Genomic DNA, 71,742 nt, shown 5'->3' with positions numbered 1-71,742 from the left:
AGCTGACAGAGTGAGTGCCCTGTGACAAACCCTTGTGGGAGCTGGGCTGGAGGAAGGGGCTAGTGGGCCACCAAGCTTCAGCCTTCCAGGTTAATGGGATCCACTGTCACCGTGTTTTCCCTTTAAAAGAAATTGATGGGAGCTGTCTCAGACCGTACAGAACTGAGAAGACAGGGCACAGGCCACTGACAGCTGCCCCTCCCTCATCATCACGTTAGCCCAGCCCTCCCTTCTACAAAGACACATGATGGAAAAACAAATATAATACATCCCCTGAGATGTATTACCCCTGAAAAAAAATGATTTGTTTACCATGAACACTTCAGAGTATTGCCAAAAAATTTCTCATCAAACAAGAATTTTGATAAAATTGAAAAGATCTGGCAAAATGAGGCCAGATCATCAACACAAAGCTACAGTCAGGGCAGAAAAGCAGTCCTTCCTTTAGAAAGAGAGCAGCTACCCATTAGCTAAGATTCCCACGCTGCCAGTGCTCCACTCTGTTGTCACATGTCACTCATGTGTCATTGCCTAGTGCCAATGGGAATTTGAGACCGTCACTGCTAGTCTACTGAAGTCTCAGAGTTCTCAAAACCAGGCTTTACCATGGCATAGCTAGGAGATTCTTCCAGAAAATACTTAACCTCTCTGAAAAGAGAGGAAATAATTCTCTGTGATATTTTGTAAGGCAGTGGGGAGACTGATAAAGAAGGTGCCAGATGCAGGGTTTGCAATCACAAACTGATCATCTCTAGGAAGAAAAGGGTTGTTTACTTCTGCCACCTTCTAGTAAATGTTCGTAACCTGGAGTCTTTTCTTCCAATACTTGACTGTCTTGTGTTTCCACTACTATATACAGAGGCTGGGGGGACACACCTATAGTCGCAAGCCAGTGCTGGAGTCTTCCAAGAGACGCTGGAACAGAGAGAAAAATGCACATAAACAATGTTCTTAATGCCCTTCATGCCAATCCATCCCTCCTAGGTTCTCTGCTTGAGAATTAAGTGTGCCCATCTGATACCCATTGAAGATTAATTCTATCATGTCTGCAGTCACGTGATCTGTGACCTATAACTTTCTTATGTGGCACTCCTTGGAGACTGGCTTAGCACACATTTGGATTTAGAAGAATCTTTCCATTGGTTTGCTCTCAAAGGAAAAACCTGGTGTTTGTGTTAAGAGAGTCTTCAGTGTCCTCAGTCAAGACAGTGGTACCCTGAGGATAACTGAGGCTGGCCAACATTCCTAGCCGAGTCAGCTGTCTGCCTCTCATGCTTATGTTACATAAACAAAGTTTTATCTAACACTGCTATTTCATTCCTGCAAGATAAACATTTTAAGACATAAATGTACAACAGCCTTCCTCAGACCCCTCCCTAACTCCCACCCATGTCCATGGACAAGGTCAGCAGAAGCTGGGAGTGAGGTGATGATGAATGACAAGGTTTTAAGAAGCTGTTAGGGGAGGTGCTGGCTCTCCTAGTGACATGAATGGCTTTTGTCATTGATAAGAAATGTCATTCCCAAAGCCCTGTGTGCTCAGCTATCTGCTGGTAGGAGGCCTTGGGAGGCTCACCCGCTGACTTAAGTCTTCATGCTGTTCCAGTGCCAGGAAGAGCAGGCATACCACCCAACTGAGCCAAGCCAATCTGCAGCATCATGAACAGCAATGAACTGCCTTAAGCCACAAAGATTTCAAGATGATGTATTATATATGATACTAACTAGAATAAACAGTCGTTCTGAGTAGTCTTACCTGCAGCTGGCACTGACCATTCAGACCTGGGGTTGCATCGTGTTTTCAGAAAAGCACGTTCAAAGACTATTAAACATTTCAGACTTTATCAGTTTTACCCAGAGCTTTTATTTTTATATCTTTTGTGTGTGTGTGTGTGTGTGTGTGTGTGTGTGTGTGTGCGCGCGTGCGCGCACACACACATGAACTAGTGCACAGGAGAGTAGGAGGTCAATATCACATATCTACCTCAATAGTTCTCCCCCTTCTAGTTTAAGACAGTCTCTCACTGAACGTGGAGTTCATTAATTCAGCTAGTCTAACAGGCCAGGAAGTCCGGAGGATCCTCCTGTCTCTACTCCCAAAACCCTGCCTAGCACTTTTACAAGGGTCCTCTAGGCTCCAAACTCAGGTCCTCTTGCGTGTACATCAAGCACTTTACTAACTAAGCCATCTTCTCACTGACTCCAGCCCCATCTTCCTTGTTCATTCACTCATTTCCTCCACACACCCACCTATTACTAAGCACCGTGGCCATTTCTGATCCAAAGGTGCATGGAGACCCTACAGTGCCCCAAGTCACGACTCAGTTGACCCCCAATCCACGTCTGCTTTGTCTTAATGACGCCACTATTGATGTAGTTCCACATGCACTCAGTGGAGAGTTCCAGTTCATGAACTCAAATGTGAAGCAAAAAAAAAAAAAAAGCTTCAGAAGGAAAATCTGAATTTATTCCTTAATTTGAGTTCTGGGGATTGACTCTAGGGCCTGCCACATGCTAGGAAGGCTCTTTACCTTCCATACCCTCAGCCCTTTCTCTCACTTTTTATTTGGAGACAAAAAAAAACAATCTGACTCTGTTCAGGCTGGTCTTGAGCTGAGTACACCAGTCAATCCAAATATATGATCCTTCCATCCCCAACCTCCTGAGTAACTGGTCTATACCTTGGAGAGCCCCACCAGAAAAAAAAATCTGAATTTATTAAACTACAATGTCTTGTTCAAAACTGCAAAATGACTCAGCTGAATACGATTCATATAGCCCTCATGACACATCCCTTGGGCTCCCAAACTTCTCCCTAGCAGGGCTGTTAGAAGACCCGATAAGTTAAGACGCTGATGTGCTCATTAAAAGCTGGATGCTGCTCTCCTCTCTAGCCTGCTTTGATGCCTGTCTACTCTACACACACCCCAGGGGGAAGAACCTCCTGCTGTCACAGTAAAGATCCTTAAACACGCACGTTCACGCTGAATCATCCTAACAAGAGGACCAGAAGGTGAGTCCAGCCTCATCTGGGAGATGCATGAATGCCTATAAACCAGCAGGAAATGGTTCCAGTTCCAGTTGGAATGACATGTGGGTGTGAGCTTAAGAAAGTAAAGCATCTGATGCAACATATGCAAAGGCCCTGTGGCAGCAGAGGGATGGCTTGACTAGCAGATCCTTCAATTGTTCAGGGAGCTTAGGCTAGGGTTTATCAAGGATTCAACTAGCCAAAGCCGTGAACAAGGTTGTGCAGGTCCAGTAATAGTCAGTGCCTTGGGGAGCCCAAAGGGTTCATCACTTAGGAGAAACATTTTTTGTAACCCGTTCTGCAAGCAGATAGAGCCAAATATTAAATATCTTGTTTTCAGCCTTAAGTTATTATTCATCTGAAGTTACAGCAAAAGTTAGCTTGCATCAGTAACCTAGGGATCTTGGAGAATTTACCCTCCATGGGCCTTGCTCCACTGGCCACCAGGGGGCAGCACTTCATCATGGCCAACACTGTTGGGGTGGGGGCTTCATGAATATCGGACGGAGTATGGCCAAATCTGCAAACCTCGGAGGAGCCAAGACAGACCCTGTCTTCTGAAACGTCTGTGCCTATGACTTCAGAACCCAGAGTCACTCTACACTTTCTGAGGTTCTGTTACCCAGGCCATAGCCTGTCCCCATCTGCTTATCTGACTGTCCATCCTATATGAGACCTTGCTCTTGGGCTCTCTGTCCAGGCCTTACATGTTTAACCGCCAAACACACTGCTCAGGACAGGACTCACCGGGGCGCCCACTCCAAACTACTTCTAAAAGAGAAGCCCCCAGACTACCCACCATACCACACAAAAGAGACACTTTGAGCCCCTGTGAGGACGTCACAAAACTCCAAGGACATCACAAAAGCAGCTGAGATATCCAGGGAGGGAGTGCCATCCTCACAGGCCGGACTCATTGCTGGAATGCCTCTTCTGTTAAATCCCTGCCTTGAGAGCTGGGGCTGTTGGCAGCGGAGCACATGCCTAGCGTTCAGGAGGGCTTGGGTTCAATACCAGGTGCTGAAAAATAAAACCTTTAAGCAGGTTTGGATTTCAGTACACACACCTCTCTTCTCTCTCTCCTCTTTGAGCTGATTGATGACATTCTATCTCCACTGGCCCCATCCCTCATCAGGCTGCAGGCTTTACCTGCAGAGTGATATGATCAGCTGCAGAGTGTTCTTCCAAAAATAATGCAGATGTTCTTCCAAAGATAATACAGAAAGAATTCAGTCTCTCACACACACACACACACAAAAGAGGTCTTCTCCATAACCACAGACACGTGAATAGCTTTCGTTTGTGTCTGAGCGTGCGCTCTTAGTTGCTAGAGTTCAGTCTTGGTAAAATTGAACATCTGTTTTTATCCTATATTGCTTTAATATCTGCCTGGTTTGCCGAGTGCCTACCATTACACTAAGTACTTTGTTCCAGACATTGTATCATTTCTACAACTTCTATCTCTTATTATTTTCACTTCTGCATGGGAAAGTCTGCATTTTCCATTGTCACAAGCACATTTTCCTTTATGACGTGGAGCGTAGTCACAGCAACACCTCAGCATCCGTGACTATGGTTCTAATCAGGCTTACACACAGAGCCAGGACCCCATTTTCTGGAAACCCTGTTCAGACTTCATTTTTCCTATGTAAATGCAGTCTCTCTGGACTTTGACATCTGGTTTTTCAAACCAGGTTGAGAGCAAACCATGACGTGGAGCTTTACCCCTCTTGTGGCACAGGCCAAATCCTTCCTCTGGATGGACGTGGCTAGCGTTTTCAATATGACCTTTGTCTGAGCCCTCTGGCACCCTGCCATGATGGGGCCTCCTAAGTAATCATGCCCCACTTTCCTGAAGATGAAACATAGCTCAGAAAGGGCAAATTATGATTTTAAGATCAAAGCAATAGCTGGTAAATGGTTCAACCTTGGAATCAAACCTAGACCAGCCGGACTCTACACATGTATTCCTTTAAGGCTGGGGTCTTCTCATCCAATGACTGTCTCCTTTCCTTTTCTCTGCCCTAGAAATGCAGTTATGGTAAGTTGCATGCTTAGTTTTAGGTGATAGAACTAAAGTCTAAGGAGAGACATTTCAAAGACCATTAGAGGTTCTGAGTTCGAAATATCTAAAGCTTCATCTTCTTCACCTTCTTCACTGCTTGGGCAGGGTTTTTCTGTGGAATTTGGCATGCTAAAGGTAGCCTTGCCAGAGGACTAAGAAGGGAAGGGCAAATGAAGGATGCTTTCCCAAGTTCCCCGCCCAGCAAATCAAATCAGACTCGACAGGGACTCAGAAGCACAACAACTACATCTAACTCAGGATTCCAAGTTATCCTTTAAACTAATAAGCGACTTTTCAATTTTAGCATGTCCTATGAGATACTGAGGGCTTACATATTTGTACTAAAGCCTCGTTCACTGTGTGTGTGTAACATAGAACTGATCTGGTGCCTAAATCCACTGGCAGGCAGCCTCTGGGGGCTGGGAGTGTTCTCTGATTGCTGCTCCTGGCACTCTGGGCTTCTCCCACCCCTGGAAGGAAGCTGTGCTTGTGAAGCCAGTCTCTCTAATGGCAGTCTGGAGGTTAAGTTGACTAAAAGATGCCTAGGATGATTGCAATCCATCTAGGAGTAGAGGGAGAGTCGGGGGGTGGGGAGAAGGGCAGAGAGAACAGAGTTAGAGAGAAAAATCGGACACTTAAGAGAAGAGCAGCTTCAGGGGCACAAATAACATCAGAATAGGTCACTCCAGGAAACAAATGAAGCATTTTCTGTGTGCCCTTGCCCGTCTTAGCTAAGGTTCATAGACCTGGCCACTCAAAATTACTCTGCACTGTACACAGCAGTAGCTTCCAAGCTGGGCATTGCGCTAAATGACTCCATTTTATAAAAATCATTATTTGGCCCATTTTGAACACAAATATGAGGTTTGTGCAAATGCACAACCACCCTCTACCCATAACAAATAATGAGAGACAAATAAAATCCTACTGCCTCTAACCCCATCAGATTAAATCAGGAAGAAATCAATACAATGGCTCTCTCAAAATCACATCAGAAAAACAGGTCTGGAAACTTACTCAACACACCAGACAAACCAAAGAAAAATCATCCTGATAATTAACCACATAGGAAGAGGAACAACCCTTGACCTGTCATGACAGTCAGACAGCTAGATGCCCACATCTAGATTACTAAGTAGCCACAGATCTTATCTGTGTATTCTGTGCTCCACACTGTGTCCGCAGTGTGTCTAAAGGGAAGACTTGGGCAGCATCTAAGGGATGAGCCTACTTGTTCCTGAAAGCAGTTTATTGCCTCAGCAACACTTGGAGCATCAACACTGGTGTCCACGTGACAACTCACATATTGCTCCCCCAGGCACAAGGACATAAGACGCAGGCGTGTATTGGCGTTTGCTACAAGCCCTCGCTACAATCACTCTACTTTGGGAATAAGAAAACTGAAGCAGGAAGGATAGAAGCTGACCCGTTGTCACAGCAGGGAGATGGAGGAAGGCACAGGTCACCAACTGTGAGATTTGCCAGAACAGGTGACTGTGACACAGCAGTAGTGACGGGAGCACACGCTGCATGCACACACTTCTAAGGAAGCACCGAGAAGCGGAAAAAGATACCTTACTCTGTTCAGAGAGAAGAGAGTGAGCAGAGGCAGCAGGCCATGGGTTGGAAGGCAGCCAGACTAAATGAATGGCAATTCTGCCCCCTCAATCTTACTTGTAAGTCATAGACCCTTCCAACCAGAGCTTCACCTTCCTATCCCGTAATGTGGGGTGAATAGTCAAAGCCTGCGGGAGGAAGCAAAAAGCTACATGTGTTTCTGTGCAGGTGTGCATATGCAATTATGTGACTGGGAATACAGATACACATACACACGTGTTCGTGTGCATACGTGTCAAATATTTATATCCAAATATATACACACATTTCTATGTGCATACGCTCACACATACTGTATCTAGCAGTGCAGGGTCGTGCTTCAAGCCACTGTAAGTATGTATTCCTCCTTCCTACAATGATGACTCAGCTCGGATAACATTCTTCCAGACCTTATAGAGATCGCTATATTATTTAGGGGAGGTATAAGAAACAATTGCTGAAACACAGTGCGCTGAATAACAGTCCCTTTCCAGAGGCTTCTACTGAATATGGTCACAGAGCTCTGAAGACTAGCTCAGCCGAGTTTTTTTTTTTCATTTAAAATATTTTTAAATTAACAGTATTGGGTTTCATGATGGCTTTTTCACAAAGTGTGTTTGCTGACCGTCCTCCTGTTTTCCTCCATCAATGACAGTCCCCTATCCTAGTCGCCTTCTGCTTAGGTGCCTGCTCTGTCCTGATGTCCTCCTTCCCTTCCTCAGCACCTCCTTCCTGCTCCCCCTCTGTCTGTCTCCCTTCTGGTTTCATAGCCTATAATCACACTCATTTCTGCACACACACACAGACTCTGTAAGCTAGGACCCAAATGTAAGAGTCCTTCGGAGTCTGAGTTACCTAGCTTAGTGTAATACTTTCCAGATCCACCCATGTTCCTACGAATTTCACTATTTCGCTTTTTCTCAGCTGACTAACATCCTGCTGTGTGTGTATGCCACATATTTTAAGCGAGTGATAAACACATCTCCAAAAGAAAAAACCCTTAAAGAAATATACATCACAGATGTCTACTTGCTACCAAAGGAAGCCTGTTTTACCAGCTGTCAAATTTTCCCAATAAGAGTTTATTTATTTCCCAATAAGGCAGATAAACATAATAAGGCAGAGACCCTAAATCTCGGCTCCATCCTCTTAAGGGCAGGGTTTGGAGTGATTTATGAAAGAACCAAACGGAGCGGAATGAGACTTGAAGAATACGAGGAAGTGATGGTCATCAGAAGACTTGGAACGTGTGGTCAAGCTTCATGTCTCCTAATGGGATGTGTTGAGAAGATAAAGGGTGTTCTGCTTGGAAGGTGAAGTTGGAGTCCTCTGACATCAGAGATCATTCATCCATGTCTGTAAGTCCCACACGAATGGCATGAAGTTCCTAGGAAATACCCTGGGGAACTGACCCGGCAGGTGTTACGCACATGTTGGGAGTCTGTTGACTAGAAGACTTCCAACACGAATGAAAAAGTCAAAACAAGACAAAAACAAAAATCCTAGAGACGAGTGAACATAGGGGTCTTCCCAGGGTTCCCCTTGGTTTCAAAGTGTGACAGTGGAGAGCCCTCCCCCCATTGCCCTTTAAAACAGAAGAGGACATTGTCCCTGAGCAGCAGGCTTTTCTGGGGGCACTTCCTCTTGTTCACTACCTATTGTTTGGAAGAGAGACCCTGGCAGAGATCTGCCCATCTGATGTCCTCAGCAGCCCTCTGGGTTCATCCAGAGACTTCAGGACACTGCAGAGTTTGTATGTTCGGTCTCGTTTCATTGTATTTGGCTCTGCACAATCTGTACGTGTCGTGTTTGCAGCCAACCTCCATAGCAAAGGAAGATCCTTAGAATAACAGCCGTTATCTTCAGCACTTGGCATCTGCAAAGTATTGTCCAGGTCTACACACAGTAACAATACTGAAATGCTGGGAAAACATAGCTATCTCCATGATGTGGTGGACACCCTTAGCAAGACAGGAAGCAGAAAGGAAGGGAACGTGGTGCCTCCCCAGCATCCCTACTGCTTCACCCGTGGCACGAAGGGACAATGCGGGTGCTTTGAATGGTGTTGCTCTGTAAGAGACAGGCTAGTTCTAGTTGTGACATTGACACTACGAACAAACTGGGGTCCCTGAGAAACAGAACACCCAAGATGGTATGCAAAGGGGCACTAGCAGCCAGCAGGCTCCTGGAGAGTTGAGTACAATGCCTTAAATGCTCCTTCTTCCACCATCTGAGAACAGTTGACCCTTTGTAGTCATGGGTTTGGAATCCTCAGGTTTCCATCTTAATCTCCAGATGAAAAATATCTAGGAAAAATCCTTCTGTAGGGAAGATGTAGAGACACTGACGTTTTCCTTATCAGTTTACCTAAATAATATAATATGACAACTATCTATAGTGTTGGAAGCAACCTGGAGTTTTGTCTTTGCTTTAAGATACTCTCATTTCACTACCTAACCCAGGCTGTTTCTCAAACGTGCGATTCCCCAAGTGCTGGGACTGCAGGAGTGCACAGCACCTGGTTCCTTAGTGTGTGCAGGAGGGTATGGGAAGGATGTCATATGAAAACACCGCTTATTCTTTTGTGGGAGGGGCTTGAGCATCTGTGGGTGTCAAATACAGATCAGATCTTGAAATCAGTCACCCATGGATTCTAGGGACAGCTGTATATTGCTCTGGGACAGTTTAGATAGTTTCTTGTGTGTTTCTGTCTCTAAGCAATTCCAAATCTAACAATAACAAAAAAAAATGTGGCCTGTTTCCTCCAGCAGAAAGGGAGAATGACAAAACTCCAGGTGAACCCCTGATTTCTGTGAATACAGTGGCCATTGTGGATATGAAGAACAGGTCTATTAAAAATGACCCCATTCAAATCACAGAGCTCAAGTTTGCTTTTCTTTTAATCTTTGACACAGGGTCTTAATATATAGCTCAAGTAGGCTTCAAATTCACTATGTAACTCAGGCTCACCTTGGACATGCAATCCTTCTGCTTCACCTTCCCTGTGCTGAGGTTACAGGTGAGCCCCATCATCTATGGCTGCAGAGAGCAGAAGGGTTTTTTTTTTATGTGTTTGCTTGTTTTGGTTTGGTTTTTTTTTTTTCGTTGATATTAAGACACTGACTTCATCAGCCACTCACCTCAAAATGCACTCTGTGCTTGCCAGCTTTCCATCACCATAACAAAACACATGAGACAATCAACTGGTAAGGAGAAAAGTTTCATAGTTTGTGACGTTCCAGATCCTAGTGAATTGTTCTCTGTGCTTTGGTTGCATAGTAGGACAGTACATCACAACGGCAGAGCAAAATGGCTTCCTTTACGGCCAAGGATTTGAAAAGGAGAAGGGACCAGGTCCACAGTCCCCACGGAGGACGTTTTTAACAATCTAGAGACCTCCTACCAACCCCGTTTTCAAATGCATAGCTTCTGTGGAATAATCCATTTATACACCATCAAAATGTGCTGCTCTCATTAGTCAATAAAGAGATGATTGGCCAATGGCTAGGCAGGATTTTAGTCCACCTACACTTTCCTGGAAGCACAGGAAAGGAAGACTTTAACAACGTCAACAACCCTTTGGGAGGACACTCAAGATATAGCACATCCCTTCCACCTAATAAACACTGTAATTTTTAGAAGATATGAAAACTCCAGAGCTCTGTCTTCTCTGTGGGCCTTCTAGAAGCCAGGATGACGATGCAAGCAGATAATGTACTGTGAGCACATATCCGCCATCACCCGCCACCCTCCCCCTTCTATAATCGCTCTTAAAATAAGATCCTGTTTCTTATTTTCCAGACAAGTTCCTCAAGTCTGGTTTGTCCTGGAACCAGCTGGGAAATTTCTTGAAAGTCCAGATCTCAGGGCCATAGCGCCACAGTTAACCCCAGAGATCAGCAGCAGGCTCCGTATTTCACCAAGTCCCCTTGATATTTCTGAGAAATGTTGCTGTACAGGAAAATTGATTGCTCCATTCTAGGAGCCTCTGAAAGATAAGTGTCAAGTCAGCCACTCTGAAAACATTTGTTTTTAACCATGCATTTTGTTATTAAAACAAGGGTTGGAACCTGTGGGTTCAATGGCTTTGAGTGCTCTGAAAACATCTCCCAGGGCTGTGCCGCAGGCTGCCTTTGAAGGTGCTCATCCCTTATCCTCAACCTACCTTCTAGAAGGCCCACAGTGAAGACAGAGTGGATACAAGCCTTGAGCACCCGGTTTTTTGCTCCAAACAGCGTTGTAAGCAGGTTGTAGCTTCTGTTGTTGAGATCATCATGCTATGTAACCCAAGACTGAGCCTCAAACTCGCATAACTCCAGCCTCAGCCACCGAAGCACTAGGTTCACAGTTGTGCACAACCATGCCTGGTTTCTGTGAACAATTTCTTAGGCTTCTAGAACTATCTGTACAATGTTAACAGGCCAAGCTTCTCCAGCCTGGGCTCCTACCCAGAATCTAGTTTATCACCAGAGTGAAGAGAACTCGATCTCTTGTAAGGGTCTTCCAGGGACAGGAAGATACAGGGGAGGAAATTAAAGGGTCAGTGTAAACTCATCTTAGCTATTGTTCTTTTGCTGTGAAGAGACATCATAACCCAGACAACCTAAAAATGAAAGCATTTAATTGGAGGCTTGCTTACAATTTCCGAGGGCGAGGCCATGATCGTCATGGTAGGGAGCAGGGAGTAGCACGTGGACAGGCATGGAGCTGGAGCTGAGAGCTTACATTCTGATCCATAGGCAGAAAGAGTGTGAGTTTGGGCCTAGCATGAGCCTTTGAAATCGCAAATCCCACCCCAGTGACACACCTCCTTTGACAAGGCCATACCTCCTAATCTTTCCGAAAAAGCTTACCAGCTGGGAATCAAACATTCAAATATATGAGCCTATGGGGAAGATTCTCATTCAAACCAGCACAGAGCTTAAGTGGTTGGATGGTAATTTACCCACATAATGTCACTAGTACTCCATTTAGATTCTCAGAGAGAAGTCTGAGATTTGCAGTCTTCTTGGGCTCCATGTTGAAGAGGGTCCCTCTTCCCTGCTCCTCACATCTCCGGCCCAAGCTTTTCTCTCACTGTTACTGTGAGGGGAGAGCTCATTCTTTGACTGGCTGTCTCCACAGCATGTTGGGAGTTCTTAAGACAAGGAACCAGGTACTAGTCAACTTCCTATTACCATAATGAAATACCTGAATTGGCCAACTTTATGAAGGAAAAAGATTAATTAAAGCCACTGTTTTGGAAGGTCTGGAAGTCCCATGTATTTGGCCTCTGGTAAAAGTGGCTAGGGCCATGCTGGAAAGTTCAAGTCTGAGGAACCAGTTACACTTTAGGCTGAGAAGCACAGAAGAGGGAGAGAAGAGAAATGCATATCTCAACCCTTTCCAAGGGCACAACCCCGAACACCAACGAACATCCCATCAGGTCCCTTCTGCAGGTCCACCGCACTTTACAAGAGCACCTCCCTGGGGACCAAGACACAGAGACCACTGAGGACACTCCTCTTATTCAAATCATAGCATCCGAATTTTGATTCATCCTTTATCTCTCATAAATGCTTAGTCTATTATTAGACTAAGTTATTATAAAATGCTGACAAATAAATGAATGTGTGCATGAATAGACAAACCAAGAGCCAAGAACTCCATCCTGCATAGGTGGTACAGGCAGAAGGTTGCTGACTGAGGATCAAGGTGATGAAGGCAGAAACAACAGGGAAGAGGGGATAAAAAGGTTCTTTTCAGGGCTCGAGCAGAAGACAAAGCCAGAAGTCAGTTCTCTGCCTGTTTAAAGAAAGAAGACTAGGACTCAGACTAGCACCTGAAAAAACTTGACGATAACTAGCCTGGAGCCAAGGAAAGGGGTTTGCGATGCATAACTGCTATAGCAAGCAAAACAGGAAGTCAGGTGAGTCAAAACAATTACAAGGGAGAAAAAGCGTAGGCCTGACTCCATAACCTCAAACGTCCCCATCAAATGCTGGTTTCTGACCAAGGGTTTGCAGGTGCCCATCTGTGCTGTGTTGCTAGGTTATGTCTTTCTGGGGTTTTGTTTTTTGTTTTGTTTTGTTTCGTTTTGTTTTGAGACAGAGGCTCATGTGACCCAAGCTTGGCTTGAGTTCTCCATGTAGTTGAGAATGACTTTGAGCTTCTGATCCTGCTGCCTCTGCTCCCAATGCTGGGATTGCTGGTATGTGCCACCACATCCGTGTACCCTCTGTTTTCTCTTAACCAAAGAACTCTGCCTCATGACTCTTCCATCCCATTAAAAAAGAGTAATTATACTTCAGGAAATCTGTGAGGCCTCAGAGAGGGTAAGACTTCAGTCAGTCCCCAAGCATAAGCTTCTTTTACAGGTGACCATGAGAAAACAGGTCTCCCAGGAAACAAGATGCAAAGGAGGCCATGAGGAGAACCAGCTTGCCACTTCCAACCCCTCCACTCACATATGACAGAGCCAGGCCTCTCCCAGAACGTCACCCTCACCCCAGTCAGGCATCACAAGGCTCTGTTGAGAAAAAAATTATTCTGACAGAATGTCACAATAGAAAGATCTACCAAAAATGCTCTTTTATATTGTTTGCTTGTCTGCCTACCTTTCTTCCTTCCTTCCTTCATTTCTTTCTTTCCTTCATTCCTGCCTTTCTTCCTTATTTCTTTCTTTCTTAGATGCTGGATTAGTTGAACAATTTCTTTTCTCTTTTTCTGAGTTGCATTTATACAAACAGCACACATTTTGCTGACAAGGTAATCACCGCTGGCGTCTTGCAAAGAACACACCGAGCCAGCAAGTCATCAGCCAGGAAAGGAGCTGTCTAGCCCTGCTCTCAGAGCACCCAGCATCAAGGTCCAACCCCTTTACAATACTCAGAGTATGCATCAATCATCAGTCAAGAAAGTGCCCTACAGACTTGCCTACAGGCCAATTTGGTGGGAGCATTTGCTCAATCACAGTTCTCTCTTCCCACGTGAAGAATACATAAGACTGCACAGTGGAGATGAGCAGGACAGTCGGAACGAGAGTCCTCCCTACTTCAAGAGACTGAAACAAGAACCCCAGAGGCTTCTACCATTTGACAGTGGGGATGGAGCTTCCCTCCACTCCAAGGGGCTGGGATAAGATGTTCAGAAGTGTCTACCATTTGACAGGAGATGTGGGGCTCCTTCCACCCCAGGGAGCTAGGACATGATGTACAGAATTCTTTTCTATTTTACAGTTGGAAACTCCACCCTAGGATACCCTGCGGGGCAATGATCTGAAGGCAATGCACCTCTGGGAGCTGAGCCACCAGCAACCTTTGCACTGAACTTTCTTTTGAGAGACATCTGCATAGCCAGAACTCTAAGAAACAGAGATAAAAGATCTCTGGGGGGTCAAAAGGATAATTTGCTTTTAGAGAAGGATAATGAAGATAACATCTATTATCTAGGGCAAAGGTTGATCAGGCTTGTTATTTTCCACTTAGAAGATAAAGATTTCTCAAACTCAGAGATTACTCAACGTTAATGCCCAGCAATCTTCCAGAGCCTTTGTGAGCTATAGGGGTTGGGGAAAAGGAAACATGGAGATGCCCAGGAGGTCGGTTCTTCCCTGAGTAATGTAGACCCTGTTCTGACCCAGCTTCTCCCAGCTCCTGGGAAACTGGGGTGACCTAAGCAGTTAGCTTCCTAGGAGGGTAAGCAGTCAGCCTTTCACAGATGCTGCAAGAGGCAAGAAGTAGACTAGTGACTGAACTGTTAAATAGGGCAGAGAGGATGGTAGGGTTGGGCACTCCAAAGCAAAGCTTCCATTTCTGATCTCCTCCAGCTCCCAGGCAGAACCGCAGGAACTTTACCGAATCTATTTTTAAATATGATCATTGCATCCTGAACACTGAGAAGGCATAGTGTTCCACGTACTGCCTCCGACATCACCCGACTGTGGGAGAATCTGAATTTCAAAACTCGCGTAGTGCTGAAATCAGTCTTCACACATCCCTATAATTTTCTTCCTGGGATTGTGGGAGGATGATGGGAAAGTGTACCTCCCAACACACACATATACGTGCCCCCCCCAACACATACACAGAGACACATACACAGACACACATACATGCACGCACACACACAGACACACACATACACAGAGTCACACAAGCACAGACACACAGAGATACACACACATACACAGAGACACACACAGAGACACACACACACACTCTACACAGACACACATGCACAGACACACATACATGCACGCACACACACAGACACACACACATACACAGAGTCACACAAGCACAGACACACAGAGATACACACACATACACATACACAGACACACACACACACACACACTCTCTCGCTGTGATGATCTCAAGGCATGGCTTCCCTCTGAATCCACAGCCTAGACTGGCAAATGTGAGTTTGAGACGACACAGGTTCTGAATTTTGTGTGACACATTTTGTGTGTGCTACGTGACTTGACTCCTCTAAACAGGGTGGACCACACAAGTGTGACAGAAGTGTTTCCATTATTATTATCATATCGTCTAATTTGACAAGATAAGCACTCCGGTGTTCTTAGGATGAAATTGAACTTTAAGAGGTCAGTGATAGGCCAGAATGCTTTCCACGTCACGCAACCAAAAGCACAACTAAACACAGTGAAATAAGAATGACCACCATTTACCAAAAAGAAGTCAATGGCCGCAGCTAGGTTAGCTATGAGGTCTCACTGTTGTCAAGCATGCTTGTTCTTCTCCAGCCCTCCATCCTCAGGACACTGGCTGTCTCAGAGGTCACAGTCACAGACAGCAACTCCAAGCATCATAGCTCTATGAGACAAAGGCCAAACCTTTCCTGGAAGTTGCCTCTACAGATAACTGCCCCACTTGGCTCCTTGATCAGGGCTGAACCTCCACCTTCCCTGCAATCCATCCTGAGTCCCAGGAAGGAAGCCAGTTTAAGAATATGCACATGTAAATTGACAAGTTAAAAAAGTCAAGGTCAGCTGGCAAAGAAAAGGAGGCGGTGGGTTTTGAAAGGTACAACTCATGGAATTTGAAGGTCTAGTATTTTTAGGTTTGGGGAGTAATAGCTATACAGAGGAGTGGGCTTCTCCATACATTTTCATATTCATCTGTAATGTACTTTGATCCTATCACTCCTTCATTGCCTGCTCTTGTCCCTCCCTCTGCAAACTGGTCACCATCTTCCCAAACAGTCCCTCTACTGCTTTCAGTTCTTTTTCTTTCTTTTAAAATCCAGATTCCACGTCAAACAGAAAACACATGCTGCTTGTTTTTCTGAGCCTGACTTAATTCACTTAACACAATGACCATGATTCCATTTGTTTTCCTGTAGCTGACAATTTCCTTCTTTATGGCTGGGTAAGACTCCTCAAAGAATACGGACCGTGTTTTCTTTGTCCACTTAACTATTTCAACAGTAAAAGCTCTACCCATAACTGCAAGGTCCCCACTACCCTCAGGAGGGGCATGTTGCATTGTGAACTAGCCTGGCACCTTAGCCACAAGCCATAAGACTGACTGAGCAAGTGAAATATAACTAAAATGCTGAGGGTTCAATCTAAAGTGTTTTCCAGCTTTCACTTAACTTCGAAATGCTACCTGGGACTCTTAGCTGCCATGTTGACGTGGATCACTGATTTAATCAACATTGCTGTAGGAGTAGAAATAGCCTATGGGTCTATAATGTGAAATACAGTGTTCAATGCTATTAGAATTTCAATTTCTATTATCTACATCATAAAAATTTAAAGAGATACCAGAGAGACGGTTCCATAGTTAAGAATGAGTGCCATTCTTGCAGAGGACCCTGATTCATTTTCCAGCACCCACACTGGGCAGCTCACAGTTGGAACCCCAACTCCAGGGAACTTGCTACCCTCTCCTGGCCTTCTTAGACACCTAATGTGCCCATATCCACCTCCCCACCCCCCCACACAGACACATAATTAAAGATAAAATAAACCTCCAATATTTTAAAGAGAAACAGGTAAAATTTATGATATAATGTAACTTATTTACTTCTGTACCCAAAATATTTTCACTTCAAATGTAACCAATATTTTTTTATTTTTTTATTTATTTTTTTTTGGTTTTTTTTTTTGTTTGTTTTCCTTCTTTCCTTCCTTCTTTATTTAGGTTTGGGAGCTTGATCTAGGTTGCCAGGTTTATACTGCAAGCACCGTTACCTGCTATGCCATCCTGACAGCCCTCTCAATGGGTTTTCTTTTTTTTTTTAAATTTATTTATTTATTAAGGATTTCTGCCTCGTCCCCACAACCGCTTCCCATTTCCCTCCCCCTCCCCCCGATCAAGACCCCCCCCCCCCTCATCTGCTCGAAGAGCAATCAGGGTTCCCTGACCTGTGGGAAGCCCAAGGACTGCCCACCTCTATCCAGGTCTCGTAAGGTGAGCATTCAAACTGCCTAGGCTCCCACAAAGCCAGTACGTGCAGTAGGATCAAAAACCCACTGCAATTGTTCTTGAATTCTCAGTATTCCTCATTGTCCGCTATGTTCAGCTAGTCCGGATTTATCCCATGCTTTTTCAGACCTAGGCCAGCTGGCCTTGGTGAGATCCCAATAGAACATCCCCATTGTCTTAGTGTGTGGGTGCACCCCTTGTGGTCCTGAGTTCCTTGCTCGTGCTCCGTCTCCTTCTGCTCCTGATTTGGACCTTGAGATTTCTGTCCGGTGCTCCCGTGTGGGTCTCTGTCTCTGTCTCCTTTCATCGCCTGATGAAGGTTAATATTCCTGAGGATGCCTATGTGTTTGTCTTTGGATTCGCCTTATTTAGCTTCTCTAGGAACATGAATTATAAGCTCAATGTCCTTTATTTATGGCTAGAAACCAAATATGAGTGAGTACATCCCATGTTCCTCTTTTTGGGTCTGGCTTACCTCACTCAGGATAGTGTTTTCTATTTCCATCCATTTGTATGCAAAATTCAAGAAGTCCTTGTTTTTTACTGCTGAGTAATACTCTAATATGTATATATTCCATACTTTCTTCATCCATTCTTCCGTTGAAGGGCATCTAGGTTGTTTCCAGGTTCTGGCTATTACAAACAATGCTGCCATGAACATAGTTGAGCATATACTTTTGTTGTATGATAGGGCCTCTCTTGGGTATATTCCCAAGAGTGGTATTGCTGGATCCAGGGGTAGGTTGATCCCGAATTTCCTGAGAAACCGAAACACTGCTTTCCAGAGTGGTTGCACAAGTTTGCATTCCCACCAGCAATGGGTGAGTGTACCCCTTTCTCCACAACCTCTCCAGCAAAGGCTATCATTGGTGTTTTTTATTTTAGCCATTCTGACAGGTGTAAGGTGGTATCTTAAAGTTGTCTTGATTTGCATTTCCCTGATCGCTAAGGAAGTTGAGCATGACCTTAAGTATCTTTTGGCCATTTGAAGTTCTTCTGTTGAGAATTCTCTGTTCAGCTCAGTGCCCCATTTTATAATTGGGTTGATTAGCCTTTTACGGTCTAGTTTCTTGAGTTCTTTATATATTTTGGAGATCAAACCTTTGTCAGTTGCAGGGTTGGTGAAGATCTTCTCCCAGTCAGTGGGTTGTCTTTTTGTCTTAGTGACAGTGTCCTTTGCTTTACAGAAGTTTCTCAGCCTCAGGAAGTCCCATTTATTCAATGATGCCCTTAGTGTCTGTGCTGCTGGGGTTATACATAGGAAGTGGTCTCCTGTGCCCATTTGCTGTAGAGTACTTCCCACTTTCTCTTCTATCAGGTTCAGTGTGTTCGGACTGATATTGAGGTCTTTAATCCATTTGGATTTGAGTTTTGTGCATGGTGATAGATATGGATCTATTTTCATTCTTCTACAGATTGACATCCAGTTTTGCCAGCACCATTTGTTGAAGATGCTCTCTTTTTTCCATTGTATACTTTTAGCTCCTTTATCGAAGATCAGGTGTTCATAGGTTTGTGGGTTAATGTCAGGGTCTTCTATTCGATTCCATTGGTCGACTTCTCTGTTTTTATGCCAATACCAAGCTGTTTTCAATACTGTAGCTCTGTAATAGAGTTTGAAGTCAGGGATGGTAATGCCTCCAGACAATCCTTTATTGTATAAGATTGTTTTGGCTATCCTGGGTTTTTTGTTTTTCCATATAAAGTTAATTATTGTCTTCTCCAGATCTGTGAAGAATTTTGATGGGATTTTGATGGGGATTGCATTGAATCTATAGATTGCTTTTGGTAGAATTGCCATTTTTACTATGTTGATCCTCCCGATCCAAGAGCAAGGGAGGTCTTTCCATTTTCTGGTGTCTTCTTCAATTTCTTTCTTCAAAGACTTATAGTTCTTGTCAAGTAGATCTTTCACTTCCTTGGTCAGGGTTACCCCAAGGTATTTTATGCTATTTGTGGCTATCGTGAAAGGTGATGCTTCTCTGATTTCCCTCTCTGCTTCCTTATCCTTAGTGTATAGGAAGGCAACTGATTTTTTGGAGTTGATCTTGTATCCTGCCACATTACTAAAGCTGTTTATCAGCTGTAGGAGTTCTTTGGTAGAATTTTTGGGGTCGCTTATGTACACTATCATATCATCTGCAAATAATGAAAGCTTAACTTCTTCCTTTCCAATACGAATCCCCTTGATCTCCTTATGTTGTCTTATTGCTATTGCTAGAATTTCAAGCACTATATTGAAGAGGTATGGAGAGAGTGGACATCCTTGTCGTGTTCCTGATTTTAGTGGGATGGCTTTGAGTTTTTCTCCGTTTAATTTAATGTTAGCTGTTGGCTTGCTGTAAATAGCTTTTATTATATTTAGGTAGGACCCTTGTATCCCTATTCTCTCCAAGACCTTTATCATAAAGGGGTGTTGAATTTTGTCGAATGCTTTTTCAGCATCTAGTGAAATGATCATATGGTTTTTTTCTTTCAGTTTATTTATATGGTGGATTACATTGATAGATTTGCGTATGTTGAACCAGCCCTGCATCTCTGGGATGAAGCCTACTTGATCATAATGGATAATTTTTCTTATGTGTTCTTGGATTCGGTTTGCCAGTATTTTATTGAAAATTTTTGCGTCGATGTTCATGAGTGAGATCGGTCTGTAATTCTCTTTCTTGGTTGGGTCTTTTTGTGGTTTTGGTATCAGGGTAACTGTAGCTTCATAAAAGGAATTTGGCAATGACTCTTCTGATTCTATATTGTGCAATACATTAAGGAGTATAGGTATTAGTTCTTCTTGGAAGTTCTGGTAGAATTCTGCATTGAAACCATCTGGTCCTGGGCTTTTTTTCGAAGGGAGATTTTTGATAACCATTTCTAATTCTTCGCGAGAAACCGGTCTATTTAGATCATTCACCTGGTCTTGGTTTAGCTTTTGTATATGATACTTATTTAAAAAAATGTCCATTTCTTTTGTATTTTCCAGTTTTGTGGCATACAGGCTTTTGTAGTAAGATCTAATGATTCTCTGAATTTCCTCTGTGTCTGTGGTTATGTCCCCCTTTTCATTTCTGATCTTATTTATTTGCGTGTTCTCTCTCTGTCGTTTAATTAGTTTGGATAGGGGTTTGTCGATCTTGTTGATTTTCTCCAAGAACCAGCTTTTTGTTTCATTGATTCTTTGGACTGTTTTCTGTGTTTCTATTTTGTTGATTTCAGCCCTCAGTTTTATTATTTCCAGTCTTCTACTTCTCCTGGGTGCGTCTGCTTCTTTTTTTTCTAGAGCTTTCAGGTGTGTTTTTAAGTCCCCAATGTATGCATTCTCCGTTTTCTTTAAGTGGGCACTTAGTGCTATGAACTTTCCTCTTAGCACTGCTTTCATTGTGTCCCATAGGTTTGAGTATGTTGTCCCTTTATTTTCATTAAATTCAAGGAAGACTTTAATTTCTTTCTTGATTTCTTCCTTGACCCAGGTGTGGTTCAGTAGTTGACTGTTCAGTTTCCATGAGTTTGTCGGTTTTTTGGGGGCAGCGTGGTTGTTGCCTTCTAACTTTAATCCGTGATGATCTGATAAGACACAGGTGGACACTGATATTTTTTTGTATCTGTGGAGGTTTCCTTTGTTACCAAGTATGTGGTCAATTTTTGAGAAGGTTCCATGAGCTACAGAGAAGAAGGTATATTCTTTCCTATTTGGGTGGAATGTTCTATAGATGTCTGTTAAGTCCATTTGCTTCATTACCTCCAATAATTCTCTTAATTCTCTATTAGGTTTCTGTCTGATTGACCTGTCCCTTGGAGAGAGAGGTGTGTTGAAGTCTCCTACTACTAGTGTGTGTGGTTTGATGTCTGCCTTGAGTTCTAGTAATATTTCTTTTACATAAGTAGGTGCTTTTATATTGGGGGCGTATATATTCAGGATTGAGACGTCCTCCTGATGAATTGTTCCTGTCATGAGTATAAAGTGACCGTCTCGGTCTCTTCTGATTGATTTTAGTTTGAAGTCAGTTTTGTTAGAAATTAGTATGGCCACACCTGCTTTTTTCTTAGGACCATTTGCTTGAAACACCTTTTCCCAACCCTTTACTCTGAGTAGGTGCCTGTCTTTGTGGTTGAGATGTGTTTCTTGCAAACAGCAGAATGTTGGATCCTGTTTTCGTATCCAATCTTTTAGCCTGTGCCTTTTTATAGGTGAATTGAGCCCATTAATATTAAGTGATATTAATGACCAGTGGTTGTTTACTCCGGTTATTCTTATTGCTTTTGGTAGTAGAGATTGTGTGTCTCCCTTCTTTGAGATGTGCTCGTGAAGGGTCATTAGATGCCTGGGTTATTGTAGGCAGTGTTGGCAGTGTTGGATTCCTTGGGTTGCGATTTTCCTTCTATTACTTTCTGTAGGGCTGGATTTGTGGCTACGTATTGTTTAAATTTGTTCTTATCCTGGAATGTCTTGTTTTCTCCGTTGATAGTGAACGATAGCTTGGCTGGGTATAGTAGTTTGGGTTTGCATCCATGGTCTCTTAGCTTCTGCAGAACCTCTATCCAGGACCTTCTGGCTTTCATAGTTTCCATCGAGAAGTCAGGTGTAAGTCTGATCGGTTTTCCTTTATAAGTTACTTGCCCTTTTTCTTTTGCAGCTCTTAATATTCTTTCTTTAACCTGTATATTTTGTGTTTTGATTATTATATGGCGAGGAGATGTTTTTCTTTGATCCAGTCTGTTTGGTGTTCTGTATGCTTCTTGAATATTTAAATGAATATCTTTCTTTAAGTTGGGAAAGTTTTCTTCCATAATTTTGTTGAAAATATTTTCTGGGCCTTTGAGCTGTGACTCTTCTCCTTCTTCTATTCCTATTATTCTTAGGTTTGGTTTTTTTATTGTGTCCCATAGTTCCTGAATGTTTTGTGTTGAGAATTTGTTGGCTTTGCTGTTTTCTTTGATCTGTTCGTTTATTTTCTCTATGGTGTCCTCAGCATCTGAGAGTCTTTCTTCTAGCTCTTGTATTCTATTGATTGTGCTTGTTTCTGTAGACTCTGCTCGTTGGCCTAGATTTTCCATATCCAGCTGGTCCTCAGTTTGTATTTTCTTCTTTGCCTTCATTTCAGTTTTCAATTCTTGAACTGTTTCCATTACCTGCTTGATGGTTTTTTCTTGGTTTCCCAGGGTATCATGTACGTACTTACTCATTTCTTCAAACTTTTTGTTATACTTCTCATCCATTTCTATAAGGGCATTTTTTACATGTTGTTTAAGGGACTCTATTATCTTCATAAAGTCGATTTTTTCCACTTCTTCTGTGTTAGGTTGTTCAAATACTTCTGTTGTAAGATCATTGGGTTCTGATGTTTTCATGTTGTTTTTCGGATTATTGGGTGAATTCTTGCCTTGGCGCCTGCCCATTTCCTCCTATTGATCCTATCCAATGGGTCCTTTAAAAGCCGGATCAGGTTTCCCTGCTGGCCAAGGGCTCCGCTTACAAAATGCCCTCACTCTCTTTCGTGGTTCCTGCTGCAGGCCAAGAACCCTCTCACCCCTCCGAAGGATCTTCAGGACAGGACCAGGCTCCCCTTGTGCCAGTGACCTGGCCAACCAAAAGCCTACCTCTTTGATTCAATTGTAGTAGGGCGAACTGCTCTCCTTATTGCACGCCTGTCCCTGCTGCTTGGGTCTGCAGCTGCGCTGGTCCCCTAAAGCCTCTTCCTGTGTGCCGCGCCGCTCCGCCGCGTCTGGCCGCCGCGCCGCTCCGCCTCTGCGCGTCTGGCCACCGCGCCGCTCCGCCTCTGCCACCAATATTTTTTTAAAGACTAAGACACATTCATTGTTTTTGTTGCTGTTTGTTTGTTTGCTGTCCTGAATCCTATGTGTATCTGGCAGAGAACCTTGGCACCTGACATTCATGCTTGAGTTCTTATAACCTATGTGGCCAAAGCTGACCCAGAGCTTTCAGATGAGTCTATGGAGATGTTCTTTCCACTGCTCATGTCCAGGAAGTGACCCAGCCAGGGAAAACAAAGCTCAAAGGGGACATTTGAACTAGGACATTTGGGTGTTATTTATTTGTTGGTCTGTTATTGTTTTTCAGTCAAAATCTTACAATGTGGCCCAGTCTGGCCTCCGGATTTTGCCAATGCTCCTACCTCAGCCTGCCAACGGGGAGGATTTCAGTCATGTCCTGCTATACCCCGTTTAACACTCTCAGATTTGCGGGTAGGGTGCTGAGTAGGCTATGAATGGCCCAGGGCTACTCTTGGAGAATCATTCCTCTCGTGGGTGTAGTCGCCTACACGTGTAATCTTAGAAATCGCAAGGCTCTGACAGCAGTATTACAAGTCTGAGGTTAGCCTAGACTACACGGCAAGGGATTGTTCAAAACAGCAAGGACAACAAAAGAGATCTCCAAGTTCAGTCCAGACTTCCGGTAACTGTGCTCAGAACCAAGACCCCTGCTTCTGCCTGCCAATTATTCTACTGTCTGCAAGAAGCCCTGAGGACAGGCTGCAGCAGAGGCGATCAGCAAGGCCTCTGGCATGGTGCTCACATGTCGGGAGGGGCTGCAGCCTGGCTCCCAGGGACGGATGGCAGAGTCTACAGAACTGTGTAGCAAACCTCATGTCACAGACCTTTTCGTTGCCTAGGATTTCAGAAAGGAAGCCAGTAAGTTGAGGCCTGCTATCTCTTTTCAAGGATTTTTTTCTCAGATTTGGAAATATTTAAATGGACATAATGATATAGGACCCAAATCTAAACGCAAAGCTCATTTGTTTCATATATACCTCATACATACAGCTTGAAGGGAATATTATGTAATTTTCAAATGAATTTTGCTCATGAAACAGAATCGATTCTGTGGAATTTCCTACTTCTGTCAGTGCTTGAAAGTTCCAAGTTTTAGAGCATTTCAGATGTCATATTTGGGGTTAGGGATACTTATTCTGTGATCGGAGTCTAAGAAAGGCCCTTGGTGTGTGCATTGAATCTTCGGTGGTACTGTGCAATTCTTCTCTCCAGATATCACTGCAATTTCTGTGACATGACATTAGAAGGTGCTCTCTCCATCTGCTGGTGGAAGTGCCTATGAAGCACTTCAAGATCTCAGGGCTTGGAGCTGAGTAGACCAGGCTCTTGGCCTGAGCAGCAGCGGAGCCGCTGGCAGCAAAGCTGAGCAGATGAGAGCACTTTCAAAGGTTTTTACTCATCAGCCAGTAACAGAAGCAGCTCTCAAGAGCCTGTGAAGCCTTCCTGGGCACTGTGATCTGAAAAGGGAGTCTTAGGCAGCCCTGGGCTGTGAAATGAGGACTCTCCACTCCTCAATTCTTCCTACTCCAGAGCCACACTGAAAGGAAGGGGAGGAAAGGTAAACTCGGTAGGGAATGCTATCCTCTTTCCCCATCTAATCCTGGGCATCTGGATACTTGGAGCAGCCTAAAAACCCCTGTGCCTGAGAGAGCCTTTTCTCCTCCTGAAACCCAACTGCTCTTCATGATGAATATTCCCCTAGGCCTCCTCTCCTGTTGTAGTAACAGGCCAATCCCCCTTCCAGGTACTCAACCAATGTGGTGGAGGCTCTAACATGAACCATGCTTTTTCAAAAACTGTTTACCTGGGGTAATTGTCATAATAACAAAAAGCTTAGTAATATGTTGTCTAGTGTGCTGAACCACCGAATACCAGTGAACTAATGGTATGAGGTCACAGAGTTTCTCAGTGCCAGACACTTTTCATGTTGTAATTGTTATATTTTTATGTTGCTTCTCTTGTGGTATATGGCCTCATGTACTCAGTTAGTCTTGAAATCACTATGCAGTACAGGTTGGCCTTGAACCCTTGATCCTCCTGTCTCTACCCTCCAAACACTGGGATTACAGATATGTGCCACCATGCCCACAATGTCAGACACTTCTAACAGTTCCAGTATGTCAACCTCCTTGGACTTGGAGAGAGGGCTAGGATGATTCCCATTTATGTAGGATGGTGACATGCTCAGACAAGTAGATGACCTGCCCAAGATGATTGACTGGTGCACAGTGGAGCCAGGACTCGGAGTAATATAATGACATATATGTTCTAGAAACACCCAGAATTTGAACAGGCTTCACCTCTCACCCAGAACTATCAGCAGAATCAGAACTTCAATCTCGGGATTTGTTTCTGAACTTAAAAAACAAAGACCATACCAGACCTCATATTCATTTCTTGTGACCAAATGACTGCCATAACAAGTTACACTGGGAAAGATTTATTTTTAATTGATTTGAGGAATTTTAGTCCACAGTTCTTGGTCCATTGATTCTGTGTGGAGGCAGAATGTCATGACAGCTGGTTAGGGCTATTCACTTCATAGCAGACAGAAAGCAAAGGGACAGGAAAAGACAGGAATCCAGTTATGCCCGTCAAAGACACATATACCCACACTACTACCAGCACTAGCTGAGCTAGAGAGATGGCTCACTGGTTAAGAACACTGGCTGTTCTTCCAGAGGTCCTCTATTCTTAGCACCCACATGGCAGCTCACAACCATTTGAAACTCCAGTTCCCAGGGATCTGACATTCTCTTCTGGCTTTTGGAAGGCACCAGGCATGCATGTAACACATACACGTGCAACCAAACACTTATAAGTATGAAACAACAAAATTTTATGCCACCACCAAGGGATATTTCACATTCAAACCACAAAAGAGTCATGTTTCCCAACTTCCTGTTTCCTATCCACAGGATATTTGACCATTGCTACAGTGCTGTACTGTGGGCGGGGCCTCTTGGCATCAAGTAAACTTCATTTCAGGGGAGTAACTTTTAAAAGCCAAGATGGTCCCCCCCGCCCCCCGTCACTGAACTTCAGTCTTGATCCATGTTCAGAGCCTGAGGCACAGGGTAAACAGGTAGGAAGTGCCAGGAGAGAACCTTTGGAGAAGAATCGAAAAGATTCCAAAAGTTCACTGGAGGACAACAGGAAAGACTTTTCCAGGAAGAGAGGGTGTTGAGTGTTCAATGGGTGAGAGGACAACAGAGGAGGGGAGTCCAGGGTGGTGGGACAGTCATCCAACCTCCTTGACTGGGGACCAGAAGTGATCTGCAGAAGGGCTATTTGAAAGTCTCTCTGGAGTCCAGAGTTATAGAGAGAGCACAGCAACTCCTCCTAAATTTACTCCACTGCTTTTCTTTCTGAGGGTTCAGGTCCCACCACTTCCTCCCATGGAGACAATGGGACCAAAGGAAAAGAAAGACGCCTTTAAGAAGTGGTCACAAAAGGGGTGAAGGACTGTGTGGCCACATATCAGTCCATTCAGGTGAGCAAAGCCAGAACAAATTTGGAGGCCTGCTCTTCTATTGCCCAGAACTAACCACATCTGTGCCCCTAGCCCACACCTAAATGGATCATGGCAACAGTCTCCAACCCTCCCACTAAGGCCCCCCGGTGGCCAGTGGTCCTGAAGCATTTAAAATAGCTCCATCTCCTGAACAATTGTCCCAGCCACATAGCACAGGACCTGGGAGCTCCCCACTTCCCAGGCAGCTAGGGTGTCACTTTACATCCTGATCTGTGAAGAGGAGATAAATGAAGTCATGCCCTTTAGGACCAGCCCTCCTCTGAGGCTCTGTGTGAGAAGTTTATCCAGGGCTGAAATGGAGGGCTACCTGTTAACAGGCTAGCGGTGAGATTGCTCTAGAGTTTGGAGGCAGAGGAAACTCAGGCTGGGAAGCCATCTTTCCTGACCACCCTCCTCTCTAGGGACATTGTGACCCGTAATGTGGCAGACCTCCACAGATCAGTGCAAAGGGGTGGCCATCAGGCCTCTGTACTAGTGGACTCTACCTGCTCTCTAAGCACTCCAGAGACAGAAGTTACTTTCTTTTCCTAAAAATAAATATATTTTATTTATTTATTTATTTATTTATTTATTTATTTATTTATTTATTTATAGGAGGCAGGTTCATGCATGCCACAATGGGAAGTGAAAGTGAAAATTCTCTACTCATGGGTCCCAGGGATAGGATTCGGGTCTTCAGACTTGGGCACAAGCACTTTTATCCTTGAGTCACTTCACCTGCCCAAAGTTAGTTTTCTTTGGGGGGTCATCTTTAGCTCTCCGTATACCTCTCCATTTCCTGAGGACCTAATTCTGCACAGATTCAACTTAAAAGGTTTGGGGGGGGCGGGCAGTATCGTAATTGCCAGGAGAGAGAGAGAGAGAGAGAGAGAGAGAGAGAGAGAGAGAGAGAGAGAGAGAGAGAGAGAGAAAGAACACCGAGATAGAGAGAGCGAGAACCAAGATAAACATAGCCCATACACACACCGAGAGCCTCTGACGGACCTGGAAATCACCAAGATGTCCATAGGGAGCTTCAGTTTCCTTCATCCCTAGAGTGAGTTTTAGGAGGATGAATACAGGACTTCTTTGAAAATTGAAGGGCAGGGGAGGATGCTAGGATGATGCCCCTGCACGCTTGGACAATCTGGGACGACTCCGGATACTTGAGTATCCAGAGAACTGCTGGTAGCTAACAGGTCGTGGTTGTGGAGAACCAAGATCCCAAGGGGAGAGGATCTGAAAGGCTGAGGGGAGGGGTGTGATCTAGGGACACAGCAGAGTTTTGGCGTGAGGGCAAAGCTGGCAGCCTGGCAGGAGACTGCGGGTAGGAGAAGCCTGAGTAGAGCCTAGAGCTCCGCTGGCAGAACAGACCGCACCTGAGACCCGGCTCGTGGAGGGAGGGGCGTGCGAAGGGCGAACGGAGCTCCCGCGGCCGGGGGGCGCGCGGCAGCGCGGGGATTGGAGGGCGCTCGCGGGCCCCGCGCGCTACTTAGGCGGAGCGGTGGAGCAGAGCTTGTGCGCGCGACCCCAACCCGCTGCTTGGTCCTTGGCGCACCGCTCAGCTGCTCCACCGTGTTCCGGCGCCTGGGGTAAGTACCCCCAAAGCATGAACGTGCCCTCAACACTGCCCCCCGGGGTCGAGGACATCACTTGGACCCCTGGGACCAACGCCAGCAGCGCTCCGGACGACGAGGGAGATGCGGTGCGGTCCGACAGCACAGGGACAGCGGGCATGGTTACTATCCAGTGCATATATGCGCTCGTGTGCCTGGTGGGTATGGTGGGCAACGCCCTGGTCATCTTCGTGATCCTACGCTATGCCAAGATGAAGACAGCCACAAACATCTACCTGCTCAACCTGGCGGTCGCCGACGAACTCTTCATGCTGAGCGTGCCATTCGTGGCGTCGGCGGCCGCCCTGCGCCACTGGCCCTTCGGGGCTGTGTTGTGCCGCGCAGTGCTTAGCGTGGACGGCCTAAACATGTTCACCAGTGTCTTCTGCCTCACCGTGCTCAGCGTGGACCGCTATGTGGCTGTAGTGCACCCTTTGCGCGCCGCCACCTACCGGCGGCCCAGCGTGGCCAAGCTAATCAACCTGGGAGTGTGGCTAGCATCCTTGTTGGTCACCCTGCCCATTGCAGTCTTCGCTGACACCAGGCCTGCTCGCGGGGGCGAGGCCGTGGCTTGCAATCTGCACTGGCCTCACCCAGCCTGGTCTGCAGTCTTCGTGATCTATACTTTTTTGTTGGGCTTCCTACTCCCGGTTCTGGCCATCGGTCTATGCTATCTGCTTATTGTGGGCAAGATGCGTGCGGTGGCCTTGCGGGCTGGCTGGCAGCAACGGAGGCGCTCAGAGAAGAAGATTACGAGGCTCGTGTTGATGGTAGTGACCGTCTTTGTGTTGTGCTGGATGCCCTTTTATGTTGTGCAGCTTCTGAATCTGTTTGTCACCAGCCTCGATGCCACAGTCAACCATGTGTCCCTCATCCTCAGCTATGCCAACAGCTGTGCCAACCCCATTCTCTATGGCTTCCTCTCTGACAACTTCCGGCGCTCTTTCCAGCGGGTTCTGTGCCTGCGCTGCTGTCTCCTGGAAACGACTGGAGGTGCAGAGGAAGAGCCCCTGGACTATTATGCCACTGCTCTCAAAAGCAGAGGGGGTGCAGGATGCATATGCCCTCCACTGCCCTGCCAGCAGGAGCCCTTGCAAACAGAACCTGGCTGCAAGCAAGTCCCTTTCACCAAGACTACTACTTTCTGAAGACCGTTGGCACCCTTCCTCAGCTCACCTGCAAACTGGTCATGGCCTCCCTCTCAGCCCAGTAACTTTAAGAACAACCCTTGTTTTCACTAAGCCAGCCCTTTGCAGCAGTCTGTGCTGTCTCCAGGAGCCCCAGGACTCCTGCTAGCCCCTCTCCTAGGACTGGCTTTAAGGACACTTGCGTGGGGGTAGGACTCCTCTGGGAACTGGTTAGAGTACCAGCCATTCCTGAACGTCTGGTAGTTTTTTCAGGGGTGAGAAACAGGAGGTAGCCAGAAAGGAATGTCTACCCTTGTGTGACTTGTGATAGTGACTGCTTGGAAGAGCCCTGGGAGGGTGAGGTAGGCAGAGCCCCTTCCCGCTGCAGGCTCTTTGCCTTATGGGAGTAGGGGAGTGCACATGGCGAGGCAGGAGATGATAAGACCCCTCCAAGAGCTTTCCCTCTGCGTCTGTTTGAGACTCTTGTTGCTAAGTGAGAGGTCTATGCAACAGCTGAGTGTACTTGCTTTGTCACCCCCCAAGTGTCTCCCGGTTGTCAAGAGGCCAGTAGCAGACTTCCTGCGAGTGCAAAGGGTTTATAGAAATACAATGTGGGGGTTGTTGCAACGCGTAAAACTTCTGGTCAGGAATTAAAAGGCAGAAAGGATAAAAATCTCATCTGCTGCAACTTTTTCCCCACCTCCTTCCCTGGCTACAGGAATAGGAAGCCTCATTAAAGCCCAAGTAATGCTGTGGGGGAGGGGGTGTCAGGAAAAGACCAGAGAAATAGGGTGGAGGGGAAACAGACTGTGTTTTGACACCAGATGCTGACCACAGGGAAAGGGCGTCATCCCCGTGAGCCTGGTAAGTTAACCACAGCTCCAATGATCTTTCCCCTGAGAAGGATTCACAGCCTATGAGAGCTTTACTTCTGCTCCAGGAGTGGGAGAAGCCAGGCAGATGCTGTGTCTGAGTGAGGACTGGTTGATTGCAGCCCAGATCTGTACAGCAGAAGATCCTGCTGAGTTGCCCTGACCCCGAGCTGGTGGTACTTGAATAATAAGTCAAGAGGGGCAGGAGGAAGACAAGGGTAGTCAACTGGGCAGTTTCTACAGCTGTCTGGAAGACAAGGGTGGTCTTTAAAAGAAAAATACCTATTATCCTGGAAAAGATATCTCTGTGTGTTCTAGGGCAGTCAGCGTGAGTTCTGTTGGGAAGCTAATGGGAATCCAGGCTGGCCCGAGAGGCAGGGTAAGGCCTAAGGAAATGCCTTGCCACCATGTGGGTTACAAGTGCATCTCCGAGAGCCTGGGAGAAACAGGAGGTGACCTTTTCTGGGCTGCTTGCCCAGAGCCATGACTTGTGTGGCAGTAGCAGTGCCTGGTATGTGGGAAATGGACAAGAGAGCTGAATTCTGGTTCCAGGCACAAATGTCTTATGACCCAAGTGGCGCACCCAGGCCAGGTCTTCAGAATTCTCTTATCTGGAAATGTCAACAGGTCCTTGTAGTGTGGAGACTCTTTTGTTGATGCTGTTCTTTCTGTTGTTTTGTCATTGTTGCCGCTTGTTCTGTTGCTGTTGTTTGAGACAAGATAAGGTAACATAAAGTAACATCAGCCATAGTAGCTAAGGATGACCTTGAACTTCTGATCCTCCGATATCTACATCCTGGGTGTTGGGAGGACAGTGTGCAACCCCCTGTCCATTTTATATACAGTGTTAGGGAGAGAACTCAGAGCCTCACGCTGGGTGAGCAGGCACTCCACCACTGAGCTACAGTCTCAGCCCCACATGGTGACCCTTACAGCACTAACCTTAACTTTTTTTTTTTTTTTTTTTTGGCTAGAAATTCCAACTTCTTCACTGACAGTAGAAATGATAGAAGCCTATGTTAAGTGTTGGATATGTAACTGTAGGATTCTTCTCCAAATGCAGTTAGCTAGATGGCCTAAGAATGACAATGTTGATTGCGGGTGTATCAGAGGGTTGTGTAGGAGTATGTGGAAGCCAACGGGATCTGCTAACCAGGTGAGCTTCCCTTACCTATAGAAGAACTGCATTGCCAGACCTCTTCCATACCCGAGGCCACGACTGTGGATTGGAAATCTCTAAATAGTGCACCGCCCCTTTGGTTTCACTAGCATGGATACACACGTTTACACACATGCGCATACCATTCCTAACTGGTCATTACTTCCCGCAGTCACCCTGGGCATGCAGGACAAGTCAGTCAGTCTGTGGGTCTTGCATAAGTAACAGCAACTTCTTGTAAGTTGTTAGATGAAATTGTTTCTTTCTCTGTCCCTGATGTCTGGCAGAGGGGACACCTGATAAATATGCTTGAACGTCACTGCAAGGATCACCTAGTGGGAAATTTTGACTGTAGCAAAATTTGCCTAGTTTGAGTGGGTCTGGAGTTCCTTTTTTCAGCCTCCCCAAGACATGCTTGTTTGCCTGGAAAAAGACTAATTCCATTTATTAATGCAAGATCTTAACAGGGATTAATGGTGGCTGAGGGGCCAATACCTTCAAGCTGGAGAGTCGCCAATGATAACAGAAAGAAAGCATCAGCTTTAGCTAGCTCATGAGCAGGACTTCCTGCTCTCCAGCCTGCTTCCCACTCTTACTATATGTACAAAAGAAAGATTTGCATTCTAAGCTCTTCTGTTTTGTCTGTGCTACCGCAGAATCTCGACATTAATCCCAGCAAATCGGGACCTGGTGACACTTGCCTGGTAGATTGTAAGTGGCAACTCACCACCATTTCTCACACTCTTATCCTGAATGACAGTACAGGCTTAAATTCTCTGAGCATAGATGTCAGAATTCTGAGTCTGTGTTTGCTGAAACAACGCTGCTGGGTTAGTCAGCACCACACCCCAAAACTCGACTTTTGGGTCCATGTGCAGGGAGATGTCTTCAGTGACAGTATGCTGAGGGTGTCTCTTGGTGACACAAGCAGCTTCCAGGCAACATGGTGAGTCAGTATGGTGTGGAACTTGGAAATGATTGGCAAAGACCGGCATTAACCAAGTAACAATATAAATTAAAGGATAATTGAATTCCAAGCTAAAATAAGAACCATGCCATGGCTGGAGATGCATCTTAATGGTGGACTGTTTGCCTGGCATGTGCAAGGCTCTGGTTTCATTCCTAGCAACACACACACAAACTATTCAAAGAAGGAATTTGGTTCCCATGAGCTAAAACGATAGAGTCAGCCCTGCTCTTGTAGCAGGTATTCCTGGGACAGTGAGGAGGAGGGACTAGGGTGGTGTGGAGGCTTCTCTGTGTGTTATTATTCAAATTAGACTTTCTTTAGTCATTTTGTGCAGGCAGTGATCTCTCTTCTGCTCTTCTGATGAAAACATCATTTGCCGAAGGGAAAATTCACCCTTCCCAGGTGTGCTGTTCTATGACTGCTGATGCACAGTTGCAATTTCGAAGTTGTCACCGCAATCAAGAGAGACACAGAGCCCATCCTCATTGCTCTCTTTGTGATCTGTAGCCTACCGAGGCGGACCACAGGGAAGACAAGAAGCACGCAAAATTACAATGAGGCTCTCCCTAAATCTTGGGTGCTGCCCCCATTATGCCAGCCCTGGGCCCCTCCTATAACCAAGGAGAACTCAGCCCAGAGACTCAGGCAGCTGCAGCCTGCCTTTTAGTTCTAAACCTGGAAGATGTGTTGTGGATTTCAGAAAGCTTTTGCAGAAACAGGGACGTTGAATACACATGTTCCTGGGCAAAGCAAAGCTGCGGATTCCCTATGGACCTGTAACCTTTGGAACACTGGAGGAGGAATGTGGTTCCTTCCAGGCCAGGAACCCATGCTCCCTTCCTGAAAGAACAGTGAGGGTATTGTGGCAATCTCGCTCTAGGCGGTCTGACCAGGCTTCAGTTTCTCTTGCTGCCAGTGCTGGATTACTGCAGAACCACCTTTTAGGAGGAGAGGGAAAACCCAGATGGCAGTTAAACATCTGCAAAGAATCTGGGATGTTTGTGTTTGCGGCTTATACCTGTGGACCAGGATTTTCAACTTGTAGCAGGAGAGAAGGGCAGAGACTGGGGTCAAATTAGCATGTGAAAGAGGCTAGAGGGCTGAAGGGAAGACTAGCGACCCCTTCCCACCAAAGCTGAGGTGTAACAAACAGAGCCTGTGCAATACACAAAGGAGGGGTGGCTTCTATAAGGTCCCTTCCAATCTGTGAGACAGGACATGGGTACCCTTGAGCTACTGACCTTTCTCCCAGCCCTGGCCCACTTCCTCCCCTGGAAGTGCTTTCTTCCTTAATAAACTTGTTCTGCTTCTACCACTGTCTGTGTGTCCTAGTCAAGTTTCTCATTCGGAGCCACAAGAACCTGACCGTCCCGGTGGGTTCCTATGTCTTCTGATAACATCAACAAACGTCATAAAGTGGAAAGCCAGGGGCTACTGTTACGAGATGTATAGTGCCTACGTCTATGGAAGGTGAGACTCTGTTTCAAAGGTAAACTAAACCCAAGCAGAGCAACAGAGAAACAGAGGTAGAAGAATGAGGGTTGCCGCTGCAAAGTTGCTCTCTCTCTCTCTCTCTCTCTCTCTCTCTCTCTCTCTCTCAACCCAAACAAGCTCACCCTGTTTCACCAGCCAAGTGGTTTTTCAATTGAGGCCTGGGAGACAGATGCTAAGGCCATCCTGGTGTGATGAGGCCTCTGAAGGAGGGGCAGACGGTTCTGCCACCACCCTTCCTCTCCCAGCAGATTACTTTCTGACAGAGGTTTAAAGACAGACACCCCCAGCCTGTAGTCTGAGGGACACAACTATCACAAGCCTGGCTTTGAATGCAGGGGCTTTCCCCTGGATCCCTGAAGCCCTCTGTCCCCAACCCCTTTTCAAGTAGGTATGACTTGAGGGAACACATTCCATGGGTTCTTCTCTGATTTGCAATCACACTTTCAAAACAGGCTGAAAAGGAGTCTGATTCTGTTAGAATATGATGTTAAAACAATATTTAGTCTTTCATGAGTGAGGAAATCAATTGTTTGCTTATGTCTAAACCTGCTGACCAAGAGAAAAAGGAGGAAGAAATCACTTGAAGCAAAAGTTAGTGCTGAGCCAGGCATTCATTCTGGAAAAGAAAAAGAGCAAATCTGGTGTGAGCTGTGTCATTCTCTGAACTTCAGAGAACTTCTCAGAGCCTAATCACCATGCTGTGTTTTGTGTTCTTTGTAAACCCCATTTTCCTGATATTGCAGTATCCACGACTGGTCGGCCCCAGAACAGAAGTAGCATCCGAGATCCTGACCTTGTCCACAGCACAGCAGTGCTCCCAGTGTCACCTACATAGGAGGCCAGAACCATCTAGACTGGAGGTAGTTCCTCCTTGCGACATCTGAGAGCATTTCCTCTCCTCCCCGTTTTGTCACAACAGTGGCAGAAGTCTCTGGACCCCTCCACGTTGCTGAGATTTAGAAGTAGGAAGTAAGCCAGAGCTCTTGAAAGCTTGGATTTCCCAGCTACTATAAGGTCACTTTCGCCTTGCAAACAGGTCCCCCCTTAAACTGTAACCAAGGCCCCAATTCACAGCCTCAGTTCCTCCAGGACTGATGGGCAAAGTGGCAATATATCCTTAAAGGTCATCCTTGCACTGTCCTGAATTTGCCTCCATGGTGTTCCCCATTCTGGTGTTACCTCTTCTTTATCCATGTAAACATCTATTAACCCAAGGGCTCACGCTCTTGTAGTTATTAAGCGTGTACTATGGGCAAGAAACTGCTTGCTCATCTTTTTATTCCTCATACAACCATATCGAGGTAGCACTTCTGGCTCTTATTTTTAAACTTTGGAGGGTGCCTGTGAGATTGAGTAAGCTCATATATCAGGCTGGTGTGAGGTCAAGGTGTCTGTGATAGTCCCATCCTATGTTAGCTCTGTTGGCTGCCTACAGGACAAACTGCACATTTCTCTCTCTCTTTTTTTTTTTTTTTTGAGTCTAGAAGTTTCTATTCTCTTTCTGAACAATTTCCAAACAGAGCAAGTTCCTGATTTAAAGAAACAACTCCGAGTGCCCTGCAGCACTGAGGCTCTTTCCCTTCCTCAGGACCCCCAGCATCCTGCAGTTGCACCTGTCTGATCTCACCTCCGTTCTCACAGATCGCTGGGCTGCATGATGAACACTCCACCCTGGGGTCGCAGTGAAGGGCTTTGTTGCTCAAGTGTGAAGACCTGAGGTAAGAGTCCCCCAAACCAACATCAAAATCTGACATGGTGGTATTCACCTGCAACCCAGCCCTGGACAGCAATGGACATCCTAATGGAGTCATCTACCCGAAGTCAGTGAGATCCAGGTTCAATGATAGGTCTTGTCTCAATAAAAAATGAGTAAATAAAATACAGGCAATTTAGGAAGACATCCTGATGTTGACTTCTGACCTGTACAAGTGCCTACAGGGGTGAATACATATGCATACAGCCATATCCCCAACACACACACACACACACACAGACACACACACACACTGCCTTCCCACAGTAACAGCACAGGTCAACACTGAGAATCTCTGCCCTACCTGGATGTCAAAAATTACCTGAATATCTTACTTATCTGTTTTTTCTCTCGTGTTTGCCTCATGGAAAAATTTCCTATTCCAGCATGTGAACTTCAGATGGCTACACCTTTCCACCAAAAGGGCCCTAGAGATCAGTGTCACAAAAACAACCTGTCATTACCAACAGTGACCAGTGACAAGGATTGTTTCATACCAGAAGAAATGACCTTGGCAATCAGAAGCCATTCGTGAATTCGCACCAAAGCTCCCTCACGATAATTTCAAGTTTTCCATGTCAGAGAACCGAACAGGCAAAGTGGAAGCATACACAGAAAAACACTCAGCTGGGAAGCTAAAGACGCCTCAGATCCTAGAGTGTCTAGAACACAGACATGAGACATCCTGTATAAAGTTGTTGCAGCTACACAAATGAAAAATGAATATCCGCCTTACAGAGATAGCATCAACTCCTTCTACATGGGCAATAACTTGCTTTTGGGCAATATTTAAAGTCAGATACTATGCTGCAAGCAGGTGACAGGGTGCAGTCCAGCCTCTCGTACACCTCCTGGAGTGTGCATTGTTTGTGTGCATAAAATAAGGCATAAAATGGGGGACCTGGGGAAGAGGAAGGAAGGACAAGAGACACCCAAAAGCTCATTGTAATCTGTTTATTTTGTACATGTGACGTCATAAGCAAAGGCTTTGCCTGTGTTCTAGCTAAACTCCAATAAATAAATAGCTATGTACAAATGTGCTGAGCTTACAAAACAGTAAAGAAAAACCTTTCCTTACAAAAGATACACATATGATACATTTGTTCCTTACACTGACATATGCCTTTGTTCCAGCTTAGTTAAATCAAAACCCTTGTGGACCCTGTGTGGCAATATCTAGAGGTGTGTACCTAGTCATTTTTTTTAGCCAGAAAGCAAAGCTATGCAGTGAAAAATTCCTCAGTTTCTTGATAATAAATGGCCTAGCATGACCTGCTACTTATTATTAACTGACATTTAATGTTCTCCAGAAAGTTGGAAACCGTTGTTAAAATGCAGCTTCTTGTAAAGGGGGGGTGGGGGGTGTCCTTAGGATTTTGCAGTTCTAGCCAGATCCCTAGGGAGGTCCCAATCCCTGTGCACAGGCTAGTGGCCAGGGCTAGAAGGTCCCTCCTTAGTAGAAGATGTTGTCCAAGGGCCTCATTAAACAAGGTCCTATCTAGGCACCCTCCAGGCTGCATTCCCAAGTTCTCTTGTCTCCCTAAGCAGCCACTGCTTTATTTGGGACATTAAGTGACAAGAGCAGTTGAGAGACAAGTAGGCACAAAGCATAGAACTCAAAACTTTGCTGGAAGATGCTTCCGTCTGTCAATCTCAGATATGTCTAGCCTAAGGACCACATACATCCCAGGATAGCTATGAATGTGGCCCAATACATGTGAAGATGGCAGTGACCTATTGCAACATCAAAACGTTGGACCAAGACTCATCTGAACATTTTCAACACTGTCAAAAATTAGTAACACTATAGAAACTGTGTAAAAAACTTAAACAATAATTACCTTTTGTTATTCTAAATCAAAACAACAGCAACAATTAAAAAACAAGCTCACTGTTTCAACAACAAAGATGAAATTTAAAAGAAAAAAAACTCCTTGAGTTTGATTTCTGTGACATTTGAGCATACTAACTAGTGTTTAGCTATAGCATCTTAACTTTCATTAAAATTATTTTGCTCTGGAAACCTAAATTTTCCGATTAAATTTCCAAAGCCAGTGGGGGAAAAAGCTTCCTGTTTTTAGTGTTTCTTTTCTGTTTCACATAAGAATTTTGTCTGTAAAGAAGGATAAAAGCAAAGTAAAATCAGGTTTGGGGGAGGAGAAAAGTGAAAAAGAGAAAGTGTGAAGGGGAGGGAAGGGATGGAGGAACAGAAAGACAGGAGAGTTCCAGGCAGGGAAAAGCTGAAGGGAAGAGAATGATTAAAAAATAAATATCTGGGTCATCTCCAGCCGGTGGGGTCAAGGTTTGCCTAAAGGCTTAAGATTAGCAGCCTCTACACATCCTGCACCGTAAGGTGAGGACTGGGGCACGCTGCAGTCTGATTGTCACTGTGCAATTGCCACCTCCGCCCAGTTGTTCAGTATCAACTTGGAAGAAGCTGGGCTCTCCCGCTTCAAGTCCTTGCCACCCCTGCTTCTCATGAGGATGTCGCAGGGTCTTCTCAGGTTGTCATGTCAGCCAGGATGCTTTTAAGTTACCAGAGAGCACAGCTAAGAGGCCTGAGAGAGAGAAGAGGTACTGAACCAAGAAAGAATAAGGCAACCTGGGTCTCTGGGGCGAAGTCCCTCAGAACTTCTGCAGCGTCCGATCAGTTCTCACATGCTGCAGTACTACCTCCTTGGCTGGTGATGCGCACTTGTACTCCAGCTCCGCACGCGCAGCTCCCTGCTTCTTGCGCAAGTGACAGAGAAGAGCCAAAAGCGCCACCACCAGGGATAAGCTGGCGATGGAGATGCCAATGAGCACGCCAGAATGCACTGGCTTTGTGGACGGCGGACCTGTTGGAGAACCTGGTGTCGGACTGACAGGGGGTTCCCCAGAGCCTCCCTCCTCTATTTCATTAACAGCCGTGTGGGGATCACAGTCCTTGCTAACCTGACCAGCAAGGGCCGTGTCGGGCCCACAGATGCACTCATAGGAGCCGGGAAGATTTCGACACTCGCTGTGGAGGCATTCGCCTTGAGTGCACTCGTCAATGTCCACGCATATGTAGCCTTCGTCCAGGATGAAACCTTCAGGGCAAAGGCAAAAGTCAGGGGAGTTAGGGTCACAGTCTGCCGGACATGAACTAGCACTGCAGAACATTTCGCACCTGTGCGGATCCTCGGGTTTGGGTTTGAAGCCCTCAGCACAGATACAACGGTACTCGGTGGCGTTCACTGGCTGGCACTGATATTCGCAGTCAGATCCATAGCACGGATCCAAAAGCTCCACGCACTCTCCATCCACCAACTCATAGCCATCAAAGCAGCGACATTCAAAGCCGCCTTTAGTATTGACACAGACCTGCGGGCAGGGATTGGGCTCCTGCGCACAGTCATCTACATCCTCGCACTTGTGTTGGTCGGCCGCCAACTTGTAGCCCGTCTCGCACATACAGGTGAACTCTTCTGGCTTGATGGGGTTGTGCTTGATGCAAAAATGCTCACAGACCCCATTGCACGGTTTCGCCACGGGTTTTATGCATGAACGACCATCAGCCTGCAGGTTGGTGTCCATGGGGCAGTGGCATCTGGGCTCTCCCGTGCTCTGGTTGCACAAGTACTCGCAGCCACCATTCTCCACATTGCAGTTCCAGGCTCCTGTCGCTTCCCGAGACCAGTGTCCCTCCGAAGTTCCAGGCTGGGCCTTACACACCAGCTCCAAGCCGAGGGGCTTCACCTCAACGGAGCTGCCTACCGGCAGAGTCTGAAAGTCCGCACCACTGACCCCGAACGGGGTGTTGTAGGTGCTAGAAATGTGGGCAGCCTCGAGATCTCGGGGATCCACCGCCAGGGGCCTGCAGGACGTTGTAAAGTGGAACTCGCAGAGGAAGCCGTCGGCCTCGGTTGCGCACTGCTGCTCCTCCCAGGCCGGCTCTCCGGGTGCAGCATTTGTTGCGGTTGAGACCGTGACGCAAAGCGGGCCACAAAGTGGAGCTGCCTGGTCACTGGGCCGCGCCCACCTGCTGTAACTGGTTTGGTTGTCTCCAGTAACCCATTGGAAGCCGCGCAGGGGATCGAAATGGCCCGGGTCGCCGCAGCCCTGTGGAAGCTTTAATCCGATCCAAGGGCGTGAGTTCATACCACTGTCGTTGCTCAGCAAAAGCGAGATGACATCGGCAGCCACTGAGGAGCGTACTGTCATTAGATGTCCTTGCAGGCTCTCACAGGCACGGCTGGCATCGAGGAAGTTCGAGCGGCGCTGGAAAAGCGCGAAGCACTCGTGTTCCACGCACTGACTGCCCCTGGACAGCAACTGGGCTAGTGCGGAGATCCCCAGGCCAGCTGGAGCCAGCACACCCAGAAGGAGAACCCCAAGCATGCTCTCCAGGGGTTCGCTTGTAGGCTCCCAGGAAAACTCTAGCCCTGAGACGGTGCGGGCTCCCAGCGCCAGCAGGGGGCTTTCGGACGCTTTGGGCGACAGCAACTAGCCTCTATCGCAGCCTAGACGTTTCCAGCCTAGGCTCCTAGTCCCGGCGAGTCAGCCTCTGACATGCCACTCCGCTGCGGCTCCAGTTTATAAATGCGCAGCCCTCCCTCTCTGGACGTTCGGGAAAAGGAAGGAAGTGCTTGGTGGGAAGGGCTGATGCTGCATTCTCGGATTACTGGGTTCTCCGGACGCCTTGCGCCCGCCCTCCAGCCTGGGATCACCTCTGCGTGATGAGTAAAACTCGGCCAGGGCTCACGGAGGTCCCCAGGCGGGGCCGCAGGCGCCACCAAAAAACAGAACCAAGTCAGCAAGGCGACAGTCCCCGCCCAAGACACTCCGGAGTAGCCTGCGGGTAGACACACACACACACACACACACACACACACACACACACACGCTTCCTCATAGATGCTACCAGACTTTGAAAAATGATCTCGGGTGGGGCTCTAGTAAGAAGAAACTGAGAGTCTGGTAGAGGGTGTGTCTGAAACCTGCAGGGCATTGGAAGGGATTAGCAAACACCCACAGGATGACGGGATTGATCCCTCAACTAGACAGACCCAAGACCAGGGGCCAGGAAACCTGGTTGCAGCGACAAAAGGAGGACTAAGTCCCAGAGGACCTTATACAGGGTTAGAGAAACAACTCCAATCTAAGAAGACTGGCCTAATAACCCCAGGCCCTCCGCACCTCCACTGGGCTCAGAGGACTGGCCGGTGATCGCCAGTTCAAGACCTGATCTGGTTGCCCAAGAAAGTCGCTGGGCTTAGAGATCTTGGCCCTCTTCCCCAGTACTATCCCTGCAAAGCCCAGTGGGGAGAAGTGTGAAGTGTGTTGCTTTCCTTTGTTCTGGTTTTGTTTTATTTTGTTTATTCCAAGCCCATCCGGCACGGCACCCCTCAACAAAACTGACTGGGAGCTGCCGCAAGGAGGCGGTGTGAGCTACAGTGGAGCCCATCTGGTTTCTTTAGAGGTGTTGATTTCCTGGAGAGGCTCGATAGATAGAGGTGCCTACACATTCCATTTGCTCACAAAAGGCTTTTCAAGAGGAGGGGTCCCGTGGGCAAGATGCCCAGCCTCTGGGAGGGACAGATGGGAGCCTGTCACTTGGAACTTTTATCTGCTTAAGTACTCACCAAGAATGCCGAGGGCTGGGTCCAAATCAAAGCCTACACACACACACACACACACACACACACACACACACACACACAGAGGCACGTACACACACCCCTACCTTCTACCTTCTACATCAGTCACTTCCACCCCACTGCCAGGAGGCGGTGCTGTTGAACTCTAGACTAATCCAAGGATAATGTAGCAGTCCATCAACTGCTAAGAAGAATGTGGGTTGCTGGGGCCTAGTCCGAGGCTAGAAAGTTCGACTGTGGGAAGCCTGGCGAAGTTCCCTCTGCTTACATATAAATCTAACTTTGCTGTTCCAGTAGATCTTGGACTTTAGTCCGGAACAGAAGACTGCGCTGTCCTCAAGTGGGGAAAAACCGTGCACAGATGGGCGTGGGACCAAGAGGGTGGGGTGAGGGCAGTAAGACTGAAAAGAAGCAGGTAGGACATCCTCCATCCGCTTGCCCATGTGAAACTCTGCCAAGCCAGAGCCGAGACCTGCGGAGTCTAACTTTTCTTTTTTGGGTCAAAGCTCACCCAACTTTCAATCAAGAAAACTCCAGAGCTGCAAATGGATGCCAAGCTTTTAAGCTCTGGGGATGAGTACAGCTACGTGGGTTCTTGGAAAGAGGAAGGAATGACCAGGGATTGGATAATGACATTGGCCTCTGGAGAAGGAGGCAACCTTCTGATGTGAGTTGGGACCTCCAGGGGCATTATCCTAAAGTAGAGACATTCTCTAGGGAGAAAACAGCAGGGAATTGGCCACCTGCACTGTCTGAAGAGGGTGAGCTGGGGACCTCGTTCAAGCACTTGTAATTCAGTACTAAGACAGCACAGCATTAAAGGGTGGCCGCCCTCCTGAGTGGGGACTTCTGGACATGCCAGCTGTCTTCATTAAGGTTTTTTTTTGCTGTGGTAAAACACTATGACCAAAAGCAACTTGGGGAGGAAATGGTTTATTTCTCCTTACAGCTTATAGTCTATCATCCAGGGACATTAAGGCAGGAGCCTAAAGGCAGGAATTGATGCAGAGGACATGGAGGAATGTTGCTTACTGGCTTGTTCCTCATGGCTTGCTTAGTTTGCTTCTTACGTCGCCCAGGACCACCCAACACAGGATGGCAGTGCCCACAAGGAGATTGGCTCCCCCATATCAGTCACCTATCAAGAAAGTGCACCATAGGCTCACCTACAGGCCAATCTAGTGGGGGGGGGATTTTCTCAACTGAGGTTCCCTCTTCCCATGACTCTAGCTTGTGCCAAGTTGGCACAGAACTAGTCGGCACACCAATCTTGAATAGGATCAAAAACTGGTTAGGGTCTTGGAGGAGTTTTAGTGGGTTCACTGTCATCTCTGAGGGATGGTACATGGCTAAACTTTTCCTGGGGAGATGCAACACACATGTCTACTCACCATAGGTAGGGAACCCATGACTAAGCAAATTACAGATACCACCAAAGTCCACCTTGGGTTAGTTTCAGGAATACGGGTGAGGAGTTATTTGAAAGGGACTCAAAGGAGAACTGCATCACCAAGCCCACCTCAGAATATGTAACAGCCCACAAAGCTGGGAACCAGGAGGACATTGCACAGCCTGCAGACAGCTCAACAGTTTGGAAAGCTTCTAATCAATGTCAGAGAAATGCTGCCTCCGTCTCTCTTTCAGTCTCCAAATCACATCTCTTCCTCTGCTAGGCAAATCCACCTCTCCATCTCTGTCTTCTCTAGACTTTCTCTTCTTAGTGCCCAGTGGCAAGTTGCCTCATCAACAAGAGTTTCTGAGAAACTAAGGCAGAGCTGATCTCTCTGTGAACTTCCTCCTTTTTGCTCCTTGCCAGCTTACTAAGTCACCCGCGAATCCACCTTTTGCTGCATTTACAGTCTGGCTTCCTAGGGTGAATCATGGCTCTTATACCTCTTTGTACCCCTTAGATCTAACATCGTGGTTTGGGCAGAGTCATGACCAAGCATCTGCACACTGAGTAGTGATATGCATGTCTCTGTGTCCCTTGGGGTGATTTCTTCAAAGTAACCAGCAAAGCCAGGGATGGAGGACCTCAGAGCCTTCAGGGTGATTTAGAGCACAGGATTTAGAGCTAACTTAGCTTGACTTGAGTCCTATCTCCACCATTTTTAAGATTTTTTTTTTAATTTTAAGATTTTGAAAGTAACCTCACATTTTTCTGACCTCTCTGTGGCCCAATTGGGCGATGAAAATCATCACAGTAAAAGTACTGTGAGAACTAAATGGGTTATGTGTGGAAAGCATTGAGTGAAACTGAACTATAATGAACTCTCAAATTTTAGTGAAAAAACAATCACACATTTCTCTGGAATTTGAGTTCAGCCTCTAATTGCTTCCAGTGCCCAGCTTGGTTCTAGTTCCTTACTAGAAAGTCACTGTCTACCAGATTAAATTTAGTTCAGTCAAGCATTTTTGCCAATTATATTAATAAGCAGTTGCGGGAAAAAAAAAACCTGACGGGACAAAGGAGGTGTAGGGAAACAAGTGGAGATGCCCAGTGATAGAGGGTCTCTGGTTCCTGTCCACAATGGGGTATCCACTGTTAATCTCCTCATTTTCCAAATGTGGAAACCAAAAGTCAGCGAGAATAGGCGACCTCCAGAGTCGCACAGTTAATATATAGTGAAATGAGTTACCAGATCTTTTTTGGATAAAAGATCTATAATGCAGGATACACCCAAAGCTTAATTAGTAATATGTCAATTATTTGGGCTCAGTTTTTTAAATACACCCACAGAGGTACAATATCCAATGTACAGGAGGCTGTGCACTTACAATGATCATTAATGTTCTTGGAAAACAGTTGTTCCTTCTACAGGGCTCATTACTGGCAAAAGCTTCACCAAAGGCCCCTGAGATCACTTGCATCCTTTTAAGAGTCCGGCTTTTTAGCTGGGAGTTTTTGTTTAATTTCTATATAGAAGACATAATAAATTTCCTACCGGTGAATAGACTTCAGACATCTATTCTAAAAGCAGACGTCGCTGAAATAGACACCAAGAGGAGTCGGCGTGCAGACACATAAGAGGCTTCCAAGGGCAGTGTGCCTACCTCATCCACACCTTCATCATACTTTATAAGCCATAACAACTGGGATACAGACACACAAATAAGTGTCTGTGGCTATGCAGCAATATATCAAGCCAGAGGTAGAAAAATAAATGCGGGTTCAGTAAATATTCAATAATCAAGAGTGTGTTTATAGCAAAGCAAACGTTTTACTAAGTCTTGGATCTTACTCATTGATGGATTCATTGTAAATGAGTACATGTTGCATCTGTAAAATATTTACAACTAATAGCACCCTTAATAGTAAAACACTGAAAGCATTCCCTCTATGATCATGATCAAAGAGAAAATATCTAAGCATGACACCTTCACTGTGTGCTCTACTGCTGTCACTAACAGATGAGTATACAAAGTCAACTGAATTTCTGTATAGCAACAATTCACAAACTAAAAGTTAAGTTCACAGAACAGTTTCATTTGTAATAGTACAAAATGAATGGAATATAACTATAACAGAATATCTATAACACAAGAATATAAAATATATACTCTAAACCAGTAAGGAAATATTGAAATAAATTTTAAAGATTCAAACAAACCCTATGCCTGTAGACCAGATGACTTAATGTAATGAAGGTGGCAAAGTTCTTTAAATTAACCTAAATAGTCGACACATTACATATTAAATTTCAGCTGATTCTTTTCAGCATGCAACCTGAAATTCATAAAATTTTAAATAGAAAAGCCAAAAAAAATCCTGGGGAAAACAATCTATAAAGGAAGTTTCACACCTACGCCTTTTAAAACATACTACAAAGATGTAGCATGCATGACTTAGATATAGGCAGTTAAATCAATGAAGTGGAATGAAGAATCTAAACATAACATATTTATAATTAGTTGATTCCCACAGAGGTATCAAAATTATTATGTAAAATAAGAATAATTTCTTTAGAGCTGGAGAGACAGCTCAGTAGTAACTGACTGCTCTTCCAGGCAATTCTCCCTAGTTCAATTCCTAGAACCCACATGGCAGCTCAAAACTGGCTGTAAACTCAGTTCCAGGGGATTAAATGCCCTCCCTCTTCTAACCTCTGTGCGCACCAGTCATAAATGTGGTACACAGACACACAAGTAAAGCACACATACAAATAAAAGTAATAAATAATTTTTTTAAAACCAAAACCTTCAGCAAATGATGCTGGGTGAACTAGAAAGCCACACAAGGTAGAACTAGAACTCTACCTCACATTATATCTAGAAATTACTGAAAAAAAAATAGTTTTAGACCTGGAAGGAGGTGGGAGGTCCTTGGACTCCCCACAAGGCAGGGAACCCTGACTGCTCTTTGGGCTGATGAGGGAGGGGGAGTTAGTTGGGGGAGAGGGAGGGAGATGGGAGGTGGTGGCGGGGAGGAGAAAGAAATCTTTAATAAATAAATAATAATAAAAAGAAAAGAAAAAAATAGTTTTTAAAAAACCTAAATGAGAGCAATAACACTAGAAAACCTATTGAGGAAATTACACGTGTAAATCTTTGTAAAGTTTGTGACTATGAAATGATTTGTTGGACATGACACCAAAAGCACAAACAACAAAAGAAAAATGCTAAATGGACATCACTGAAGTTAAAAACTTATATTTCACAGAAAATAGAAACCCACATATTGGAAGAAAATATTTGCAAGTCAAAGCTGTTAAAACAACTTCCCCCCCCCCCAGACAATATAGGGAGCCACTGAAAGTCAATAATAGCACAGCTAACTCAACTACAATATGGACAAAATATGTGTCAAGGCAATTGTCTGAAACAAATGGTCCACAAGCACTTGAAAAGATGCTCCACAGATACCTGCAAATCCAAACTGCAGTAAGATATCTCTTCACACTGCATAAATATGGCTGCAATAAAAAACAAGTAATAAAAGTTAAGAAAAATGTTAAGAAATGAGAACCTTCTTGTAGGTTGGAGTGGAGAAAGGCAACAACACAGCTGCTCTAGAAAGTAGTTGGCAGTCAGTCCCTCGAGTTGTTAAACAGCCACCAAGAGAGGAGAATGTATTTCCACATAAAACTTGCACTAATTGCATCATTTTTAATAACTAAGTGGTAGAAACAGCCCAAATGTCCAGAGACTGATGAATGGGTGGATACAAAGTTGGATGTGGATACCTTGAATCGTTCTCGGCAATAGAAAGGCAGGAAGGGCTGACTTGTGCCCTGATGAGGGATAAACTTTGAAAGTGGTGTGCTAGATAAAATACACCATGACTACATATTGCATGACTCCATTTTCATGAAATTCCGAAAGAAAAAAATATGGAAAGTCAGGTAGTATAATGATGACTGCCAATGGACATACAATTTATTTAGGAGATGATGATAATGTCTCAAAGTTGATTGTAGGAACAGTTACCCACCCATCCTGGTGACTGTGCTCACGGCCATTGACTTGTACATTGTAAACGGATGAATGGTACAGTATACGGTTCACATCTCAGTAAAGCTGCGTGCTGGAAGGACATATGTTTGCTAATTACTAAGCATTAAAACTGGAATAACAGAACATGGATCCTGCCAAGAACAGACCCGGGCCTTTCTCCTACTGCTGGGGGCTTTATGGTATGAGGGAGAAAATAAGGCTTATAACCATCAATGGGATGTAGCAAGGATCCGCTAAGCTAGTTTGCGTAAATCAAAGGAGGCTCAGTGATGCCTGGTGGGTGAGCTGCATGGAATCTGCTGTCTTGTGTGGTGTGTGTTGAGACTAGATGCGCTATTGTGCGTAGCAGATTCGGGGACTACCTCTGTATCCCCTCAGCTAGGTGTCCTCAAAGCTTCACTCCTAAGACATGTCTTCAAAGAGAGCAGAAACCTTGAGGAAAACAGAAAGAGATCAATAGCATCGAAGCCTACTGAGCAAGATACCTTTCTGAAACATTAACCTGCTGGGCATGAGCCATCTGTCAAGAGTGGATAAAGCCTACGGACCCATTTTCAGAATAATATTTAAAATAAAAACATCAACTAAAGTACAGAATTCCGAAGGGAAATCATTCACGTTGAAACATGATCAAATAAAGCAACTATCTGCTAGCAAGAAAATGCTTTTTAAAAAAAAAATTGTAAAAGCTTTATAGAAAATACAATAAAACTTGTTAAAAGTTTAAAAGATGGGGAAACTAAGACACCTCCTCTCAAGGCCAGGACCAAGCACAAAGAGGACTCTTTCTAGATATTGGAGTGAGAAAGGAATGTCCATCTTCCTGTTGTCTGGCTTCCCAAGTGGGGTAACTGGGCTCTACCTCGAAGATGATGGTCTTGCCTTTCACAAAGGTTATCATCCTGCACCAGAGGCAAAGAACTCAGTACAGCATGGGCTCTTTCCAGATGTTGTAGTCAGACAGGGTGCAGTTAGCTTTCAGCTGCTTGAAGAAAAGATTATCTCCTGCTGGTCAGGGAGGATGCCTTATGTGTTGTAGATCTTTGCCTTGACATTCTCATTGATGTCACTGAGCTTGCCCTCCACAAATGCTTCTTCTTGCCTGTTTTTAATCACAATTCATCATCATTTTAACTGGTGGTCTGTGTAAATAATGTTTCCCGAGAGCTGCAACAACACAGATATCTGCAAATAGCTGTGACTCCCACTGCTGGTGGTCCAGGTCCTGTCAACACTGCGCCTCCTCCTCCTCCTTTTCTTCTTCACCTTCGACCTCCTCTTCTTTTCCTTCATTGTCCTCTTGTCCTTTGCTTCTTCCTCCTCCTCCTTCTTTCTCCCCTTTTTTGCCTTCTTTGTTCTCCACTTCCTCCCCTTCTTTTTTTCTTTCCCTTTGCCACATCCTCCTTTTTTTGCTCCTCCCCTCTGTTTCTTTTTCTGTCTCCTCCTCCTATTTCTGAATGAAAAGACACGCTGAGTTTCATGTAAAGATGAGTGAAAATAAAAATGTACCTGTTCTCCTTTCAAGTTAGCAGGACTTCCAAATGAAGAACCATTAAATTGAAAGAACACAGAACTCTTTCTGTCAGTCAAAGTAAAACCTCTGCAGTATTTTGTCAAGGTGCATTGTATCACGTTAGGCTTTCCCTTTTGTATGCACATCGCGCTTCTCCCAGATCTTATTTTAATTGGAAACACAGTGAATGTTTGACATGAATATGCTCTTACACTGAGAAGCACCATCCTGGAATCTGGCCCTCAGAGAAGAGCCAAGAAATTCAGAAGTGTTATTTGAAAGATGTCAAATGTGCTCTGACTTCTTGCAAACATTTCCTGTGGGCAAGCTCAGAGCTCGTGAGTACACAGCCCAAGAGACACAAACACCAAGCACGTGTAGAGAACGTAACTTATTTTGCTAGGAGAGAGACTATAAAAAGAGAACTATCTAGTTTAATGTTATGGTAGAAGAATAATTTAATATGGACTATAAATACATTAAAGGAGAGAAATCCAGCAGTGAAACACCTGTCCTAAAATTAATTGCACACATCTAATGCTCCCCTTAAATCTTTTTTGGAAAAAAAATTTGAACATTTCGTTAACTTGAGAAATATATTAAAAGTATAATTAATACATCCACTGGGTGGAGAGTTCTGGAAATAACCTCGCCTAATTTAGAAAAACTGTGTGTAACAGTCAAACTGTCTCTGAGCGAAAGCATAGCAACTGTTTTTCAGTTTTCTGTTTTTTGTTATACAAGCATAAATTTCATAAGTAAAGGTTTAAATTTTTATGAAGAATATGAACAATGAAATGAAAACTAGTGACTTCCAAGTACTTTGGCTATTAATATAGTTTAACTTTTTCAGACTTACGCAAGAAGGACCTAGTTTGACTTATTTCTAACTCTGCTTCTCGATGAGCTTCAGATAGCAGCTGTTCTTACCACCCCCCACCCAAACAGAGTTTCTCTGTGTAGCTTTGGATCCTGTTCTGGAACTCATTTTTGTAGACCAGGCTGGCCTTGAATTCACATAAATCCGCCTACCTCTGCCTCCCAAGTGCAGGGATTAAAGCTGTGTGCCACCACCGCCCAGCTGCACTGCTCTTAGGACTTAAGAAGATATGCGGTCCGCATCCTGAGAGTTCATCTTGCATCAGCAAGTCTGATTCCCCAGACACACATTTTACAAGAGGACAGATTTTTATCCCATGGGTTGAGACTGTTCAGAAGGTGCCTAGTCTCTCTAGTCTTTGCCATTTCCCGTTTACTATTTGGCTGTTATATCACACTGTGTCTTGGCTTAATATGTAGAAGGCATATGGCAGAGAGAGAGAGAGAGAGAGAGAGAGAGAGAGAGAGAGAGAGAGAGCTCTGTAGGATCTGGGGGACTTCTCAGAACAGCCTAGAATAGATAGATATGTTTTTCCATAAAGGGTCAAAAGAATCACTCTTTCAGTATGTGTGGGATCTCCCATCTCTGCTATAACCAGACAGCCCCACTTTGGTATCACAAAGGAGGCAAACATTAGCTGCATCCCCTAACAATTGAATGTCTGCTGCCTTGTAACAAAGATCCCCAACACTTTCTGTTGGAAACACTCAGTATTTGAGCCTCCTGTCCAGCCAAGTCATTAATGAGTAGATTTGAACTAAGTATGATATAGGGTGACAATGTATTTTTATACACATCTGGCCCAGTCAAGACTAGGGACTGCAGATTAGCAACCCAAGGCCTTCTGTGGCTATGGCAGGTGTAACACCTTTAGGAGTGAAGCCTCCAAGGACAGGAGGTGAGGGGACGGCTTTATTCTGGGGTCAGAGATGGCCAAAACTTGAGCCCATTATTTAAGAATCTCCACCCACAGGCCTGTGGATGACTGAGAATCTAATTCTCTCTTTCTAAAGAGCAGAGAAATGCTCCTCACTGGAGGGGCTGCAGAACTACCCACCTCCACAGAGAGCCAGCCCACCCACCAAGGGCTGCAAGGTGAGGGGGAGGGTGGAAAACATCCATTCCACACCCAAATCATTACAGATACTTAAACTGAGTGATATTGATGCCAGATCACACAGCAGCATTGGCCAAAGCTCCTCTGTGAGCTTTATTCCTCCTTGGAAGGGACTTTTGGAACACACATCAAATTGCATCTTCCCATCACCCCCTCCAGTGTATTCTAGAAGTGGGAAAATGGGACGGGCACTTATCTATCTGGTTTTTCCTCAGAAAAAGTAGTTACTTTTCTGTTCCCGGTGACCAGCTGGCCACTGAAGAACTACTGAGCCAACAGCTGCAAAGATAATTTTGGCCAACACCAGCCATGATGCAAATGTCCAAGTCCAGCTGGTTCCACTGCAAGTAGGATAAACACAAACAGCTGAAAAACCAGTAAAGCCAGAACTTGAAATACTCCAGAAACTCTGGAACTTTCAATTCCAGCATTTCGTCCATCCTGTTCTTGTCTGTGGTCTTAAGCCTAGATATCATTTCTGTTCTTCATCCTGCTGTCGAAAAGTTGTATTTCATTAGGAATTAATCGGTCCTTGTAAACAAAATATCTGGCTTCCTATTTCTCTTCCTGTTGCAGTCACTCCATTGCTGATCCAGGATCTTTCTAAAATGTTGAGAGTCTCATTGAAACCCATCAGTCTCCAGGGCTCAGTAAAAGTAACAAAGACGCAAATACTGTTCCCTAGAATTCTGGATGCATCAGGGCTCTTGGCAGAGGGAATGCAGTTCACACTGGAAAAATGATGGCTTGCTGCGGCACAGGCTGAGAAATAGAGTCCACAAAGAAGGTGGAGGCTGTATTCCTTGCTCGGAATATGTTGATCCCAGATTGACTCCTTCCATTTCACCTAGACGCTTGTTATAAATGCAGAATATTTGCCTTCACCCTGCTCCTTTGTGCCTTTTGTGTCACAGTGTGCTTCCTGAAGAGATCCAAGGGGAGGTTGTTTGGGAGATTTGTTTCTCTAGAGGAGTTGTGTTAGAGAAGAAGCCAACTGGTCAACCTAACGGCCTCAATGAGCATCCTGCACAGGAGTGGGGTCTGCTCTTTGCCTCCCCTCAGACTATTGATGGTCCTCTCTGAGTAGATCAAGACAAAAAGTTTGCATCTTCTCTACTTCAGCCACTTGTCTGAAAAGAAGATTCCTGAGCTCTAGCCCCAACACACTGGATCAAACACTCTGGGGTTATGCCCCACTAAATTCTGAGGCACAGGCTTGGGGAGTATAATCTCATTGTAAGAGGAATAAATGAATGACTTCCAAGGTTCCTATCCTTTATCCGTATCACCCTGACTCTCCCTCCTGGGTTTTTTACTTGGAGTTTGGCTTACCCTTTCAGGGCCCTTTTAATCATAGTTTCTGTCGCTGGGCACCGTTTCCCCAATCCCTGCCCTGATGTGGTAGTAGAAATTTACATTTACACCGAGATGAATGGGATTTTAGAATTTTGACATAAAGAAACGTAGAACAAGCATCCGTGTCATGAAGCTGAAAGTTACAGCAGGATGAAAGGAAGAGAAAAGACTGACCCTAGATGCTGGGGTGTGCAGAATTCACAGAGCAGCCATGCCCTGCCAAGCGCTGAATTTCTTGTCAGGGGAAAGGAAGCAATTCCCTTTAGATTCTGCCACTACAGAGAGGAAACTGACGGTGCTACTGAGTGTAGGCCTCGTCTGTATGAACTTGAACAAGGTTTGAGTGTGGTGCATTGGATGGATTGCATACTATTGGTTCTCAGACCTCTCAGCTTCAAGGCCTGGTCCCTATCATTAGTCAAATAGCACTATTAAACAATGTAAGGAACAAAGTTTATTAGGTCACATCCCTGCAGGCAAAGTCAACAACGCTTTTCTGCTAAGGGCCAGATGACAAATACACTAGCCTTTATAGGCCATTTGGTCTCTGCAGTTGCAGCAGAAAAACTGCCACAGACCATATGTAAATGAATACATGTGGCTGCTTTCCAATGCAACTTGGTTTATGGACTGTGAAATTTTATAATTCTCACGTACCATGAAATATTTTTCTTCTGTTAATTTTTCCTAAACATTAAAATATGTAAAAACTATTTTTATTGGCTCATAGGCCACTGTGAAAACATGCAGTAGGAGAGATTGGGTCTTCAAGCCATTGATTTCTCAACTTGCTTTGCGCACACACACACACACACACACACACACACACACACACGAATCTCAGAAGATACAGCCTTCCCTTACAAAAGTTTCCTCTTGATAGAAAGGGGAAATCCAATGACTAAGAAGCGTTTTATTCAAAAGATTCAGAAAAACAGTGTTACCCACGATGGCTGTTGAACAAGTCATGAGGGTTAGAAAGGCATTAAGAACTGTGGAAGAAAAGGAGGTAAAGAACCGGAAAAACACACTGGAGAGTTGAAACGTTTAGAGCCACTTGCTTTGTACTATAAGACAAGAAAGAAACTTCTGTTCTGTGTCATCAGTAAGAGGGAAAGCATCCTTGTGCCTTTCCCAACAAAAGCATGGTCTCTATAGCTCCCACATCTCCATCCTCATTGGACACTGGACCTAATTATGTGGTTTACTGAAAGTCTGAGTCTCTTTTTCTCAGAGTTCTCCAGTCTCTAAACTCACCACCCCCAATGTGTGATAACGCATCCCCTGTTTGCTTGTTAACAAGATCAATCTTTCCCGCTACCAAGGAGCTTCTATCCTCTAATTGGGTCAGGCAGAGTCCGCCAACAGAAACCATAGTTTCCAACCCTTCAAACTTCACATTTGTGCACACTCCATTTTCTAACTGCTCTTCAGTGCATGGGACAACAAAAACATGACAGACCCAAGCTGTGCTTTGAAAACTTAAATAGCTATTAACAGTGAGTAGTATAGGATTTCCTATGATATGGTGTATACATTTACAGTTGTTGTGACAGCCAGTTACCACAAGCAAGTGGTTTATAGCAACACAAATTATCATACAGCTCTACATGCGTGAGGCCCAGAATCTCAGTCTCCCTAGAGTTGAATGCCTTCTGGAGGATCCAGGCAGAATCCTTTCTTTCATCTTTTGTTAGGGCTATCAGACCCTTCTTCCTTCTTCAAAGCTAACAGTACAGAGACCATCTTCAATATTCTCTCTCTTTCTCTGTCTTTCCACTCTCTTCCTCCCTCCCCAACTCTGTGCATCTCTTCTCTTGATTGACTCTTATACCTCCCTGTTCTATCTCCACAGACTCTGTGAGCATGCTGAGTCATCAAGCTAAAGCCCTTAGAACAGTGGTTCTCAACCTGTGGGTTGCAACTGCTTTGTGGGTAGAATGAGACTTTCACAGGGGTTGAGTATCAGATATCCTGCATATCAGGTATTTACATTACAATTCATACTTGTAGAAAATTATAGTTATGAAGTAGCAATGAAAGAATTTTATGGTTGGGGGTCACTACAACATGAGGAACTGTATTAAAGGGTTGAAGCATTAGGAAGGTGGGGAACCCACTGCCCCAAAGTGGAAGTACAGTAAAGGATTAGTAACCAAACCAAGAGGGAAAAGCCTTCTTGCCAACATGGCATAAGGTCCTTAGTATTTCTGGTGTAGCACACAAACCAAGTATTTGGACTGCAGTTTATTAAGTAGTCTTAAAATGACCTACTCATCTCTTTCTCCACTAAGTTAACTATTTCTAATTAGAAACTTCTGTTATCAAGGGCATTACCCACTGGGCAATCAAAATTTCAACATCTGTACTGTAATTAAAGGAAATGTGCTCTCTAGATTTTTGTCACTCTCATTGTGTTTCCATTTGAAATAATGTGTTGTGCACAGCAAGAGGCTGGTGCAGCCTGTGCTGGGCAGGGTTTGCATTCATCTCAGCACTGCGTCAACAATAAAGGCCCCACATTGTAAGCTAGCTGGTGCAACTAGGTATGTCCAGAGCTCATTGGCAGTTGTGGCCCTGGGACTCAGCCTTCTTCTTTGGCATTTCATTTTGTACGAATGATGACACACATGCTAGCCAAAACTGTGTAACTATGCCATGTTACTCAAAGACAGATGGCTAAGTGACCTATAAAATAAGAAATAAACAGTTGACAAGCCTGACAATTGGGCAATTTAGAAAGCTTTATTTTCAGATACATAGAATCCCTTTTCTGAGAAATGTTACGAAATAATTACTCCGCAGATGTCCCTGATGGAAAGTTCTAGAACCCCTGCCATACCTAATGTTTGCAGTTTGGGGTTAATATTTAGTAGACCTTTATTGTATATCATTTTCCTTCATCCCTTCCATTTTCTGACAACTTGCTTTATGTCAGGCTTCATATCAAGTATAAATCAAGCTTCATTTCCTTAAACTCTCATAACAAACAAGTGCCCACATTATTTTTATTATTCCAATTTTACAGAGGATGGAACCAAATTCAAACTGATGAAATTGGTCAAAGGCACAGGGCATCTGTGAAACCAGGTTTCAAGTCTAAGTCATAAACACTGACATCCAGCAAGTAACCATACACCTACCTTTGAAATGGCTTAAGCAAAATGAAATGTCAAAGGAAATATGAGCTTGTCTATTTTTATGCACACTGTGTGGGTTTGCTTCTGAGATATTTCATGTCTTCATTCAGACTGTCTTGTGAAAGGGGCATTGGATAGATGAGGACACACAGTCACTGTTTTCAAAATACTCCCCAAGCAGAAACACCCATATGCATTAGTTTTCTTTTTCTGTAACAAAATGCTAAGGTTGAAAACATTATAAAGAAAAGGAGCCACTCAGCTCACAGGCTTGGCAGATGGTATCACATGACAAGAGTGCATGAGAGGGCACACGGGAAGTGACCAAGCATGTTGATAATCTTGTCATTAGCAACTTGATCTCATCTGAAGCACTTCATTATTGAGAGACCTAACTCTCTCCCTGATGTGAATCCTAATCCCTTTTAAGAGTAGTGACTTAAACTCTATGTCTTAAAGAGTCCACTAATTGCTCAGTATCACACACTGGGGACCAGACTTCCAGACATGAGCCGGAGCACCAGATTTCCATCAACAGGAAAACAGGGATATAAATGGTGGCATACTGAGTTCCACCCAGTCGCTTCAAGAAGTGAATGTGGAACAGCACGGGAGAATCTCAGAGCATTAAACTTAACACAGAAACAGACTATGGAACCATCGTGAGCAATTATTTCTACTCTTAGCTGTCTCTCTAGAATAGGAAACCTCCCTGAGTTCAGCCTCTTCTCTCCAAATGAAGAGAACGCCTATACCCTGAAGTTGGGATTGTCTTTTCAGATCCTCAGTCTTGAGTTGGTGCAGAGTTGGTGCTGAATTTTTCTACTCTGACCCTCTTCGCTCTTCCTCCCACAGTCTTCCTTCCAACTTCAGGTCTGAAAAGTACTGGAGCCTTTTCCTCACAGCTCCCTCAATGCCAAGTTTAACCTTGATGCTCAGTTGATGACCAAATTTCACTCAAGTCCAAACAACAGAGTCGGCATCTTCTCTGAGCTCAGCCTCTTACATACAGCAACACTATAATTAAGACACTTGCTTCTATTTGGCTCGCACTTTCTGTATTTGCGGTTCAACCACCTAATACCTCAGTGCTCTCTCCAGTTCATCTGAACTCCTGACACCCAAGAGGAGCTAAAGAACACAGCACAACACACTTAAAATCAAATACAGATGTTTCACAAATGCCGCTGCTGAGTGAATTTAAAGACAAACCTCCATCAGCTTGGATATATGTTTTGTATGTGTAAAATGTATGTCAGAAAGATTTCCTGAAACTCAACATGCAAACTACCCAAGTGAAAAAAAAATATTCTCTAAATCTTAAGCAACACAGATAGCAAAGATAAGCAACGTATCTCAGTGAGAACTCCAAATTAAAACAGTGGGATACCACTACACACCTATTAGACTGACTAAAATCCAACACTTAAACTTTCTGAACCTATGTTGATGACAGTGTAGAACCCAAAGCTGTGGCTCTAAATAGTGGGAATGTAGAAAGACTTGGATGTTCTGGAAGACTTGCCATTCTTTACAAAATAGATACACCCTTACTCTCTCGTTCATTAACCCCACCTCCAGGCATTGATTCAAATTCAAGTTGAAATTTTAGATCTATAAAGATGTCTGTATGAGAATATTTTAGTAGCTTTATTCATAAGTAATTCAGAAGTAACCATGATGTTCTTCAGTAGGTGAGTACATAACTGGCAATAGACTATTCGCCCAGTGATCACAGTCAAAAATTTATCAAGCCATAAAAATGGCTGGAGACACATTCAATTCACTTAGCCAAGTGAAAGAAGCCAATCTGAAAATGCTACATACTGTGCAAAGCACATTCCAAAAAAAAAAACACTATGCAATCAGTGAACATAGTCATAATTCTCAATGGGCGCAGCAATGAGTTGACAGCACAGAGGACATTCATACCACTAGAACTGTCCTGCCGGGTACTGGGGTGGCAAGATGTGTGATCAGTTACTAGGTGTGTGTCAAACCCCACAAAGTGCACGAGTTCAGTTCAGTGTGAGCAAGGTCTGGTGGTGCACTTATCTGCTATCCCAGAGTTCAAGAGCCTGAAGAAGGAGGATAGAGAGTTTGGACAGCAAGACAGTGTTTTAGAAACAAAGCAATGAGGCTAGAAAGACAACTCAGAATTTTACAACAGGTACTGCTCTTCCAGAGGACCTGAGTTCAGCTCTAGTACCCAGATCAGGCAGCACACAACAGCCTGTAACTCCAGCTCCGGGGAGATCTGGTGCCTCTGGCTGCTGCACACACCTGTGCTCACATGCACATACTCACATACAGGTGTGTACACACATATAATTTTTTCAAAAGAAAAAAAACGAAGAAAATTATTTTTAAAGACATCTATTTATTTTATGCATGTATGGGTGCCTGGATGTATTTATGTGCCCCATGTACATGCAAAAGTCCTGGAAATCAGAAAAGGCACTGGATCCTCCAAAACTGGAGTTACAGATAGTTGTGAGCTACGTGTAGGTGCTGGAAACAAAATCCAGATCTTGTGCAAGATCAATAAGTGTTTTTTTTTTGTTTTGTTTGTTTTCTTTTTTTTAATATTTATTTATTTGTTATGTATACAATATTCTATCTGTGTGTATGCCTGCAGGCCAGAAGAGGGCACCAGACCTTATTACAGATGGTTGTGAGCCACCATGTGGTTGCTGGGAATTGAACTCAGGACCTTTGGAAGAGCAGGCAATGCTCTTAACCACTGAGCCATCTCTCCAACCCCTCAATAAGTGTTTTCAACTGCTAAGCCTTCTCTCCAGCACCCCCACCCCACCCCTGCCATCCAGAAAATTCTAAGAAGGAGACTTTAGCGGGTGGACCTTTTGCACGAGACCCAGAAATGTAGCAGTTCTATGGCTAGCATGAGGCTGAAAGTCACACACTAGTAATGGAAGACACGGAGAGAAAATACAACAACCAGCCACTGCAGAGCTCTCCCTCGGCTCCTCTGAACATCTAATTTTAAGAAACAAAACAAGAGTTTCGATCATTAGACTTCATCATGTGCAAGCAACTTCACTGTCAAATACAGCTTATTTACATATAATCAGAATCAGAAAATATCTGCAACATATTGGTTCTCTATATATGTACATTATTTTTCATTTATAATATATTTTTGATATATTGTGTAAATGTGAACACAGGGTAAATGTCCCACCAGAAGAATATTTAGTAGGCCTGTAGTTTAGCTTATTTATGAACATAATTTCCTTTAACAAGCCATTAAAAAATGTTTTTCGAGTTGTTTTCTTGTTTTGAAGCTGATACATGGGTTGATTCCAACTCAACATGACTCCAGATTTTGAAATAATGAGGCCCAAATGAGTCATCTTTTCCTTTGCTCAAAAAGAATAAATAACTCATGCTAAAGACCATTCAACATGTAATTAAAGTTAATAGACGTCACTTAATTTTGGCCACGAATCCATTAAAGCATCCAACCCAGTCCCAGGGAGCATTAAAGTAGTCAAACTGGGCATCTGGTCTTCTCCATGCAGCGGAAACAAAACAAACTCAAAATCTGTCTTAATGAAAAGCCATGACTTTATCACCGATCCAGTTCCACTTCAAGTTTGGCACCTATAGACTCTGCCAGAAGATTTGCCATGGTTGTTGTTCCTTATATAGTTTAATAATAGCAAAGGTTTTCTCCATAGTGAAAAAGAGCAGGGTTGGATCGACTGGCTGCATGTAAGAAGGACATGTAAAAGAATGTAAAAGAAAGAGGTCAGCACCTCACATTTACGAAGTTAATACTCAGTGTGGGGAGAAGAAGATGGCAACGGAGCAGACAGGGGATTCCAAATAGCATACTTGTGTCTACATAACTCCCACCCAAACACTACAGACTAAAGACAGTCTTTGTGGTCCCCAGAGGCATTACATACTCAACAATGGATTTTGCCTGGTTTAAGGCAGATTCCATTGATGTCCCCTGCTTACCCTAGTGTGGCCATCTTCTCTGCCTTTGTCAGATGGTGTGCTTGTATGCAGTTGTGGAGGGAAGAGGGAACATGCACAGATTGCTCTGTGGACAAACCTGGCCATCAGAAGTTCAATTGGAAATGGGATATATGCCAGGAAAGTCAATAGCATGGCCTCTTCAAAATCAGCTCCTAGCTTCTTAAAGAGCTAAAAAAAAAAAATACCCTCACCATCAATCCCAGTAGTTTTGACTGGGGTGGGTGGGGATCTGCAATGGTGGGGATTGAACTGAAGGTCTCACATATGATAAACATATATTCTACCTATGAGTCACACCCCAGTTCTCATTACCTGGGTCCCCCTCTCACTGTTCTCAGTGAGTTTTATGAAACTTGAATCCTCCCATCAGGATTGACAAGGAAGCTGGGATGGAAAAAAACTGGAGACCAGGAAGCCATGATAGCCACTGTCCAGGCAGGCAGGAGTACAGGATTGACTACGGGCAATTCCCTCAAGCAGATACTAGGCAAAGGAGAAGCCAGTGGAAAGGCAGCCTCAGGAGACAGGTGATCAGGGATGGCTCTTGTACAACATGCAGGCACCCAACAAGATCCATAAGACCTGAAATAATTTACCCTGCCTCTTACAATGGTGTGCTCTCTCCAAGTTAGTCACACATTTGGTATGGATTTACCATGTAGTACCACATGTCAGTCCCTGGTCTGGGTGGCTGGGACATATTAGAGAGCAAAAGAAGGAACAGCCTCGCAGGGCTGACTTTATAATAGAAGATCACAGCATGACATCATTGTGAAGGCAATGTATAAAATAAGCCTCCAGAGATAGAGACAGAGACCCATACTGGAGCACCGGACTGAGCTCTCAAGGTCCCAATGAGGAGCAGAAGGAGGGAGAAGATGAGCAAGGAAGTCAGGACCACGAGGGATGCACCCACCCACTGAGACAGTGGGGCTGATCTATTGGGAGCTCACCAAGGCCAGCTGGACTGTGACTGAAAAAGCATGGGATAAAACCGGACTCTCTGAACAAGGCGAAAAATGAGGGCTGATGAGAAGCCAAGGACAATGGCACGGGGTTTTGATCCTACTTCATGTTCTGGTTTTGTGGGAGACTAGCCAGTTTGGATGTTCACCTTCCTAGACCTGGACAGAGGGGGGAGGACCTTGGACTTTCCACAGGGCAGGGAACCCTGACTGCTCTTTGGACTGGAGAGGGAGGGGAAGAAGAGTGGGGGGAGGGGGAGACGGGCAGGAGGAGGGGGAGGGAAATGGGAGGCTGGGAGGAGGCGGAAACTTTTTTTTTCTCAATAAAAAATTTTTTAAAAAAAGCCTCCAGGTACCCACAATCTTGGATAACTTCTCCATTGCAAAACGAAGATTTCAAATTAAAGGGGGGGGGGAGGAAAAGAAAAACCCACATGAAATGAAAATTAGCTTTGTGATGAGACAAACTGACACCAAAGAGAAAAAATTAAAATATAAAGAATAAAAATAAATAAATGTTAAAGTCAGACTACATGTCATTTGAACGGAATGGCTCCAACAGTTGTATATTTCTTACTGGCAAAAGAAGCAACCTACCATGTATGTATCCATCACCCAAACAGCACAGCTCTTTATAGAAACAAAACTGATAAAAAAAAAAAAAAAAAAAAAAAAAACCAGGGAGAGTCTGACAAACCCTGTCATGGAAGGAAGACTGTCCAGCGAGGTCTGAAGGCTGAGCGGCAGTGGACAAAGGTGCCGGAGGACTGGATGTAGGAATTACACACACTGCTTCAGTGGCAGGAGAGTTGATTGCTTTGACAATGAAGGAACAGACTTCTTCTACGGAATGTCCACAATATACTCATGACTCTTCGGTCTCCACCTAGGTGTCCGATGATAATGAGGACACACAGTGGGCATGCCTAACTCTGCTAATCAAGGGCTTTGGTAAAAGACTCACTTTTCACAGACTTACCTGATACTGAGTACTTTACAGTCACCCAAAGATGCCGCTTTTAAAAGGTGATATTTTTCTTCAGGAGCTTTCCCTAAACCAGGAAACATTGGTCTCCAGTTGAGTCAGCATGAAACAGGCATTAGAATTGTGTGTTTGTGGGTGTCTGTATGTTGTGTCTCTGTCTATAGGTGTGTGTGTTTATTGAAACGTGCTATGTGTGTTGTGTTTGTGAGCATGTATCTGTATTTGTAAACAGGTGTGTGTGTGTGTGTGTGTGTGTGTGTGTGTGTGTGTGCGTGTGCATGTGTGTGAATCTCCGAACAAGTTAGATTTACCGATGTATTTTGTTGGTGCCTAAGCTGCTAGAGGATCAGGCCGATTTAATTTTAATGGATATTTATTGGAAGTGTGCTATGCCATTAGCATTATAGAATGGAACCCTTTATCTCACTTAAGCCCTCTCAAAAAGCATACCATCTGAAAATTCACCAGCTATTATCTGCTTCCCACAACACAGAATCTCAGTGTGATCTTTGCAGCCAAACGGGCAAGGATCCTGGCCAATTAGTTAAACAAACTGACAGGGCTTCCCTGACAAAGCAGTGTTAATGCTCGGAGATAATTGTAGGCGGGGCTTTCGGATCCTACCAGTCAGCTGCACTTAATCCCCCACCAGGCACCACTCAAGCAATTAACAAGACACTGGGAATTAAGGGTGGCCATGGTGACCAGGAGGAGACTGCTGAATCTGGAAGGAGGAACAGGGCTTGCTCTCAGCTGCCAGGGACACTGTCCCCTTGCAGGGCAGTCTCACCAAGGGCACTTCCTGAGAGACAGCACCAACAGAGACCCCCGGCAGCATTCCTTCCAGTTAGAGACATGCCATCATCGGGGTAACTCTTTGCAAAGGGTAACATACATTTAATAATCACAAAGAATCTTCTGACACATACTTTAAATTGCCACAAATGACATCAAACAAATTCAAAACAAATATTTTTCAGATTTTATTAGGGCATTTGCACAACAGAAAGTTAAAAGATTGACAAGGCCACAACTTCTTAAAGGGGACCCCGAGTCTCCCTTCAAAATGTCATGTTGCAGCTGTAAGAAGACCTGTACCCTGTGAGCCTTCCCTCCCCCCAAGCCTGGGAAACATTCACTAATCACTAAAGTCACTTTTGTCCTAACATTCCATAGTTTCAGGATCCATGACACGGATTTAATGCATGTATTTTAAAATATTTACATTCTCTCTGAGGGCTCGGGGTGTGATTACTAACATGTACAATTGCCCACTGATAACACAGAACAAGACTGACCATCACACAATTCAAGTTTAACCCCCGGCTGCCAATGGACTTCAACTCAGGGGGAAAACAGGTTAAAACTGCAGGAAGGAGCCACTTGACACGTTTCTAGAAGGATGGGAAGCCCAGAGTTCCCAACAGAAATAGACGGGTTACTGCCAAGAACAGGTCATGTGACGTTATTTTCAACATGCCCTTAAGTGAGGGGTCATCAGGGCATCTAGTTGTTGAACCCGTGGAGGATCGAGGTGTCTGTCCCCCTGTTTTAGTTGAGAAGTTTCACAAACCATGCAGTCAAGACCTGGGTTTGGGAGCCAGGGAACGGACAGATGTTTTCAGGGTGTCTCTCTCAGATTCCCATGCTAAACCTATTGTTGAAGGACATGGAAATATGCAGGGGCACGAAGCCATTTCACAGGTGCTAGAAAGCTTAGCTTTCCTGTTTTCCTGATTTAGACAATGGGGGCGTTAAGAAAAAAAATAATAGGAAAAGACTTTCCTATATTTGCTTTAAAAATTTATGTTATTTTGAATCGAGTAACCTTTTGTCCTTTTTTGGTCAAATCTCATCTCTATTCCTTTAGTTTTGCCAGAAATATTTATGGGAAAAGAGGATTGGAACAAAAAGACCTAACAATCCCATCCACCTATTGAAAGTTTGGTTGGTGAGACCGGTCCACAGAAGCATTCAAGGTTAGAAACTCAAAGAGATTAAAAACTTCATGAGGAGAAAAAGAATTCATTTCCTAAGCAGTTTGCCCAGCACGGTGAACATAACCACACACTCAGAAATGTTCGTTTCATTCCACATTCTCCACTGTTCTGGAGAAGTGTCAGGACAGACATTTTCAGAGCTTTGCTAGTTTGTCCCTGGGTTCGAGGCTGAAGGAAAGCAGTTGAGTGTTCTCTGTGGGATTCATCCAGTTACTGTCGCTGAGAAATGCCATGGGGACGCACAGTGCTATGAAGTAGTTATGATGTTGGTGATAGAGGTAGTGGTGGTGATGATGAGCGGGTCACCAAAGCCCAAAGATGCCTACATCTGGGTTTACACCAAAGCCAAGCTAGCTAGATACCAGGGATACCTGGGGCCGGATTTCCTTTACAAACAGCATTCATGAGTCCCTCCCAAGGCATTTCTTTATGAGTAGTTCATTTTCTAAACTCTTCAAATTACTGCCTGTGAAGGTAGTGTATCACCTGCCTTTAATGATGAATAAAAACCAATGCAAATGCCTAGGAACGTAGTTTCTGGAAAGCACGTGTCTAGCATACTTTCGGCGCAGGCTACCATCACCAGCACCACATAAAAGACAGAAAGGAATAAGGGCCACCTGAAATTAAGGAATGAGAGGACTGAAAGCTTGAAGGTATTTCCTTCCCCTTAAACTCTCTGGAATTCTCTGGAAAATGAAGAGTGGGAGGAGATAAGTTAGTTCTAAATACAGGTTTTTTTTTTTTTTCCAGGTATGGACTCAAGCAGCATTTTCTCTGTGTCCTCACAGGCAAGGGACTGTTCTGTCTCTGCTCACTGATTTGTTAGCCTAACAACCTTGGTTCCCTTTGGCCAACGGAAGTTCACTTATCTCCTGCTTAACCTCGTAGAAGCTCTAACCCAAAATTTTCCAGTCTCAAACATGAGGACAGCAAGAACAGATGGGAGGATAAAGCACTGGTTTAGGAAGAGTAGACGGCTCCACTGGCCTTGACACATGAGGCATGGTTTGGCACAAAGCTTTGGTAGGTCAGTGGCTGAGGGAGCTCTACCCACATGGGAGGGGCTGAGACTGAAAGCACACTTTGAGGAAATGTGTTCATCAGTCTTCCCGGTTGTGGGTCCCACAGAAAGGAACCAGCGCCCCTGAGGGTGTTGGGGATGGGGTTTCATGTCTACGCCCTAAGTGGCTCTGGTCAGCAGCCTGAGCATAGACCAAGCAAGGCTATAGAGAATTTAGACTCATTCAGTTTGTCCTCCTCCCCTCAAGCCTTAAGTACAGATACTGCCATCTATGTAAAATCGCCTGGTCGGTGGGCGCTGCTCTCTGTAATGGACTGGCTGCCAACCTACTGGCAACTATTGCCAGGGGTCCTGTGGCCAATGAAGTTCCCTGCCAATTAGACACGGCTTTGATCTCCCTTAGTCCAAACACCCAAATTACAACCGAAAGTCAGATGGTGAGCTGATTTTTAAATGCACAAATTTCAAGCACCCCACAGAGCTCCATCTTTCTCCCATCATCCTCCAACTTGTGGTTTGGGGGAGGGTGTTTTGTTTTGTTTTTTAAGATATTCCCTTAACTCCACAGGCCTTGAATCTGCGCATTATTCATCTTCACTCCCCAGATGTCAACTTGAGGGATAGATGCATTTAAGACCGGAAATGAAAGGGCACCCTGATCTGAGAACAAAGACTCGGGATCCCATGATGGAGACACTTTCCGTGTCTCAGCTTTCTAAGTAATAGAGGCAGAAGAAGAAAAAAAAAGCCAAACCTCCATGAGACAGACCTGTGTAGCTGCAACACCATCACCAGCAGCAAGTTTAAGGGACACTTTTGCAAATGCACACTTGGAAATAAGCATGTCAATCATAAAATGGCTCTAAGCAGCTTTAACGGTTGGAAAATAGCCTCACTGTTCTCTCTTCCCCTTTCCCTTTCCTCTGCATCTCCTTTTTTAAGCAAGCAGAGAGAACCTTCTGGGTGACTAATCTTTGATTTGATGTGTGTCACACCCACAAAACGGTGCATTAAGTCCTCCAGATGTACTCTTAACTGTGAGCTGGGCTTCAGCTACAATGAATGACAGTATTCACAGCAGAGTCCATCCGTCACCTGGTTCGCACTTCTCCTTACAGTCAGAACGAAAGCCTCCTATGCCAGCTTCCCAGTTAGGGATGGAGACAGGGTGCCCTGCAGTGGAGCTGGGGCCTGTGCTGTTCTCGGGGTATTGTTATTGTTTCTCAGTAGTCAAGTGTGTGTTAACATCAGCCCATTCAGATAATTTTAGTTCATATATCTGTTAATTTAACCCCTGCCATTTCCTCCTGGATTCTGCTGTTACCAAGGCCTCCCACTCACTTGAAACAACTTTCCAGCTCCCAGCTCTACTTGCTCATAAGCCCAAGACCATCAGAAAGCTCAGAATAATGGGGTAGGATGTCTAAACATCCTGCCCGCTTGCTCCTTAAGCAGTTGGTTGAACTTCCTCTCATTCTGACAGTTTCAACAATACTGAGGGGGATTGAGGGGAAATGCCAGAAGGCAAATGTACACAAAGGCAGCCATCCTGAAAAAGTCCCCATAGGAAGGGTAGAGCCTTATTCTCACGAAGTTAAATAATGAAGTGATCTTGTTCTCTATGAAAGAAAGGAATCATTTCCATCCTAATTAGCACCAGTAGCTCCTTTTCTTCTCTGATGAATGAAGAGATAAGAAAAGTCTTTGAAGCCCTCCCACCCCCACTCCCCCACCCCTGTTCTCATACCCTGATCGGGAATCAGAGGAACACATTAAAATCATTCGATTATGGATTTGAAAAGAGTATGTGAACGAGGCCTGTCAGTAGCCTCAAAACTTCCCACAATGCCAAATTCACGCCCAGGCATAGCAAAGGCAGCTGGGAAATACCTGTCCATCCCAAGTGCACCAGGAAGGTGCACACTTTTTGCTGAGAGTTCAGTCCAGTCTTTCAGAATGATGTGGGTCCCCCCATCATCTGGCAGTTAAAAGTTCTAAAAGCAGTGGCAGCTGCTGGTGTTTCTATGGCCACATTGTCTTCAGCAGTCTGTCCCAGGCGTTGGGCTGTGGGAAACAAAAGATTACAGTGTTTGAAGCCACGGAACCCTGTCCCATATACATCTTTGGGTACCTTGCCTCCACTCCATGTGCGCTGGCAGCAGAGGCTCGCCTGGGATGCTGAAGTTGGGTTTAACATCAAATGGCCAGCTGGCTGTTCCTGTCTCTGCCTCCCACCCAACATTTGCCCACCCAGCTACCCAAGCAACTTCTGGCTTCTTTACCTGTATTGGTTCTCCAGGGCTCGGCTCTCAGCTCGCTCTGGAACCCAGGAATAGCTGTCAGCTGCATTCTGGGGCTTCTTCTCCTTTTTTATCTCCTCCTTCTTGGCTCTCCGTTTACGATAAATGAGAAGCCCTAAGGCCAGAGCCAGCAAGAGTGAGATGGCCACCACAGTGCCCAAGATGTAGAACAGAAGCAGCTTCTGCCCATCGGTGTCGCTGTCACTGTGGGCCGACACAGAATCTTCATGTGTGGGCTTGCTGTGGCCAGTGGTCATGGGGAGGTATGTACTCAACTCCATCCAGACTCCAGATGCCTCACTAGGGACTGATATTTCTTGTGGAACAGAGGTAGCGGGGGGATCTGATGGGAAGGAGAGATGCCCTGTGGTGGGTCCTCCCTTGGAGACATTCTCAGAGCCTCTGGAAGAACTGGGCATTTCAGGAGGAGTCACAGTACTCCCCTTTATGTCACCTTCGCCTTCCTTTTGGGGAGGCCTAGTTGATGGTTCTAAAGACACAGTGCCCTTGATACAAGAGACCCCATTAGGAGCCAGCTCCCAGCCTGGTGGGCAGCCACATCGGAAGGAACCTTCCAAGTTGAAGCACAGGGTGTCACACGCACTGACCCTGGAGTCCAAACACTCATCTATATCCTCACATTGGGTATTGTCTTCTTCAGACTTGCTATAGCCAGTTTTACAGGAGCAGAAGAAAGAACCATTAGTGTTATGGCAGAGATGGGCACAGGGTGAGTGGGCAGCGGCACATTCATCCACATCCTCACAGGCCTCCCCTTTAGAGTCACTGGATTGGTAGCCCACCCAACATTCACATCGGAAGCCCCCAGGGGTGTTGATACATTCCTGGGCACAGGGGGAGTCCTGGCATTCATCTATATCCACACAGTTCACTTGGCTAGAGTCCAGCTGGTAGCCACTGGGACACTGGCATGTGTAGTTTTCGCTGAGGAGTACATGATGGCATGAGCCCCCTCCTGTGCATGGGTTGGAGCTACAGGGGTTCCGAGAAACACAAGTTACTAGGTCATCCTCCAGTCGGAATCCAGGCCGGCAGCCACAGCGGAAGGATCCATCCCCACCTTCAAAGCATTCCTGCTGGCAGCCCCCATTGTTGAAATGGCAGCCAAACTTGGGGCTGAAACAGAGGGGGCCTGAGCTGCCCCAGTGGAATACACCCAGAGTCTCAGTCTTTTCCTTGCACAGGAAGTAGTAGGTCTTACTCTCAGCCTCATCCACACAGGCTACATTGGCAGCAGAGGCAAAAGGCACAGCCTCCAGGGAGGAGGTGGTGGCCTGGAAAGGGGTGGTATAGGTCACCTGGCCTGGACCACCCAGAGAAAGGGGACTGCACATGCCTTTGAAGTTGAACTTGCACAAGAAACCGTCAATGTTACCTGGACTCTCGGGAGTCCCACAGAGGCTCTCATACCATTTGGGGAGATGGCTGGGGTGAGGTGTCAAAGATAGGTCCAGTATCAGGGACACACAGCGCTTAGAGGTGCAGGATTTCTTGCTCTCTTTGTACCAGTTTGAATAAGCTGTGTCCTCTCCACCACCCACCCAGCTGAAGCCCTTCATTGGCAAATCATGGTACGTACACTTCCCCTTTTCTCGCTGGAGCCCGATCCAGAATTTGCCCATCCTGACTTCGAAGGGTGGCTTGGTCTTCAAGAGCTGAGCCAGAGCTTGCTGGACATGCCGGGCCTCCTCCTCGCTCTTCACTGTGGCTAGATTGCCCCCATTCTCCTTGCAGCGGTTCTGGGCTTCAGCGGCGCTCAGCTTTCCCCAGTGGGCAGTATAGCAGGCAGTCCCCTCACACACGACAGCCTCTGAATCAGCAGCAGCCCCTGCCCAGGACTGGCCGAGCAACAGCAGCAGCAACAAACCTTTTGAGGTGGCCATTCTGCCGAGTCTCCTTCTGGGAGAGGCTAGACTCCCCCACAACGACAGCGGCCACCACTGAGTCTTGGAGCTTGGCACCCGGCTGGGCTCCGAGGGGAGCTGAGGGTTGTGCCTCTGCTGCCAAACCACCACAGCTCTGGCGCAGAGAAGGTTACAGACTCCAGGCTTTTCACGTCCCCCTGACCCAGGGCGCATCCTGTGCTGTAGTACTTCTTATTTCTCACCGGATGCTGGGGCTTCCTGCCGTGAATAGCGTTCTGACTCCTGTTGCCTTCATCACGGTTTTGTTGTTCTCAGGACAGTGTTGCTGGTCTCTGGCTCAGAGTTGTGGAAACACGGTGGGGAGTGCAGAGGAGCCAAGAGAAATGGCTGCTTTATTTTGGGTTCACTCACTTTTCCCATAGCGTGAAGGGCCACTGTGGCATGTTATCTAGTGAGCAGAGGCCTTGGGGGCTAGGGACATGAAAAGGATCATCCAAGTAACCCATAATAAAATTCCACTTCAGATTGCAAACCACCAAAAGAGAAAGAAAAATATGTGAGACTCGAGACACAAGGCCACGGAGAGATAGTTTTCAGCCTTTTTTAGAAGCGAGCTAGATCTGCTTTTTTTCCTGTCTTGTGCCTCCCTTCTGTTTGTGGGACTCTTTTTCCTTTATTCTTCCAATCATGAACTTTAAATAGATAGGCAGTTTTTAAATAGGATTTGGGCCATGGGAATTTCTGGATTTTTAACAATGCCAAGCTTCCTGAGAACAAGAAACCAAATTGGGTGAAAAATAGGCCGTTTTCAGGTTTTCCTAGAGCATTGTGAAGTGCCAGGGTCACAAGAAAGATCAGAAAGACAGGAAAATGAACCTGCCCTCCCTTGAGGAAGGGATCACATGTCTTCTACCCCAAGGCTTTGGGGAAGTTCAAAGACAGAGCCATGGAGGCTATTACACCACACAAGTGCCTGGACCAAAACCTCCCCCCCACCCCAATCAAAAATCCTTTACCCAAGCCAGCACTGAGATGGTGGAAACTATGTTTAATTGTGCCCCCTCACTATGCTCCACCCCACCCCAGCTAGACTCAGAGAAAAAGTTTTAGAGCAAGACATCAAGTGCAGCACTGTCAGAAGGAGCCCACACAGATGATCTAATGAGCCCAGCCTCCTGAGACAAGACATGGGAAAACCCAACCAGAGTCCTCCCAGCTGAGGCTCTGGGGAAGCTCTTAAGTTCCCCTTTAACTGGTTACCCTGTTCTCTAACTTGGTCTTGAGGTTCCTTTGTAAATTCCAGCCTTGGCCGACCAGACCATGTGCCCCTTCTACAGGCAAGGGTGAGGCAGGCAAATGTCCTGATAGTTATTCATTGACCTACATGCAGTTTCTTCCTCCAAAGGTGGCCACTGTTTGGCTGGGACTAGAGTGTGGTCGTGACATACTAAGAGAACAAACCAACAGAACACAGAAGTAACATGTTTGTGTTACTACAGATCCCAGTGTTAGATCTAGATTCATAAAGTCCCCCAAAAACCAACAAGGAGATGGAGTCCCATATGTAAAAGCAAAGAGCCTTTATATTATGCAAGTTTGCAAACTCGATCTCTCCACATGTTCAATGTATTGGAATAAATGGAGAGCCCCAAGCTCAGTTAGAGTTGGGTTTTTATAGTAGTAAAAATGGGGGTGAGGGATTTCTAAGGTTCAGGACCCCTGATTGGCTGACATTTGTCTAGGGGTGTCCTGGTGAGTGTGCTGGCAGATGATCCTATCTACAATGGTTGGAACACTAGGCATTTCCTTTGGGTGACCTGTTCTTGGGTGGTGCTGGGCAATCTCAGCTTGTGGTTCTTCCTGCAACCAAGTATTGCTTCAGGGTAAACTACTGAGATTCAGGCCTCCATTAAACTTATCAATGGCTGAGTCCTACTTTGGCAGGTGATAACGGTTGGAAGAACTTCCTTTGGGTGATCTGTTTCTATTTAGCTTATCATGGCTGGTTCCTACACCCAGAACCAATGGGAAGTGGGAGTTTAGAGACACTGAAAAGGAGAGGAAGGGGCAGAGAGAGAAGAGGGAGGGGGCAGAGAGAGATGGAGGAGGAAGAGAGGAAGAAAGGGAAGAAGGAGAGAGAGAGGGAGTATCAAATCTTTACTGGGGTTCAGGATGTTGTCTAGGTAGGTTTTTTAAAGGCAGTACCATCTGGGGTTCAGAACAAATAGGAAGGATTCCCAAGGATTCACTTAAACCTCTTTCTCAGGTGTCCATAGAATTCCATCCACCTTTATCAACCCTTTCACCTAATTTAGTCAGCCATCTTCTACCTACTTAGCCATCTACCAATCCTTCCATCTACTCATCCATCTACCAGTATGACAACTTTTCACAGTGTATGCTAGGCTAAACACTAAATCCCAGGGAGGATTTCTTGCCTTCATGATTTCAAGTATGTATAAATTTGAATAATTGGTATAAAGTCACTTTATTGAAGTCAACATAAGGCAAAGTATAGGGTGGCAAAAAAGACCATTATCAGGGTCATAACCTGGTAGCAGGAGGTAGGCATTATGGAAGGGGACAAGACAGACAATGGAGTAAGATTCTATGGCAGTGATTCTCAACCTTCCCAATGAACCCAACCACAAAATTACTTTCGTTGCTACTTCTTAGCTGTAATTTTGCTACTGTTATGAATCATAATGTAAATATTCGATGTTCAGGGCAACAGATATGCAACTCCTGAGAAAGGGGATCATGACCCACAGGTTGAGAACCACTGCTGCCATATATATATATATATATATATATATATATATATATTATAAATATCTTATATATTGTGTATATTATATAGTATAAATATTATATATACACATATATAATATAAGATGTGTGTGTGTTGTGTGTGTATGTGTAGCTAAGAATGATGTCCATGTGGGGAGGAGCATACACCAGGGCCTTATGGACAAGAGAATGAATGTTGAACTGTAAGCCTTGAGCCTGGGGTATGACAGACAGAATACAGAAGATGGAGCCCTGTGAGGACAAGTGGTTGGGATTTTCTTTGGAATCTTTTGGAGAAAACCGAGAAGACATCATAAGACAATTTTATAGACCAAGGGTACTGGTGTTATAGACCACTCAGCAGGCAAACTTGGGTTTCCAGAACAAGAAAGGGATATAGGGACTGAGCTGGTCTGATGGAGGAAGGTCATTGGCTAATAAAGGAACTGCCTTGGCCCATTTTATTGGTTAGAAGATAGGTGGGAGGAGAAAACAGAACAGAATGCTGGGAGGAAGAGGAAGTGAGCTCAGACTCCACAGCTCTCCTCTCGGGAGCAGACGCCTCAGAGAGACGCCATGCTCTCAGCTCCCAGGCAGACGCACGCAATGAAGCAAGCCGCCAGGTTAGACATGTTGTGCTGAACCTTTCCCGGTAAGACGGGTGCTCACAGATTATTAGAGATGGGTTGATTGAGATGTGAAAATTAGCCTGTAAGGGCTAGAGCTAAAGGGCCAAGCAGTGTTTAAAAGAATACAGTGTCTGTGTAATTATTTCGGGGCATAAGCTAGCCGAGCAGGCGACTGGGGTGCCAGGGATGCAGCCCCGCCACCCTTATTACTACACTGGAACTGATTGGGGTCAATAGGTTTAAGAAATGCTGAAAATTCAGAGCCAGCTGCTGTTGGTGTTGTGTGCTGCGAGGTATGGGGTGCTTCTTTTGCTCCTGTTTATAGCTAGGGTCCTAGAAGTCTGTGTCCATTGGAAGTGTGGGTGTGAGGTCTGGGATGGAGAACAATGGAGAGGCATACTTCCTGGTGTCAGCATCTCCCAAGTCCTCTTTCTTATTGAGGACCTACTTCAAACTCTCAGTTTAGCCCAAGAGAAAAGGAAGATCCAGACTGGGAAGGAACTAGGAAGGTGGTGTCCTTGGCTCCAGGGCTATGGTTTTGGGCTTGATGAAGTTCAATACTCACCTTGTACCTCCTAGAGAATCTAGGTTTCTAAAGGCAGGTCACTTCTTAATATTTATAATAACTTTGGTTTTGGGTGGCAACACGGGATAGCA

General features: G+C 45.2%; 3 protein-coding genes across 3 annotated transcripts; 1 reads left to right on the top strand and 2 right to left on the bottom strand.

Moving 5' to 3' along the window:
- Positions 1-27,540: 27,540 nt before the first annotated feature.
- On the top strand, positions 27,541-33,477 carry Sstr4 (somatostatin receptor 4). The gene has a single exon (XM_041670803.1). The coding sequence runs from the start codon at positions 28,036-28,038 to the stop codon at positions 29,188-29,190; it is 1,155 nt and encodes a 384-aa protein (XP_041526737.1). The 5' UTR covers positions 27,541-28,035; the 3' UTR covers positions 29,191-33,477.
- A 2,886-nt stretch (positions 33,478-36,363) lies between these two features.
- Thbd (thrombomodulin) lies at positions 36,364-39,934 on the bottom strand. Its single transcript, XM_041670955.1, has one exon. The coding sequence runs from the start codon at positions 39,777-39,779 to the stop codon at positions 38,043-38,045; it is 1,737 nt and encodes a 578-aa protein (XP_041526889.1). The 5' UTR covers positions 39,780-39,934; the 3' UTR covers positions 36,364-38,042.
- Positions 39,935-61,426: 21,492 nt separating this feature from the next.
- Cd93 (CD93 molecule) lies at positions 61,427-67,808 on the bottom strand. Its single transcript, XM_041670610.1, has 2 exons — positions 65,763-67,808; positions 61,427-65,544 (listed from the first exon to the last, which is right to left on the bottom strand). Exons 1-2 carry the CDS (start codon positions 67,682-67,684, stop codon positions 65,520-65,522), a joined length of 1,947 nt encoding a protein of 648 aa, XP_041526544.1. The 5' UTR covers positions 67,685-67,808; the 3' UTR covers positions 61,427-65,519.
- Positions 67,809-71,742: the final 3,934 nt, after the last annotated feature.

The sequence above is a fragment of the Microtus oregoni genome, unplaced genomic scaffold, assembly GCF_018167655.1.
Source record: "Microtus oregoni isolate MIOR12 unplaced genomic scaffold, Mior012 000020F_ref0000438, whole genome shotgun sequence".
Classification (NCBI taxonomy): Eukaryota; Metazoa; Chordata; class Mammalia; order Rodentia; family Cricetidae; genus Microtus; species Microtus oregoni.
The sequence above is the reverse complement of the archived record's forward strand: the minus strand, read 5'-3'. Positions and strand labels throughout refer to the sequence as shown.

Coding starts and splice junctions, on each gene's coding strand:
- Sstr4 (XM_041670803.1), top strand. CDS start 28,036: ATGAACGTGCCCTCAACACTGCCCCCCGGGGTCGAGGACATCACTTGG.
- Thbd (XM_041670955.1), bottom strand. CDS start 39,779: ATGCTTGGGGTTCTCCTTCTGGGTGTGCTGGCTCCAGCTGGCCTGGGG.
- Cd93 (XM_041670610.1), bottom strand. CDS start 67,684: ATGGCCACCTCAAAAGGTTTGTTGCTGCTGCTGTTGCTCGGCCAGTCC. Junction 65,545..65,762: donor GCCCTGGAGAACCAATACAG/GTAAAGAAGCCA, acceptor TGTTTCCCACAG/CCCAACGCCTGGGACAGACT.